At 44.2% G+C, this 72089-nt stretch overlaps 1 protein-coding gene across 23 annotated transcripts; it reads left to right on the top strand.

The window, feature by feature from the left end:
• The first annotated feature begins 15752 nt into the window (after positions 1-15752).
• Positions 15753-62591, top strand: FAM156A (family with sequence similarity 156 member A). 23 transcript variants are annotated; one of them, XR_008290111.1, is made up of 7 exons: positions 15753-16072; positions 24584-24737; positions 45947-49663; positions 56548-56753; positions 56963-57048; positions 57325-60407; positions 60920-62591. XR_008290111.1 is itself a non-coding variant. In XM_053202342.1 (5 exons), the coding sequence occupies exon 5, from the start codon at positions 55169-55171 to the stop codon at positions 55823-55825; it is 657 nt and encodes a 218-aa protein (XP_053058317.1). In that variant the 5' UTR covers positions 15846-16072; positions 24584-24737; positions 45947-46188; positions 49400-49663; positions 55065-55168; the 3' UTR covers positions 55826-56457. The 23 variants fall into 23 exon arrangements, 14 of the variants coding, with proteins under 14 accessions (XP_053058317.1, XP_014943073.3, XP_053058318.1 ...); XR_008290115.1 differs by having other exon boundaries at positions 15761-16072; positions 56963-57117; positions 57325-57445; positions 60247-62591; XR_008290116.1 differs by having other exon boundaries at positions 15762-16072; positions 57325-57445.
• The last annotated feature ends 9498 nt before the right edge of the window (positions 62592-72089 follow it).

Raw genomic sequence — 72089 nt, 5'->3', positions numbered from 1 at the left:
ATAATTATTCCGATGGCAGTTGCCAAATGGTGATTTTCTAATTCCATTATTCCTTCTACCTTTATTAATTCACATCCTACAATAAGGAAGACCTTCCCCTTCTCCTCCATTTATTTGTTTATTCATTTATTTAGTTTTGTCATATGGATTTGTGGATTCTAATTTTATTGAATAGGTTATACATTGCAGCATTAATTATTTATTTTGATGCTCAAATTAACCCAGAATTTGACAAGGATGGGGGAGTCTTTTCAAGCTTGCTTTTGTGTCCTTTTGATATGCCCAACATTCTTTGAACACTTCCTTATTTTATGGAACAGCAAGATGTTCCAGGTTCATCTTGTAGCTTTCCTGTCCCAACTCTGGAATCAGCCATTTCTCCAAGAATTCTGCCTTGGTTCCTTTTTGTAGAGATACCAAGATACGGGTACTAAGTGTACTCACTGCTTCTAGGCCATTTCAGGGCACAGAGCTAGTATAGAAATACACACACACACACACACACACACACACATATACATGTATATGTATGTGTGTATATATAGAAATATATACATATAAATATAGAAATATATAGATACACATTATCTATCTATGCAATCTCTGTTATCATCTTAAAAATAATGAGTTCGTCCTAGTACTCCAATTCCAATCTCAAACCACAAGGTTCATTCTAGCCTCCTCATTTTCTAACTCCTTTCTCTAACAGTGAGAAACCTGGTTCTCATTATCTACATTGTATTTGCTTACTTGTTCAATTCTAGGACACACATGCAGTAGTTTCAGAACTGCCAGCCCACACCACTGTGAAAACTAAAGCTACTAACTAAGGCTCAATATTTGTTTACACTTCTTTTCCGTTTTCCCCTTCAGTGTAGTTATGTTATTCATTTGAAATAGGCTCGTTTGTTTCTGTTTGTATTCCATTTTGTTTTCCCATCATTGTTGATTGACTGATTGTGTAAAACAATAAAATGATTTTAAAAATCAAAACTATACAAGAAAAATAGCCAAAGAAGTGGGTATAATTCCCATCCCTGTACCCTGTTCCCATCCTCCATCGTTTTCATCCCATTCCCACTCATCTCCTGTGGATAGTAAATCCCACTAGTTTCTGGTTTACCCTGATTGTGTTTCTTTTTGTACAAATAAACAACACTATATTTTTCATTCCTACTTCTTTTTTACGCAAAGTATAGCATACTATAGATACACTCTTGCACTTTGCTTTTCTTTGCACTATTTGCTTTACAATACATCCTGAAAATGTATATACTTATAAAAGTAAAATGTATATACTTATAAAAACCTTTTAGTGGTAAAATATAATACAGGAAATACATAAAACATACATTCATTTTTTAAGAATAATTATATAAGCACCACACAGCTTCAGAAATAGACATTGTCAGGGGCATCTGGGTGGCTCAGTCGGTTAAACATCCCACTCTTGATTTCGGCTCAGGTCATGATCTCACGGCCCGAGTTTGAGACTTGCATTGGGCTATGCGCTGACAGCTCAGAGCCTGGAGCCTGCTTTGAATTCTGTGTCTCCCTCTCTCTCTGCCTGTCCCCTGTTCTCTCTCTCTCTCTCTCTCAAGAAAAATAAATAAACATTAAAAAAAAAAAAGAAACAGGCATTGTCAGCATCCTAGAAGTCCCCTGGGTGACTTTTGCCAATCATGGCTCCTTCTCTCTCATCCTGAATGTTATGGTATTTACTTCCTTGCTTTTCTTTTTTCTTTCTTTATTTATTGACACATAATCGGCATACAATTTCTTTGCTTTTCTTTACAGTTAACCACCTTAGTTTCATTTTGCCTTTATTCGAAGATTACACACACACACACACACACACACACACACACACACAAAAGCGCACAAAAATTATGGACAACTTGATGAGTTTTCACGAAGTGAATATACCCAAGTCAAGAAACAGATCATGCCCCCAGAATCCCCAACTGTGTCTCCTCCCAGTCACTTTCTACCTCAAGGTGGGCAACTACTCTGACTTCTAAGAACATGGTTTACTTTTGCTCTTTACATAAGTGGAAAGCTAATAGACGGTAGCTTTTTTTACTTAATTATGTTTGTGAGATTTATCCAGTCCATTGTATGAAGATAGTTCATTCTTATTGCCGAATAGCATCTCATTGTATGAATACACCACAATTAAAAAAAATCTGTTTCACTGGCATTGTTGGAAACTTGAGTTGTGTATACATAGCTTGTAAAAGAAAGAAAAAACAAACTGAAGATCACGGCCCCATAGGTGAGACAGACAAATGAGGCAGAGTTCCAGAACAAGCTCTTTATGAGAACTATACATGTGGAGTTATGGATAGATGGACTTTGAGATGTTGGAGGTAAGTTTTGAAGGATGAGAAGATAGGATCTCTCTAAGAAGATATAGGGAGAGAGACAGAGACAGAAAGAGACAGGGAGCTTCGGGGCAGAGGGAGAGCATGGTGAGGATCTGGGAACCAGTAACATCTGGGAAAGGCTGAGTCAGAGGGGGCTGCATTTAGAGGTGGAAGGGAGAACCAAGGTAGCAGAGTAGATTGGTAAGGCAAAGGATATGTCACAAAAGTCCTAGGGTGCTAGGTTAAGAAGATGAGACTTTATCCCTTAGGGGATTGGAATGCTACTGAAAGATTGTTTTCTCTCCTCCTCATTCATTTTTTCTCTTTATTTTTATAGCAGGGGCATCATATGGCCTATTTTACAGTTTAGAAAGGTCTCTCTGGCCATGGCAGGAATGATGGATTGGAAGGGGAAGAGCAGGAGGCAACGAGACATATTGGTGGTTAAGAGTGAAAGTTCTGGAGTCAGGCTTCCAAATTTTGTCCAGCCCAGTTCTCTCTCCTGATCTCCAGACTCTCATGTCCAACTTACCACTCAACATGTCCACTTGAATGTCTGCTAGGTATTCTGAAACTCAACACAAGCAACAATGAACTCTTGACCTTACCCCTAAAACCAGCTCCTCTTGCAGTCTTGTTCTTATCACATTGGCAATTTCATCATTTTCGTTGCTCAGGCCACATTCTTAGAGTTATTCTTTACTCTTTTCTCTTCCACATCCCACATCCAATCCATCCTGAAGTCTACTAACCTATTCATTTGCATTTCCTAGATTTCATGTAAATGGAATCATACAATATGTTTGCTTCTTTTTTTTTGTCTGTCTTCTTTCACTCAGCATAATTAGTTTGAGATTCATCCTTGAGGTTGCGTGTGTCAATAGTTCATTCCTTTTAGTGCTGAGTAGTATTGCATTGTATTTACATACAACAATTTCTTTATCCGTTCACCCGTTGATAGGCATTTAGGTCATTTCCACTTTTTGTCTATTACAAATAAAGCTGCTATGAAGATTTGTGCACACGTCTTTGTATGGACATATGCTTTCATTTCTCCTGGGTAAATACATAGGAATGAGCGTATAGTAGATGTATGTTTAATTTTGTGAGAAACAGTTAAACTGTTTTCCAAAGGTTGTACCATTTCATTCCCATCAGCTGTGTATGGGACTTCCAGTTCCTTCATATCCTTGCCAAAACTTGCTATGGTCAGTCTTAAATTTTTAACCATTTCAATACGTGCATAGTAGCACGTTATCATGGTTTTGATTTGCATTTCCCTAATGACCAATGGTGTTTAGCATTTTTTCATGTGTGTATTTGTCATCTGTACATTTCTTTAATGAAGTGTCTATTCAGATCTTTTGCCCATTTAAAAAAATGTGCTGTTTGATTTCTTATTATTGAGTTTTTCAGAGTTTTTGTGTATACTCTGGGTACAAGTTCTTTATTACATATATATTTTGCAAAAATTTTTCTCCCAGTCTGTGGCTTGCTTTGAATTTCATAACAGTCTTTTTTTGAAGAAAAATTTCTAGTTTTGATGAAGTCCAACTTATCAATACTTATTTTATAACCATACATTTTGAGTCCTAGTTAGGAAATATTTACTAAACCAAAGGTGACTAAGATTTCCTTCTATGTTTTCTTTAATAAATTCTTAGTTTTTTGTTTTACATTTATATGATCCATCTTTGTATATGTTGTGAGGTAACTCTCAAAGTTCTTTTTTTTTTTTGCATATGGCTGTCCAATGGTTCCAGCACCATTTGTCGAAAATGTTATTCTTCCCCTCATTGAATTGCATTTATACTTTTGTGGAAAATTAATTAAACATATATATGGGCCTGTTTCTTGACTCTCTTTTTCACTGATCTTTACACCAATACCACATTGTCTTGATTACTGTAGTTTGAAATCAGGTAGTGTAAGTCCTCTAACTTTGTTCTTTAAAAACATTTTTTTGGCTATCCTAGATCCTTTGCATTTTCATATGAATTTTAGAATTGGTTTGTCAATTTATGTATCTTAGCAATATTGAGTCTTCCAGTCTGTGAACATAGGATATCTTTCCATTTATTTAGATCTTCTTTAATTACTCTTAGTAATGTTTTGTAATTTTTGGTGTATAAGCCTTGCACATTTTTGGTCAAATTTATCTCTAAGTACTGTATATATTGTAATGCTATTTTAAATGGTATTTTTATTTCAAATTCCAATTGTTAATTGCTAGTATATAGACATGTAGTTGATTTTCAATATTGAGGTTTTATCCTGCAAAGTTGCTAAATTCATTTGGAAGAGATTGTGTGTGTGTGTGTGTGTGTGTGTGTGTGTGTGTGTGTAGATTTCTCAGGATTTTCTATAGACAGAACTGTTATATGACAAAAGGACAGCTTTACTCTTTTCTTTACAATCTGGATGCATTTCTTTTTCTTCCCATACTTCAAGGGCTAGAGCCTCCAGTACAATGTTGAACAGAAGTGGAGTCAGACATTTTTGCCTTGTTGTTGATCTCAAAGAGAAGGCATTCAGGCTTTCCACCATAGAGTATGATATTAGCTGTAGATTTTTTGAAGATGCTCGCATCACTAATTATCAGGGAGATGCAAATCAACATCACAATATCATCCCACATCTGTTAGGATTTCTGTTATTAGAAAAGACAAAGGACAACACATGCTGGTGAGGATGGGGAGAAAAAGGAACCCTTGTGCACTGCTGGTGGGAATGTAAACTGGTGGAATGCAACCACTATGGAGGTGTCTCAAGAAATGAAAAATAGAAATACCATATGATTCAACAACCACACTTCTGGGTATATAGCCAAAGGAAATGAAACCACTATCTCAAAAAGATATCTGTCCTCCCATGTTCATTGCAGTATTATTCACAATAGCCAAAGCATGGAAACAACCTGTCTCCAGCAGATGAATGGGTAAAGAAAATGTGGTGTGTGTGTGTGTGTGTGTGTGTGTTATATGTATATATGTTATGCATAAACATATATACACATATACGTATGTATACAAGTATACACAAATGTTACATATTTACATATGTGTATATATATGCATATATCACATACATACACACACAAAGGAATATTATTCAGCCTTTAAAAAGAAGGAAATGTTGCCATTTGTAACAGCATGGGTGAACTTGAAGGGCATTATGCATGATATCACTTATATGTGGAATCTAAAAAAAAATTGACCTTACAGAAACAGTAGAATGGTGGTTTCCAGGGGCTAAGGAATGGGGAAAAAAGGAAGAGGCTGGTAAAAGGGTACAAACTTTCAGTTATAAGATGAATAAGGTCTGAGGATGTAATGTGTTACATGGTGACTACTATACTTGATAATACAGCATTATATAATTGAAATGTGCTAAGAGAGTGAAACTTAAATGTTCTCACCAAAAAACCCAAAAAAACAAAAACAAAAACACCAAACAGGTTAGTAAGTGAGGCAATGAAAATGGTGGTGGGAATACTTTCACAATGCAAACATATCAAATCATGATGTTGTACATTTTATTTTTTCCTGCTATTTTTATTTTTTAAATTATTACTTATTTTTAATTCAAGTATAATGAACATACAGTGTTATATTAGTTTCAAGTGTACAATGTAATGATTCAACAATTCTATACATTACTCAGTGCTCATCACAGTAAGTGCGCTCTTAATCCCTTTCGCCTATTTCACCCATCCCCCCCACCCATCTCCCCACAATTTCATTTGTCAATAATACCTCAATAAAGTGGAAGAATTTTTTCTGTTGCCCCTTTTTATTTCTTCCTCAACACAATATTGAGAAGTGTTATTTTGCTTCAAAATATTTGTGTATTTCCCAAATACCTTTTAAAAATTTATCTCCAATTTAATTCCATTGCATTGAGAGAGAATACTTTATATGATTTCAATATTTTAAGTTTACAGAGATTTGTTTTATGGTCCACCATATGGTTGTATTAGTTTCTTAAGGCTGCCATAACAAATTACCACAAACTTGATAGCTTTAAACAATAGAAATTTATTCTCTCACATTCTGGAGAGCAGAAGTCTGAAATCAAGATGTAGGCAGGGTTGGTTCCTTGTAGAGACTCTGAGGGATAATCTGTTCCATGCCTCTTTTCACCAGCTTCTGGTGGCTTCCAGCAATCCTTGACATTCCTTGGCTTATAGATGCATCACTCCAGTCTCTGCCTCTGTCTTCACATTGCCTTCCTCTCTGAGTCTCAAATCTCCCTTTGCCTTTCTTTTATAAGGACACCTGTCATTGGATTTAGGGCCCAACCTAACTGCCCTGGCTAGAGCCTCTAGTCAGTTTAGCTTGTTGCTCTCATGGAGCTACCAGCCTCCTCTTAATCGCTTACCAGCAGGATCTCCATAGTCTCAGAGTATACTTGAGTTTGAACTTCTCCAAATTCTGTTTCAAATAAAGTTACTTCCTTTGAGGATAACTTGGAGTTCTCCCATAGGAACTGCCTCTCTCCCTGGACAAAATCTCTGAGCCACTGCTCCAGGCACTGAGTAAGGGTTGTAACTTCTGCCTTTCCCAACTGAAACTTCTTCTCATGTGTGGGATGGGGCAAAGGCTATAAAGGCTTTAGTATTTGGGACCAACAGGTCCTGAGATAAGTTTTCCACTCTATGAGTGGGGGCTAGATGGAGGACGGGAACATCAGAACTTTCAGATGCTTTCACCAGGAATTTGGCCTCTGCAACTTGGAGAGGGAGTGGATGAGAAATCCTGGCATCCTGCCCCTCCCAGTGAGATCCTGTATCCCTTGATTGGGAGCTGAATGGAGAGGGATCTCCAATTTTTTTGGCCACATCCTCCCAAAGTGGACCCTCCCTATAGCTGAGTTGGGGTGGAGGATGGAGTGGGTCATGGCTCAAGTGCCACAGACTCTCACTGTGAGATTTAATAGATTTTCTTGAATAAACGTTTCCTTATTTGTTGTATTCTTTTAGGACAACTTCTGGAGACTTTAAATGTTTTGGTTGTAAAACAATAGTTTTTACTAGTTTCTTTGCTGGTGAACAGGTCCACAGAGTTCTTTGTGTTGCCATTCCGGAAGTGGAATCCCCTGAGTGGCCCACCCTTTTTCCTTTAACCTATTTGTATCATTACGTTCAAATTCAAATTGGGTTTCTTTCAGGCAGTATATAATTGGGTCTTGCGCTTTTATTTAACCCTACAATCACTGTCTTTTAATGGAGTCATTTAGACCCTTTATATTTAATATGATTATTGATATGTCTATGTTTACATATTCCATATTGTTATTTGTTTTCTATTTGGCCCATCTGTTCTCCATCCCCAGTATCTTCTTTTTATGCTTTGTTTTATATTAGTGTAGTAGGTTTTTTAAAATGTAAATGTTAATTGTTAACATACAGTATAATATTGGTTTCAGGATTAATTGGTTTCAGGAGTTAATTCAGTAATTCATCACTTATATACAACAGCCAGCACTCATCACAAGTGCCCTCCTTAATACCCATCACCCAACTAGCCCATATCCCACCAACCTCCCCCAATCAACCATCAGTTTGTTCTCTTCTTAAGGGTCTCTTGTGGTTTGTTTCCCTCTCTTTTTTTTCCTTCTCCCATATGTTCATCTGTTTGTTCCTAAAATTCCACGTGAGTGAAGTCATATTGTATTTGTCTTTCTTGACTTATTGCACTTATCAAAATACACTCTAGCTCCATTCATGTTATTGCAAATGGCAAGATTTCATTCTTTTTGGTGGCTGAGTAATATTCCATTGTCTATATATGCCATTTTTTCTTTATCCATTCATCAGTCGATGGTCATTTGGGCTCTCTCCATAGTTTGGCTATTGTTGATTCCACTTCATTTTTAACAAAGCTTTTTTCCCCCCTAATGTGTGCATTTTGAAAGTTTTTAAAAATTATTTTAAAATATTTATTTATTTTGAGAGAGAGAGAATGGGGGAGGGACAGAGGGAGGGGGAGAGACAGAATCCAAATCAGGCTTTACACTGTCAGCACAGAGCCTGATGGGGGGCTCTATCTCATGAACCATGAGGTCATGACCTGAGCCGAAGTCAAGAATCAGATACTTAACCGACTGAGCCAACCAGGTGCCCCTGAAGGTTAAAAAAAAATCTCATTATGTCTTCAAGTTTACTAATCTTTTCTTCTGAAATCTGCTTTTAATCTTATGAGATGTAATTTTCATCTCAGACCATGTACTTTTGATCTCTAGCAGTTCCATTTGAGTCTTTTAAAAATAACTCTATGTCTCCTATTAACATGCTCACTCTTTCTTCTATCTTCTTCAACCCATGGAATGCATTTATAATAGCTGTTTTAATGTCTACATCTGTTAACTTTATCACCTGTGTTATTTCTGGATCTCTTTCTATTGATTGATTTTTATCCTCATTATTGGTTGCATTTTCTACTTCTGTGCATGCCTAATAGTTTTTTAAAAAAAATTTAATGTTTATTTTTTGAGAGATTGAGAGAGAGAGACAGAGACAGAGACAGAGACAGAGTTTGAGCCGGGGACGGGCAGAGAGAGAGGGAGACACAGAATCTTAAGCAGGCTCCAGGCTCTGAGCTGTCAGGTCACAGAGCCCAACACGAGGCTCAAACTCACGGACAGTGATACCATGACCTGAGCTGAAGTAGAAGGCTTAACCGACTGAGCTGCCCAGGCGCCCCCCCCCCCAATAGTTTTTTATTGGATGCCAGACATTGTGAATTTTACCTGTGGGGTTCTGGTTTTTATAATAACAGTAATAATTCCTTTAAGTGATTTTGAGCTTTGTGCTGGGATGCAGATAAGTTACCTGGAAACCGTTTTATCCTTTTAAGGCTTGCTTTTAAGCATTATTATATGTGACCAGAACAGCCTTTAGTCCATGGTAAATTTTCCCAACTACTGAGGTAATAACTAGCTGTGAGATCTACCCAACCCCCTGCATATTTTGAGGTTTTCTTACCTCTGGCAGGTGAGAAGATGAACTATTTCCGTCCCTCTGTGAACTCTGGGGTTGCTCCACACATTCTTTTTTGGTGGTACTTTTCCCTTGCTTGGGCAATTTCCTCACACATATGCACTGATCAGAATTCAGCTGGAGACTCTAGGGGAGCCCTATGCAGATCTCCAGAGCGTTCTCTCTCTCTCTCTCTCTCTCTCTCTCTCTCTCTCTCTCTCTCTGCAGTTCTCTCACCCTCCATGCAGCTCTCTTTTCTCTGGTCCTCTAATCTCGGAATTTTCCTTGTCTTGGCCTCCCTGAATTCTCAACTGCTTCCTCAACTCTGGGGAGACCATGGGCCTCTGTTTTGGGTTTCCTCTCCCTGCACTGATGCCTGAAAACCCTCTCCAGGCAGTAAGATGGGGGAAATTATACTACTCACCTCATTTCCCCCCTTCTGTCAGGTATCAGTGACCTGAACTGCCTGTTGTACCAGATCCAAGAATTGTCTGTTCCAGTTTTTTTAGTTATTTTAAGTGGGAGGATAAATCCAGGCCTGTTTCTCCATCATGGCCAGATCCAAATCCTAAGTCAGTCTTTAAAAAAAAATTACTTATTTATTCTTGAGACAGAGATGGGGGGGGGGCAGAGAGAGAGGGAGACAGAGAATGCCAAGCAGGCTTTGTGCTATAAGCGCAGAGCCCAACGTGGGGCTCAAATGCACAAACGCTGAGATCATGACCTGAGCCAAAATTAAGAGTCAGGCGCCTAACTGACTAAGCCACCCAGGTGCCCCCAAATCCTAAGTCAGTCTTGAACTAATCCTTGAATGCTGTGTTAATAGGATCGGCTGTCTTTCTCATATGACATGTGTGTGTCCTGTGATGAAGAGATTCAAGGAAGCTCCCAGAGTTCTGTCAGTGTAAGGGTGTAACAGTTGTTGCTATCCTAACAATTACCACTATTTATGATAATGAGGATGTTACAGAATTGTGTGTAAAGCATGAGGCATGTGGGCACCATTAAAGAACATCTGCTACTAGACGCAGAAAGGAATACTGTTTTAGGTCAATACACCTAGAGTCACAAGGTGCAGGCTTTGCTGTGGACTAGCAAGGGGATCTAACCCGTTGGTACTTAACTGGTATCAACTGGTCTACTAACAGAATCGGGGTGAATGTGGGCTACTGCACCCACTCAAAGGGGAGAGTGCCAGGAAGGAGGCTGTGAATGTTCAGCTGGGTCCAGAGGCAGAGAGTCCATAGAACACGGGGCCTCAGCATGTCCCACTCAGCAGTGCAGGGAGAGGTGCATGTTGCTTGCATCATCCCTGGACATATCCTGCAAGTGGCTAAGAAGTCCCTGGAAAACAAGCCCACGGGACATGTATAGGGAGGAGTGACTCACTGAGATTGAGAGTACTCTGGATATCTAGTCTTTCCACTTCATGTTGTGGGGACCATATTTGTTTCAGGGTCTTTGCTCAGCTTTGGCTACTTTTATAATGCCAGCAGCTACTGCTGTCACTGACACTGCTGTGGAATAAGGCACAGCCAGGGGTTATGGGCAGGAGCTCTGGGGCCAGACATACCTGGGAGTGGGTGCTGGTATCTCCCCTCCTGGCTCTGGTGAGCTTCAGTAAGATAGTTAGCTGATACATAGTATAAGTTACTCATCTGTAAAACAGTGATTAATAATAATAACCACCTCCCAAAGATGTTATGGCTATTAACGGAGTTAACTGATGGTTAAAACAGGGCATCTGTGGAAACAATACTGACAAAAACAATAATGATCCTGGTTAATGTTTATCACAAATTTATTCTGCATCAGGCGCTATGAAAACTCCTGCTAGGGTCATCTCATTTGCTTTTCACTACAACCTATGAGGATTGACACTATTTCACGGTGGAGAAGACTGAGGCACAGAGACAGTAAGGGAAAATCCCCAGTCACACAGCTGATATGAAGAGAACAAGCTGAGATTGGCACTCAGGAAAACACCAGAACCCAAATTCCCGACCACTGCTGGGGATGGGGTATGGCATGGAGTGGTCCATTCCAGAGGGGCCTCGGCTGGGGCTGAAAACTCAGAGAAGGAATCAGAGAGGGCTGCTGTGGGCAGTGAATACTGGGAACACACACGAAGAGGGCAAAGGGGCCAGAAAGAAGGCAAGTGATGATGCCCTCCAGATGGTGGGAATCAAAAACTCCTAAGAAGTGCTCCAGTGGCTGTCCTTATGGGCTTTGGCCTCTGCTTGGGCTGTCCAGCAGCCTTGGGACACAGCTGGCCAGAGGCCAAATCCCATGAGGACAGCCACTGGAGCACTCCTGCGATCATGCTCCCCCAGTCCCCCCGAGGGTCCCTTCTCTGTGCTCACAGACCCAGACGTGCACAGTGTCATCCCACCTCCTGATGGGACACTCATCCCAGCTCCTCTTCTCAGAAAACCTTCCCTTTACCTCCAGCCCTGGGGGACTGCCCTGGATCCCCAGTCCAGGGCTGGAGTTTCACCTGAATCCTGGAGAATTTTCTGTTCCTCCCTAACAGGGACATTATTACAGACCCTTACATGGTGGCAGGAAGACCTCTGTCCTGCACAATGTTGTGCGTTTGCAGGGAGCAGGAAAGGCTCTGGGTGGGTCCTCTGAGGTAGAACTGGGGTGCTGGTTGACAGGACAAAAACAGCAGGGACAGGGTGTAACTGAGGCCCAAGACTAGGGCTGGAGGAGGGGGCTAAAGAGGCTCCTGGGGGAGAAGGGGACACCTGGTGGCTGGCAAAGGGAGCAGAGAGATTTCAGCAGAGGGAAGGGGTGAAGCAGCTGCCACCAGGAGAGGGGGTTTAGGGAAAGGACAGGGATGATCAGAGGGATTTAAGGGGGTTGCCAGAGGCAGTGATACAGTATCCCTCTCTCCGGGATACAGTATCCCACAGTGGGCGCGGAGAGATGGCAGAGATGACGGGATCCACGACCTCCATTTGTGGATCTGGGATTCACCTTAACACCCCGTGGGGCAGGATGCAGAAGTCGCTATGATCAGAGGTGACCAGGGTGGGTCAGACGATGGTCATTCCCAGGATCCAGACGTGAGATGTCTCTCAGAATCCTTCAGTCTAAGAGACCTCCGCATCCCTGGGGTGAACCTGCCTTCCTGATGACGTGGTGGTGACTGCAGACAGCGAGGGCTGCAAGAGCCCAGGCCTCTCCCCCATAGGGTGGACTGAACAGAGACTCACTGTCACGGCCCACACAGCAGCCCTGAGCTGAAGATTTGTGGCTCTGTGTCACAGGGTGCAGCCTGTAGTCTCTGTGAGTGGGTGTGTGAGGCCTCTGAGCTGAAAGGGAGCTATTACCTCAACTAGGAATCCTCTCAGCTGGCTGGAGTCTAGTTGTCACATGTGACATCTTTGAGCTGTTTGTGGTTGGGGTCTAGGATGAGAGGCCTCTGAATGATTTGTGAGCCTCTATCCCAGGGTATGAGGTCTCTGAACTATTTGGGGGAGTCTTTGTCCAGAGGGGTGGGTCTCTGAAATGTTCATGTATCTGCATCTGACAATGATTTTGAGAGGAAGGCAGGATGCACCTTACTCTCACAGGGCTTAGCACTAGGCCTGAGATTTCACATTTGCTGTGCTTTCCCCCATGCCTGCCCTGCTAGGGATGAGGGCTTAGGGCCCCCATCCTCAGGGAGGGCCTTTCCTCAGCCATACACAGCCCCTAGGAGCCCATGGTAACAATACAGATCAAAGGAATATCTGTTTAGCATTACTCCCATCCTTGCTAGGGGCCAACCACTGTGACAAACCTATGGACATGTACTAACTCAGCTGATCTGCCCAATCCTCAAGGAGAAGGTCGCTACTTGCAGGTGAGGAGCCTGAGGCCCAGCAAGGGAGGCCAATCTAAGCTCCTGAGGAGGGAGGAACTGGATGTAACTTAAGCTTTTTGAAGGAGGCAGGGAGACGTCAGCACAGCAAGGCCAGGTAGGAGGTGACCAGGAAGGGGGAAAGCTGAGGTTAGTGCATGGCCACAAGGACCCTGTAACTGACTCACTTTCAGGATGTCTGTCCCTCTCTGGCGCTCACTCACATGCCCCGTTCCCGGGCACAATACCTGATGCACAAACGTAGAGGTGGTGGTAGAAGGGTAGACAGGTGAGGGAAGCACCTCAAATGCACCAATTTTCACAAAGCCTCAAGCAAACCTAGAGATTCCTGCCTCCACTTCCCTCCTTGCAGCATTTTTGGGCACTGAGATCGGAAGGAGGGCAGTCAAGGTCATGAGGGGGTGTGGGCAACCCTGTGTACAGCATAAGCCTCCCCATACCTGAAATGTGTCCTTGTCCTTATAGGCAGAGGGTCCTGATGTATGTCAAAGCAGTGGGACTGAGACCAAGACCACAGGCTGCTGAGGTATTTCCTAGATACCCCTGGGGAGGGGCGTCTTTTCCTCTGGAGAGACAGGCACATCATCCAGTAGCAGAGCTGGGAGCCCACAGGTGGGTACTAATTCAGTGGGGACAGTGGTGCTGCCAGATGGTCTCTCTGTCTCAGTCTCTCTAATGCTATCTTCCTTTCTGTCTTCTCTGTGCCTGAAACTTTGTCTCTGTTGCCCACCCACGTGGGTGGGACCTCACTCACCCAAGAGGACCCTTGCTTGGCCTCTCCTGAGGCTATCATCCTTTGACATGGATACTCATGGGGAACTGTTAGGGGGTTGCTCACGAGTCTATGGAACTGTCCAAGAAGGCATGTTCAGCTGCAGATGGGTAGAAAAAAAGTTCTCCCTTAGGGCAAGCAAGGAGCTGATCCCCATGTATTGCGTGGCCTGGGCCTCTGGCCTCTGAAAGGGGGCTTCTGAAATAGGGGCTTCTCTGCTAAAAAACCAACCGACCGACCGACCGACCGACCAACCAACCAACCAACCAACAAAAAGCCTCCATGGCTCAAACACGATAGTCAAACTCCTCACCATGGCCCTGAAGGTGCTTCACTATCTGGCCCCCATTACCTCTCTCACCTTGTCTCCTACCTCTCTCCCTCAACCATACTTAGCCAGCGACAGTGGCCTCCTCACTGTACCTCATACACCCTGCACTGAGTTCCACTCCTGCGTTTTTCTACTGGCTCCTACCTCTGTCTGGGATTGTTTTCTAGCAGATATTCATCTCCAGGTGTCTGCTCAAGGATCACATTCTTTGAAAGACCTTCCTTGACCTGATTCTAAAAATTGTCCCCCTCTATTTCATTATTCCGATTTAATTTTAATCGCAATTGCCAAATTACTTACATTTTTGTGCTGTATGATCCCAATAGAATGTAAGCTCCATGAGAGCAAGGGGTTTTTTTGTTGTTGTTGTTTCCACGCGGTCGTATTCCTAACACCCATAATAGTGCCTGACACATAATTTGGAGGGAATTAATGAATGAATGAGAGAATGAATAAGTAAGTACAAGGCTGTGGTGAGACGCATAGCTACACAGGCCAAAGGATTCTCCTAGGGAACATGTTCACGGGTGACAGGATGCTGACAAAGTCCACAGTCTTTATATCACTTTCTCAGTGTCCTTGGGGCCCCTGGAAGATGGCCCTTTCCCTAACAGAAACAAATGACTTATTACTGACAGTCAATCACAAAGGCCTGACACACAGCAGACCTCTAACACCATCCCCGTGCTCTACCCCTCCTGCCCCTGTTCCCCCACTAGACCTAGTTTGCATTGCCCACGGAGGCATAAGCCAGCACAACGCCTACCACATTAAAAAAAAAAAAAATCACTTTTAACGCTCCCTATTACACTGGCGGCCACCGGAGAGAGGTAAATTTCAGCTCAGGAAGACTTTCTCCCGAGTCCACCACTGCAGCAAGCTGGGGTTTACACCCTGGCTTTGCCCTCCCTCCCTTTGGGACCAGCCTGGAATGGTCCGTGGGCATCTGCATCGACCAGCCATTCCAGGTACGCGCCACTAAGGGGCGCGCGAGCTGGAACGGTAAGCGTCACGGGACACACCTCTCAGGGCCACAGAGGCAGGACCGTCCACTCCGGGAGGTACCACTAGAGAGGGGACTCCGATTTTGGAATAATCCATTGTGTATGTGACAGTACTAAGGGTCTGCTTATACAGCGTGTGGCATCAGCCACAGGTCGCAGCGGAGGCGCTAATGGCGCCGCCAGGTCCTTCCCCACTCGCTCCACTCCATTCTTCCGGCCCATGTGAGCCTATGTGAACACCGGGTCTCAGGCCGCTTTATTCAGTTGCACTTCGCCGACTCCACCCCTCCGTTTCTACATGGTTACGTCCAGCTGGGCAGCAACGAGGTGAGAGATTGGCTCTCCGATATATAGGGGGCGAGGTCAGAGGCTTTCTGGGTGATGATTGGTCCGGGAGAGAGTGTGACAGAGTAAGCCCTTCCCGGGGCGCAAAATGGCTCCGGAAAAACTCCCTACTCCCCGCCCCTGTCTTCGTCTACCGCGTTCCCATTGGCTATCTAGCGGGGTCAGGCACAACGAGGGCAGGAGCTCTGGGCAAGGGGTGTGTGTGGGTGTGGGTGTGGGTGTGTTTGTTTGTGTGTGTGGCTTTTCAGAGGCCACAGTTTTTCTCCGAGTTGAACTACTCACCGACTGACTGCCCCGAGGGGCTGAAGATGCTGCCCCAGTCGGTGGCGAGGTTCGGCGCAACAGCTCGCTTGTAGCCAGAGTCTGGCACTGGACGCGCGCCGTGACTGTGCAACTGTCTTCACGTGAGCTCTTTCAGTCTTGTTCAGCCCTAACTCGGTCACAAGCCTAGTCGGGCGCATTTGGCACGGCGCCATCAATTAAGTCCAGGGCGAGGTCTGTGCGCTTGTTTGGCGTCCCTGCCTGGGAAGTAGAGTGTGTCAAGCAGTTTGGGGATGTGTGTGGCTAGAGAGGACATCACAGGCACAGTTTGAGTATATTTGATCTTTCTGAGCCTTTTAGGAGATTGTGAGTGAATGGGATATTTTATCTGAGTGGATTTTGTACGGCACGGGATAAGGACTTTAGGCCGTGCGTGTCTGTATATCTGGGGGTGCATTTTCTGAGCTTTTTGCGCATTTATGTCCGTGGGGTTGAGATCTGTGTGGGCGTCTGCACCCCAGGTGTGAGGTCTCTGAGCTGTTTGTGATTCTGTTTCAAGTTGTGATATCTCTGAGCTGCGTGGGGTGGGGGGTATTATCTTAAGGGGTAAAGGATCTGTGCTGTTTGGGAGTCCAAGGTGTGGGTTCTCTGAAATGTCTGGGGACTTTAAAGATAAAGGTTATGTGATGTTTCTGAGTTATTTGAGCTTCTGTCTTTCCCTTTTTATTTTGAGGTCTTTGTAATAGCTTGGGAGGTGTCTGCAGGGTTTGGGAGTCTTCTCTAGGATGTGAGGTCTCTGAGCAGATTTAATTTGTTTCCTGGAGTGAACACGTTGATCTGTTGCGGGGGGGGGGGGAGCAGGAGTTGTTTCAGTGTGTATGGTCTCTGTTGTTTTTTTTGTATTCTGTGACTCAAGTTGCAAGCTCTTTGTGCAGAGATTTTTGGAATCTTTTTTAGGGTGTGTTCAGGGATCTGTTTTTGGTGTCCCTGGGTATCTGAGCTGTTTGGGGTCTGTGTCTGAGAAGTAAAATCTTTTATCTTTGTGGTTGTGAGGTCTCTTTCCAGGAACTGAGGGGTTTGGAAGCTGGCAGATATGATTCCAAAGCCCGGACCCCCAAATCCTGGTTGTGTGTCATCGGGAAAGTCATTTGTTTCCTGAGGATTAAATATGTGTCAGCATCAATAAAATGGGGCCAGTGCGTGTCTTGGAGGGTACCTGTGCAACTTAGAAGTGTGTGTAAAGGTCCTGACTCCCAGCCATCCTTCCACAAGAATTTTCTGATCACCGGCTGTGTGCCTGAGTACTTTCCTTGGAAGTTGGAAGTACAACACAGGATAAAACTGACAAAGTGTCTTATTCCCTAGAGTTAGCCAGTAAATGTATTGACTGTCAGAGGATGTCAAGTGCTACATAGAAAGAGAAGGCGGGTTGGAGGAAGGAGTATGTGGGGATCATGTTGGTATTTATGCAGGGTGATGAGGGAATGACTCCCTCAGAAGGTAATGACTGAGCAGATTCCTGAGGAAGTGAAGGAGCAGGCCGTGGAACTACCTGCAATTGTTAGAACATTACAGGCAGAAGGTACAGCAGGTGCAACAGTACTGAGGGGAGATCCACTGAGTGTGTTCCTGGATATCAAGGAGTCCTGTAATGCTGGCAAAAGCCCTCAAAACTGGTTTGACACATAGAGCGCAGTGAAAGGTGTCTGGTGTTGCTGTCTCTATTTTTCCCACAACCTGTGAGGGAGGTGGTCTTCATCCCCATTTTATAGAGGACCCGAGGCTCCAAGAAGTGCCCAGAATCTTCTCTCCTGTTTACACCTGAAATTGCTAAGAGGAGTGAAACCTTGTGCTCCATCATGAAAGACTTGAGACATGAGAGGCTTGAGTGTCAGAGCTGCAGGGCCCACACCATCCAGTTTGGATGTCAGCCAGCCAGCAGATATAAGCGATAATATGGGAATCATGCCCCTCATTACATTTCTACACTTGATGGAGGTCCGGACTGAGAAAGAAATGGGGCAGAGAAGAGAGGCAGGAAGGGGAAGCTGGAGAGCAATGAGAAAAAAAAAAAAAAAAAAAAAAAACCAACACACTGGCTTCATGATGTTGCCTGGATTTGCCCCAATTCCCTTTAATTAATTGATTGTATTGAGATATATTCACCTCTCCCCCTCCCTTTTCTTTCCCTTCCCTTCCCTCCTGTTGTGCCTGAGCAGTTCAGCCCTAAAGCCATTAGGTGCTACAGAGCAAGGCAAGTGTGTGCATGTAGGGGCATCCCACACTTGGAGTCAGAGCCCAGGCACAGTGAGAAGGGCATCCATACATAGGGGCAGGCTGCATTGGGGACAGAGCCCAAGGTAGTAAGGAGGATGTCCCTGGGGGTTGGATGGGGAGAAGACTAACTGGCTCAAGGGTTCAAACTTCAGTGGAGTGTGGAGGTCAAGGTCAGGGATTGGTTCAGCAGAGCATGTGAGGGTGGGCCTCTGTGTGCAACTGGGATGCCTTATATACTTTAGGATTCGTCAACTCACTAAATGTGGAAGACCCGACTCTCACTTTTGGAAGAGGAAATTTCAAATACAGAAAGGAAGAAAACAAATTCTGAGGTGTTCTATTGGGATTGGAGGTCTCCATGTGAACTCATGCTTTATGATATGTATGTGTGCGTATGTGCATATGTTGATAGATACAGATGTACATATGTATGCGTGTGTGTTTGAATGTGTACATACATGTATTCCAAACTTTCTGGAAACAGCAACATCCCAATAGTAATAAGTACACCTAGCCCCGACGTCCTGGCTTCTAAATATTATTCTGCATTCAGTGATGGGTTCCCAGGCTGGGAGAGCGAAAGGACAAATGAGCCTGGCTCAACTTGTGGTACCAATCATAAGGGACAGTTCAAGGAAACTTGTGGTACCAACAATAAGGGACAGTTCAAAGACTGATTTGGTGATGTCAGAAGGACACAGAAAATAGCCTGAAGGGGCTCCCACTGGACATTCTGGGGATGATTTTATTTTTTCAGCTTTAATGAGATACTATTGATATATAACATAAGTAAGCTTAAGGTATACATGGTGATGATATAAATTGTGTGTGTGTGTGTGTGTGTGTGTGTGTGTGTGTGTGTGTGTGTGAGATCCCCATAACTTACTCTTCTTATGGCTGGAAATTTGTACCCAAGACCACCGTTTTCCCCAACCCCTGGCAAACACCATTCTAATCTCTATTTCTATGAGTTTGGCTTTTTAAATTTCCACATATGTGAGAACATACAGTATTTGTCTTTCTCTGTCTTCTTTCAGTGTAAAGCATTCAGGGTCCATCCATTTAGTTGCAAAAGTCAGGATTTTCTTTTTATGGCCAATTAATATTCCATTGTGTATTTATAGCACATTTTCTTGATCCATTCATCCCTCCATGGACACTTACATTGTTTCCATATCTTGGCTGTTGCTGCACAGTAAATCATAAAATCGGTGTTACTCCTCCAATTTTGTTTTTCATTTTCAAAATTATTTGACTATTCTAGTTCCTTTACCTTTCCACATAAACTTCATAATCAGTCTATATGTCCAAAAAGTCCTACTGGGATTTTTTATTGGAATTGTATTAAAATGTTGCATTCCTTTGAGGCCTATTGACGCCTACATTATTTTGATTTGATCAACCCAAGAACACAGTATGTGTCTCCATTCATTTAGGTCTTATATTTCTTTCCTCAGCTTTTTGTGGTTTTGAGCATATACATCCTGTGTATGTTTCGATAGACTGGAACGGGGGAAGCGATTGTAAATGGTACCTGCGGGTGGTTTCTGTATTTTGTCTTGTTATGTAATTGTTCATTGCTAGCATGCAGAAAGTTGCTTGATTTTTTTGTGTTCAGCTTCTATGCTGTGACAACATTGAATTCACGTATTGGTTCTAGGAGGTTTTTTTCTGTAATTTCATGGGATTTTCTACATACATAATCATGTCATTGTGAATTGGAAGTTTTATTTCCTCCTTCCTGACCTTTCTTTTTTCTTTCCTTACTGGAGTGACTAGGACTTCTAGCAAGATACTGACTAACAGAGGGGAGAGTGGATATCGTAGCCTCATTCCTGGTCTTAGGGAGAAAGCATGTAGTCTTTCCTCATTAAGCAGGATGGAGGGTGTAGGTATTTTTGTAAGATGCTCTGTATTGTGGAGTTGTTTCTAGAGAAAGTATTGTAAGTCCTGGAGGGTGAACAGAGCAATAGCTGAAACGTCAGCAATGTTCTGGTCTCAAGGCTGTCGAACGTGGTAGCATTATGAGCTACAGAGCCCCATGATCTCCCAGAGGACAGTTAAGATACAAAACCTGCTGTAATTCCCTGACACTCCTTAAAACTTCACGTACTCCTGCATGCCTTCACGTAGCCACCAAATGTATGTCTGGTTAATGTCTAAAGGTCCATTGTGCTCTCTATCCGTGCTTTGATATTCTTTGATCCTCTATCTAATGAAATATGAAATAAGGGCTATATGCAGTCTGCTGCTCTCTCACAGAGGCAGCCCTGCACACCCGCTCGGTCTGGTGTCTGAGAACTTCTTCAGTGCGTGGCCACACTATATCCAGGTTAGGAAAGTTCCCTTCTGGTTATAGTTTGCTGAATGTTTTTTTTATCATGAATGGCTGTTGAATTTGGTCAGATGCTTTCTCTGCATCAATTGATATGATCATGTGGGTCTTTTTTTTTTTTTTGATACACTAATATGATTTCTTAACTGATTTTTGAATTCTGCACCAGCTTTGTATTTCCAGGGTAAATCCAACTTGCTCATGTTGTATTATTCTTTTTATATATTATTGAATGATTTGCTAGTAGTGTCTTTGTCTGATTTTGATATCAGGGTAATGCCAGTCTGATGAAATGATTCAAGAAGTGGTCCCTCTCTTCTATTTCTTTGAAGAGGTTGTAGAATTGCTGTTATTTCTTATTATATTTCTACTACTTTTGTAGAATTTTTTAAAATTTAAATTCAAGTTAGTGTATAGTGTAGTAATGGTTTCAGGAGTAGAATTTAGTGATTCATCACTTACATATAACACCCAGTGCTCATCCCAGCAAGTGTCCTCCTTAATGCCCATGATGCATTTAAGCTCACTCCCCCCCCCACACACACACACAAAACACCTCTCCAGCAACCTTCTGTTTGTTCTCTGTATTTAAGAATCTCTTATGGTTTGCCTCCCTCTCTGTTTTTATCTTATTTTTGCTTCCCTTCCTCTGTGTTCATCTGTTATGTTTTTTAAATTTGACATAGGGGTGAAATCGTATGGTATTTGTCTTTCTCTGACTGACTTATTTTGCTTAGCATAATACGATCTACTTCCATCCACATTGTGGCAAATGGCAAGATTTCATTCTTTTTAATCCCCGAGTAGTATTCCATTGTATATATATGTACCACTTCTTCTTTATCCATTCATCAGTCAATGGACATATGGGCTTTTCCCATAATTTGGCTGTTGTTGATAGCACACTGTTACTTGTTCTTAAGTGTGTGGTACAGTTTTCCAGAGAAACCGTCTGGGCCTGGAGATTTCTTTCCTGAAAGTTTTTAACAATGATATTTTAGAAATATATGTATGTTTTTCAGATTACCTGGGTGGTGGTTTTTTGTTTTTTTGGTTTTGTTTGGTTTTGTTTTGTTTGGGTTGAGCTTTAATAGTTTGTGTCTTTCAAGCAATTGTTCTGTTCCATCTCAATTACCAAATGTAAGTGCATAGATTATCTGTTAGAATCCATTCAAATTCTCTGGATTCTGTAACCTATTTCATTCTGGATATTGGTAAGGTGTGTCTTTATTTTACTTATCTTTCTTTTTGTGTCAGTCTGGATAGAAATTTATGAATTTTATTGACCTTTTCGAAGAACCAGCTTTTGGTTTCATTGACTGTCTCTATTCTTTTCCTGATATTTGCTCTAAATCCTGTTTTTCTTATTTGCTTGCTTTATTTTTATGTCCTGTTTCTAGTTTCTTAAGGTGGAAGCTTTCATTATTAACGTGGGTCCTTTCTTCTTTCTAATACAAACATTTGATGCGGTACATTTAACACTAAGTACTGCTGTAGCTGCATCCTGCAAATTTGGATATGTTGTATTTTCATTTGCATTCAGTTCATCTGATAAAGGGTTAGTATCCAAAATATTTTCTAATTTCCCTTGAGCCTTGCCATTTGCACCATGGGATTATTTAGACATGTATCGTGTAATTTCCTTGTGTTTGGAGATTTTCCTCTTCACATTTTCTTACATATTGGGTTTTTTTTTTCTTTTGCTCAGGCAACATTCTCTGTATGATTTCAACTATTTTATAACTTCTAATATGTGTTTCGTGACCCAGGATGCAGTCCACCTTGGTGAAACTTCCATATGTGAAGGGTTCTATACTTGTCAGTTACATCCAGGTAGTTCACAGTGTTCAGTTCATCCGCATATTGCTAATTTTCCTTCTATTCCTTCTGCATATGACTGAGAGAGTGTTGACTTCTATAACTGTTACTTGTAGATTTGTTCATTTATCCTTCAGTTCTGTCTGACTCGGTTATATATTTCGAAGCTTTGTTATTGGGTGTTGTGCAGAGAAGAGTTAACATAGTAGGCCTGAAACTACTGTGCTTACAAACATCAGCATGTTGGCCCTTATCTTGCATCCGGGAACTTGAATTTCAGAAGGTTTCCCACCATTCCCTACCTGAGCAGGGTGCTTTATTCTTCCTAAACTGTCCAAACAATATGTTTCATGTTAAACATCTATGAAACATCTCAACACATAGACATCTATGAAAATACCTTTCCTTCTGGGAATCTGAAATCTTGGTCTGTGCTGGGCAGACAGTGCCTACGTGACCAGCCTCCATCCCAAACCTCTGACGCTGTGTTACTCACGAGGTACCCTTGGTAGACAGCATTTCACATGAGTTATCATGATTTGTTGCTGAAGGCACAAATTGTGTGACTCTCCTGGGAAAGGACTCTTGGAAGCTTGCACTGGTTTCCTCCAGATGTTACCCAGGGCACCATTTCCCCTGGGCAATTTTGCTTTCTATCCTTTTGCTGTAATAAATCTTAGCCCTGAGGATGACCTTCACGTCCTCCTGGGGATGCAGCAGAAGCAAGGGTGGCAGCCATGGGACTCACTAGCAGGAAAACCCTGACTCACTAAAATATGGTGGAAGACTTTGCGTAAAGAAAGGATGGCACGGTAGAGATGATAAGCTGCTTGTGCCTCAGTGACTATGGATGTGCCCACGATATGAAAGAGCAGCTGAGCTGTTCTGAAAGGTAAATGTTACACACGGAATGCAAAAATAAAAGGTCCAAGTCCAAGAGCGTTGGCTCACTGCATGCCGTGGCTGCTTTAGCCATGCTGGATGATATGAGGTGAACAAGTGTAGCCAACTTATGACTTGGGTCTTTATTCTCTGGAGGCCAGGGAAAAGGATCCAGACCTTCCCAAAGGTGAACAAAAATGTTGAAAGTTTAACTTGCTGTCTCCTGCACGTGGGAGAAGGCAAATTTAATTGGTTGCCTGGGCTAGAAAAAGCTTTACATAAACTAGAGGCAAAGACGGAGGGGAAGGCATTCCAGCCTTTTCTTCAGCTGGCTTACTGCTGCTGTGGCTGTGCCTCCCAGCATTCCAACCAGGATGTCCCCTGTATGGTCACCCGGTAAGTGTCCACTTACTGCTAGGAGTTTCAGTAAACTTGCAGTGAGAGCGAAAAGGGAGGATTTAAAAGTGGCTTTGTACGTTGTGGCTGTTGGTGCCTGGATGTCTGAGAAAGCTGATGTAAGATGTTAGGCAGGGCCACTGTTCAAAGCAGCTGCCCCCAGCAAGGGTATGACCTGTTCTAGCCTGGCTGCTGGATAAAGGAGAGAGACAAAAGGGACAGGAGGTGATGTAAACCCGTTTTGAAAATTTTGAAAATTCAGAATTTCATCCTGAACAATTCCTAATGATCATGAGTCTTTCTCATTATGTAATAGAGTTTTCTATGAAAATATTTTGGTCCCTTTTGCTAACAGGCCCTCCTTACAAAAGGTTTGGAGGAGAGCAGGGGATAAATAAAGACACGGAAAGGTTCAGTTTCAGAATTGTACACACTGATTTTGTAACAGTGGAGAAAACAAACCTGGCACCTGGGGAGAAGCAGAGGGAAGAGGCGAGGACATTAATGGCCTGTGTCTGTCCAGACTATTCTTGGAAATTTTCTATTTTTTGTTAAGGAAACACTCTCAGTGCAGCCTTTGCAAGCCTTTGTGAGCACTGCGAATGCAAATTGACTCCTGAGCCTCGAGCCATACCTGCCAGAGCTCTGACTGTGGGACAGCAGGGGTGGCCCCAGCTCCTGGGCGTTGCACGCATGGCACCTCCACGTGACCTCCACCCTCAGAGAGAGGATGAACTGGTGTCATGGATAGACACAACTTTGGGAAATAACTGCCTCCATGCATCCCTCTAAAACCAAGGGCTCAAATGAATATTCCAAGTGGACAGGGAGTCCTAGAGGGGAAGGCCTGTGGCGGGAGGCCACGTTGAGGCCCCGGTGAGCCGTGTTGCCGGATTCGGTGTATGTCCAGCTCTGGGCTCCCTAACGATTGTAAACTCTGTTTCAGGAGAATCACGTGTGCCCGCTAGGATTACCCTTCCTGTGTGTGTGCCCTGACCAGCCCGACACTGCCTCAGCCCGGAAGACTTTCAGGTCAGGCTCTGCTTCTCGACCGGTGTGTGCTGTGCCTGAATTTGTGCGTCAGGCCGGCTAAAAAGAAGGTTCGTACAAAAAACTAAGCAGTAAGTTACCTGTTTTTCTACATTAGACCTTTGTGGTTAGTGCAAATTGTTTTAACTGGTTAAATCTAGGACCCCTGAGGGATGTGATGGAGATCAGTCCTGCAGGCTGGTCTTACCCTACCGCGTTGGTCCTAAGACTGAGACCTGTGGCACGTCCCTCCTGCCCTCTGCAGACCGGCATCTGTGTGGTTCATCATCATGACACTAGGTCCATTCATTCCCATTTGACTTCAATTCCACAAGTGTGGACTGGCCTTCTGCCGAGTGTCGGGTCCTCTGGCCTGAAGACACCAAGAGGTGTGTTTCCAACCTTCCACGAGGCAGACACGAGGGAGACAGATATGGAAACAAAGTGGCAATGTTCAGTGACCGCTGGCAGATCACATTGTGAACATCTCCCACTTAATTCCTCTGGTCCTTTCACAGCATAACCTGGAGAAGACCCATCCGGTCAGTACACTTGGGTTCCCCTCATTCTATTTCCTGCACGCACAGCCACAGATATCAAGTGATACTGGCATGTTGTATGAGACGCAAAGCCATGAACAGAATTGCTTTCATTGATGTATTTTCCAAAACAGTCAAGGATTATTGGTACCTTCCCAGGTAAAACAACATGCAAGTATCCCTCAATTTACAGGGAAGTTAACGTTTATGGAAAATCCACCTTATGTAAGTCTCTGTCAGAAAGATTTGCCTCCCTGAAACTTTCCCTTTTTAAATACTGATACTTCCCTTTAATCATTTCAACAATCACAGTCTCCCTCTGAAATTTTCAAAATGTGCCATTGTGGTTATAACCCACATAATATGCTGGTCCTTGCCTGGATTTGGTGAGAGGAAATACCATGGCAGCATGGTACTCCCAGGAAGTACTCCCTGGGAAGGATTCCGGGCACCCTCATCCTCTGCCTGCTTTCTGTGATAAGAACGTGTTTCAGGGACAGCTGAGATGTGAGGTAAAGCTTCATTTCAGAGGTCACCACTGCCGTGGAATGTCCACGCCCGGATGGTTTTGTGCTCGTCTTGGCTCTTAGCTCCAGGGACTGGGGTTCTCCTCCTCATTGACAACAAGCCTTTCTAGGTATGGACACCAGAGTAAGGGGCTGGGCAAGGGCTTTAAGCTTCTGTCCTGTTCGGGACAGCAGATGATGTCACAGGACAGCTGAAAGGACAAGAGGGAGATGATCTCCTAAGATCAAAGGCAGGTTTTTGATAGGTGAAGGGAAGACATGCGCCCAAGTTCTGGTTGCGCCAGGCTGACGTGGAGTGGAGTGTGGGGTGTAAGAATGAACCAAAGGCTGCGAGGACATGGGGAGAATAGATTGCATAACCTCACATCATATGGTTTACGTGGTCCTCAAAAAAATCCCGTGCCATCATGAGAACTTAATGTCATCTTCTGTCACCAACCCTACCCACTGGCCACGAAGAGAATGGATTTGAGATAGACCGAAGCTTTCATGGAGAACGTCCAGTGGGGTCGTGATGTCCTCTCAGAAAATCTGCCCTGCCCTTGGTTTGAGTCTCAGGCTGTGCTCATTATGTTCTGCTTTCTGTGTGCTTTCAGATTGGTCTCTCATGTGTGTGTTTGTCTGGAAAGAGTCAGTACATTGAAGTCAGGCTTGCTACCACAGGGATTTAATAAAGTTCTTGAGAGTTTCCTAGGCAGAGTTAAAAATCACAGATTCTAGGGTGCGTGGGTGGCTCAGTTGGTTAAGTATCCAGACTCTTGATTTCGGCTCAGGACATGATCTCACAGTTCATGAGAATGAGCTCCGCATTGGGCTCCATGCTAACAGTGCAGAGCCTACTTGGGATTCTCTCTCTTCCTCTGTCTCTGCTGCTACCCGATTCACGTGCATGTTCACTCTCGCGCGCGCGCTCTCTCTCTCGATAAATAAACATTTTTTTAAAAATCACAGATTCTTAACATTGTGACCACGCTAAATGAGATTCACTGGGTATGGATCATAGCATGTGCATTTTTAAAAACTTCTTGGGTTCTGACTTAGGAGGACTCCTTGTCTGGGAACTACTGGAGCAGGGCAGTCAGTGGTCCCGTTTTTCTGCTGCCTGGCTTCTCTCTCCATTGTTGTGAGGGTGCAGAAGTGACAACAGTTTGGTGCCTTCTCTGATGCACATACCCAAGAACTTCAGCTAGGAGACTGATGTGCTGTCTGCTGTACTAACAAGGCTCGGAGAGTATTGTTTCCACAGAGTATCCTGAATCCAGTCCCTGTCAAGCTTCCATCTAAGTGATTGCTGTTGAAATCATATTTCTGTATACCATGCAGTTCCGTGCTATAAAATCAGTTTGTGTTATATGTTAGGTGTAACTCTAAATATTTTGCAGTGGCCCTTGGATCCTAATATTGACTGAACAAGTACACAGTACAGTGAATTTTCTGCAACGTGGGCCTGCACCACTTACGGCCCGATGCCACTGAGCAAGTTACTTAACATCTGTGTGCCTCGTTTCCATTAGCAACGTGGAAACACTAGTTAGTAGTAAGTGTAGCTACTTCTTGGGGGCAGTTTAGAGTACTGACTGTGTTAAGACAAAAAAAGTCATCAGGACAGTGCCCGGCATGTGGCAAATTGCCGATCGATTCTAGCCGTTGTTGTTACTGTTGTTGTTCCCACATTTCCGGGAAGCATGTTCTGGACAGATGGTGTCAAGACTACCTTTGACTCACTGGAAGGGCTTAGCACTATCACTTCGGCTCCTTGGGGACTCAGGAATTGAGTCTGTGGGGCACGGTGGAGGGCGTGTTTTTATTAGCATAACGAGTATTCAGCTCTCCTTATGGGCCATTGGGAAGCCTAAATGCAATGCTTGGTTCCATCATCGTGGGCTCCTATGGAAAACTTGAATGGAAACTTCTCTAGGAAATTAGAACGAATGACCTGTTTGCACATTTTGTACAGTGTTTGGAAAATGAAGTGGTCACTGGATGATGATAGAACACGAGTGTATAAATTTGCGTAAACATTTCAAAGAGTGAAATGTAAAGGCCAAGGACCTCATCATGTGGTGGCTTCTACAGCCATTAGTTGTATTGAACTCCTATTGGGAGTTCAGTCTGTTGGGAAGATGTGAGTCTGGTAAAGATACGAAGCTGTTAACAGTCTAGTTTTCATCAGTAACATTTGTTTTTCTTCCACTCATATTCATTATTCATTTAACAAAAGGCTGGTGTATTAGTATTTTCTGAACTGAGTCATGAGGAGGTGGTAAACAGTGTGTTTGGAGAGTCTTAGGAAAGGTGCAGTGAGGAGAGAATGGGAGTGGAGGATGAGGTGAAAGTGTGCAGGGGGCAGGCAGAGAGAAGGAGTAGCAAACAGGAGGGAAGGATAATGGATACAAGCAGAAGGAAAGAGACAGGAATACAAGCTCACACTTCAGGAGGCTTACTACAGGCCTGGATTTGTTTTTAGCTCTTTCCCTACAGCAATGATTTTAAAATTCATGGAGTATCCACTGCAGCACTGTGAGGTAAGTGTTTTTAAGGGTATCGTCCCTTGTTCCATCCAGGTGAGGAAACTGAGACCCGTAGAGGTTAAGGGGTGAAGTAACTTACCCAGAGCCACCTACTCAGCAAGGGCAAGGTCAGGGTTAAATCCAGGTCAGAGAAAAACATACGGAGACATGGGATTTGGCCATAAACTGCAGTGCACCTCAGTGTCCAGTGTCCTTTGGTTCAAAAGACAGGTGAACGTGTAAGACAGCTTATCCTGATTACACTGGATCAGTGCTTGGATAGAACATGATGTCTCAGGTGCACGAGAGACTGTGAGGTGACGAGTCAATACAGGCACATCACTAAGTCGGGATCTGGTTCATATCAAGGTCTGTACACGCGTTTGCTGCGGCAGATTTCAGCGTTGGTATCCTCATCATGATCATTATGGACAGTAGTTTATGGTATATATAATGTTTGGAAACAAAACAACAGATAAAATCCTATAGATTTTAAAGTCGTTTTTCTAAAGACTCGATCTCTTTGGTATCTTGACATTTCAAGATAATGAATTGCTTTGATATCCTTGCCAGCTGAAAACCCAATCAGTGCATTTAAAGTGGAGGAGAGCTATGTGGGACAGTAGAGCAGAGCAGTGAGGGAAGCAGAGAGGTTTGGATGGAAGGTTAGCTAAGTCTGCAAGGGCTATGAAAATGCCACAGACGATGCAGGCCAAAACCAAACCAAATCAGACAGCAACTCGCTTGTCCCTAAGAAGAGACAGTTGTGCTATTGAGATAAGTATCTCTATTAAAATTTCTTAGACTTTTGCTCTCTTTTGGCCCCCAGGGTGCAGTGTGTGGTTCTTACAAGGTAGCACTGCTTTGGTCACGCTGTGGGTGAGAGTGGCAGCCTCACCTGAAGCATTCTCCGTTTGTGGGGCACCTGGAGCACGTTACTTGAAGTCTGGAGGCCTACGGATTCATAAGAGAAAACAGAAAGCAAATGCATAGTACAATAGTTAGATCCAGCCACCTCCAGTAGAGCCCTACATAGCAAGTGAGATGCAGGCACAGGTGTTGTAGTCATTCGTTGGGAAGTAGCAGGGTTGGGTTGGGTGACTCAAAGAAGAAGCATGGAAGTGAGTACAAGGTGAGAAAACACATTAAGAGGGGACAAACAGCGAAAATCCCGTTTTCTGGCCTTGCTTTTCTGCTATGAAAATAGAGTGCTCTAGTATTGTGGGGAGAGGTTACCCTGGTCCGAGGTCCGGGAGGGAATCGCTGCACTTAGTGATGAGCGTTCTGATGACCCACCGTGAACAGTAACGAGGGGACACTGAGTGTGTGAAGGCACAAAGGTCTCAGCCTTTACCATAGACAGACTCATAAAGTTTCTTAGCCTTGCTGAGAGTAACGCTGCCTCACCTTACAGAAGCTCGAAGCCGCCATCTGGCAACACCACTGGTGCTCCTCCATCTCCTGATCCAGCTGGGGGGTGGCTGCCCAGGCACTGTTCCCTGAGCTGCATAAGTATGATGGTAACCGTGTGTGTGTGTGTGTGTGTGTGTGTGTGTGTGTGTGTGTGTGTGTGGCAAATATAGGGTGAGAGACTCTATTCATTTAACTATGATTCACTAAATAAGCTTCAGCTCTTACCTAGACACTGTAGACACTGTGTTGGGTGCCTGGGCGATACAGTAAACAAAGACACATCACTGCCTTCATGGAGTGAGTTTAAGCCAAATCATTCGAGAATAGTTAATCTAACAATCATATAAGTCAATGTAAAAATTACTACCGTGACTAGTGGTACCAAAGAGGTGTGTTTTATTGAGGTCTGATTGATAGGTAAAGCTATAGGTAAAGGTATTCACATGTACAACCCTTTCTTCTTGTTGGTGTGGTTGTTATTATATGATTATCATTAGCGGTAAGAACACTTTTAACATAAGATAATCTCTTAGCAATTTTAAGTATATAACACAGTATTGTTAGGTAAAGGCACTACGCTCTGTAGGTCTCCAGAACATACTTCTCTTTCATAGTTGTAACTTTGTACCTTTGACCATCACCTCACCATTTACCCCTCCCCTTATCCCTGGCAGCCATTGTTCTACCCTCAGCTTCTAGGAGTCTGACTATTTTAGATTGCACGTAGAAGGGAGATGGCCCAGTATTTGTCTTTCTGTGTCTGGTTTATTTTAGTAGCCATCAAGTCCTCCACGTCCAGATGACATGCTCTTATCTGTGTAAAACCCTGAAGATTCTGACAAAAAGAAATTGTTATACCTAAGGAACCAATTCAGTAACATTACTTTCATTTTTAAAAATAGCTTACTGGATATGAGATTCTTGGTTGTTGAGCATTTTTTAATTTTTTAATTACCCAGTTAGTTCCTTCTGGCCTCCATATTTTCTGCTGAGTAAACTGCTATTAATTGTATTTCCCTCATAAGTGACTGGTCATTTTCTCTTGTTGTTTTCACAATTTTCTCCTTGCCTTTGGCTTTCGGCATGTTTACTGTGATGTGTCTATGAATCTCTCATTTATCCTACTTGGAGTTCATTGAGTTGCTTTCAGGCACTGTTTCTTTGAATATTTTTTTCTGCTCCTTTCTGTCTCTGTTCTGGTACTCTCCTGCATCTGTGTTGGTGTTAAGAGTGTTCCATATGTTTGTGCAGCTCAGTTTATTGCCTTCATTTGTTTCCCTCACTTTCTTCAGACTGTATAATCGCTGTCCATCTGTCTTCAAGATTGCTAAATCTTTCTCTGGTAGTTCAACTAGTGTCGATCTCCTCGAGTGAATTTTTCACTTTAGTTACCGCACTTTTCAACTGCAGAACTTGTATTTGGTTCTTCTTTAAATAATTTTTCTCACTTTATTGTTATTCTGTCTTTGATGTGACATTTTCATCATACCTTCCTTTACTTTTTTGATTGTGGTTTTCTTTGTTCTTTGGACCTGATTATAACAGCTACTTTGAATTCTTTATCAAATCTGACATCTGGTTGCAAGCACCGGCAGTTTCTGTTGCTTATTCATGCTTTCCTGTTTTTTGAATTATCATAATTTTTTTCTTGTCTGACTATCTAAAATATTGGAGCAGTCCTGGGTACTGATCCATCCCACCCCTTCCTGGGTTTGTTACCTCTGTTTCCTTGTCTAGTTGTTTAGTGTCTAGCTGGTTTATTTTAGTGGAGTCTGTTTTCTCTCCTTACTCTCGCCCACCCCCACCCTTGTGTTAGGCTTCAGATTTTAGTCCTCAGGGAGAGACGACTTGGGGATGCCTACTGTCCCCTTGGGATGACTGGTTGCGGCAGGCTTCTCTCTGATTGTCTCTTTGCCTGACCACACCCAGCTGTTCCGGTTCACTGACTGTGGGCTACTTGTTCAACTGTTTTCAGCGATACCCTGGATATATTGCTTCATAATCTAAACCAGTGAAATCCATGCTCCTTTGAAGGGCTAGCTGCTGAAGTTACTGTTTCAGAGTTTTTCTGACCCTAGGCAGGCTCCTTGCAGCTGTCTCTTCTCCCTGATTGTCTCAGGTAATCCGGCCAGCCTACAGTTGGTCCTCTATGTCCAAGACTTCTACCAGTCTCCTACCGTTTGCCTTGTACCACAACCTCCACTGTTTTGCAAGTGCCCTTAGGCTTGCTTGACCTTCTCCTCAACACCCCTTTGCAAATGAACTTTGTTCCTCTGAGAGGAGCTATCTGCTTCAAAACCTCTGAGCCACAACTCTGTAGTTGGGGAGTGGGGACAATGGCAGCACATTCTTTCTCCTGTTTTTCAGCATTACACTATGTAGCGTTGCTTTTGAAAATTTCCATTTTTAATTGTTTATGGCTGGTATATGGAAGCAGAATTTACTTTTACATACTGACTATGTGTCTCTTCACGTTGCTAAACTCGCTTCTTAATTCAAGTAATGTTTTATGGGTTTTTCTTACAGATTCAGGTGTTGCCAGTGAATAATGACTGTTTTACTTCTTTATTTCTTTACTTCTTTATTTCTGCTTGACTTTTTTATTGGCTAGAACAGCCAGGAAAATATTGACTAGAAGTGGTGAAAGTATGCATACTTACCTTGTTCCCTGTCTCAGGAGGGAAACATTCAGACCTTCAGGATTAACGATTACAGTAGCTTTAGATATTTTTGTAGATGCCAGTTATCGGTTTAAGGATGTTGCCAATAAACTGAATGAATCTTGCCATCTCCCCAACATTCATGTTGAAACCTTTCTCCAGTATGATGGTGATTGGAGGTAGGGCCTTTGGGAGGTGATCAGGTCATTCAGGTGAAGCCCACATGAATGGCATTAGTGCCCTTATAAAAGAGACCCACCCCTGAGAGCTCCCTCGGCCCTCCTGCCATGTGAGGACAAGAAGTCAGCAGTCCGTGAAGCAGGAAGCAGGGCCTCACATCCCAAATCTGCTGGCACCTCGATCTTGGGCTTCCTGGCATCTGGAAATATGAGAAATAGATTTCTCTTGTTTTTAGAAGTCATCCAGTCTGTGGTAGTTTTGTTGCAGCAGCCCTAGGAGACTAAGCTAGAAATCCTTCTTTATTCCTAGTTTGCTAGGAGTTTTTATCAAGTAAATTTATCAAATAAATACTCTTTATGCATCTATTGAGATGCTTATATATTTTTAGTCTGTTATTATGGTCAGTTAGCGTGAGTGATTCTGAAACATTGAACCACTCTCAAAGCTGTGGAACCATTTCACTATGGTATTTTGTCTTTTTTCTATATTGCTGGTTTCAAACAGCCGATATTTTATTTTGGATTATTGCATCTGTGTTCATGAGTGCTATTGCTCTTGTTAGCCTCAAAAGTAGAACAGCCAGTTATTTTACCAGCAAAAATGAGTTTATTCAGGAATAGCAGAGAATTACAGTTTGGAACAAGCAACCTAAGGCAAAATCCTAGGCAAGTCCAATAAGCAAAGTAGAGGAACGTTATTTTATGGAGAAGAAGGAGGAAGTTGGAAGGGTTGTTTTGAATGAAAGTCCATCGAAGAAAAGCAAGAGTTCAGGGTAATGACAGTTTCTCATTGGCTGAGTTGGAGGCGTAGTCAGTATCTTACAGGACATGCAATGTACATCTTTTCCTGTTGGGGCCTACATGATTCTTTCATGTTGATTATTCTTCTGTTGGGTCTATAACTGACAGTTCTTCCTGTAATTGACGTTGAAGTGGTATGGTTCTCCCTTCTAGGCTCTGGACTCTAGTGAGGTTTCTCTTTTTTTTTTTTTTTTTTTTTTCCAGAGTCTGTTATTTATTTTCTTAATTTTTTGTCTTGCTTTCATATCAGGATATTGCTGGCTCTATAACATGTGTTAGGAAGTGTGACCTCATCTTCAGTTGCCTGGAAGACTTTGTTCAAACCTGCATTATTTCTTTCATATGTGTTTGATAGAATTTAAACAGTGAAACCATTCAAGCCTTGAGTTTTATGTGAGGGAAGGGTTTTTGTTTTCTGTTTGATTTAGTGAATTCAATCTCTGACAGATATAAGGCTAGTGGTGTTATTTTCTTGACTGGGGCCTGCGAGCCAGGGCCTTTCAAGGGGTTTTCCCATTTCATCTTTTTTTTGGATAATATTTTCAATAATATTTTCTCATCCACTTCATGTATGAAAGATCTGTATTGATGTCTCCTCTGGCAGTAGTGATATTAGTAATCCATGTCACTCTGCCCTCATTCCTTATTATCAGTCTGGCTAAACCTATTAGATTTACTGGTCCTGTCACAGAACCAGCTCTTAGTTTCACTGATTCCTTTGTATCAATTTTATGATTTCTAGTAGGTCAATTTCTGTTCAAACCTTCATTATACTTTTTCTGCTTCCCTTAGGTTTAAATTGATTTTGCTTTTCTAATTTCTTAAGGTGACAGTTTAGACAGTTGATTTCAGACAGTTCGTCTTTTCTAATGTAAATATTTAATGATAAAAATTCCCCTCAATGCATTGTTGTAGATTCACCTTACAGATTTTGATATACTGTGTTTTGGTTTTCTACTTCTTGCAGGTTCTTCTTTGATCCCTGCATTATTGAGAAATGCCATTTAATTTCAAAATATTCTGTGGTTTTCCAGACACCTTGCTGCAATTAATTTCTGTTTAATTCTTTGCGGTCAGAGAACCCAGTTTGTATGATTTCAGCCCTTTAGAAGTTGTTGAGATTTACTTTATGGCACAGAATATGGCCTGTCTTGTGAACCTTGTGTGTGCACTTCAGAAGATGGTGTCTTGTGCTGTCCTTCTGTAAGCATCCGTTAGGTCATGGCTGTTGATAGTGTTGCTCCACTGCTCCATATGGTTTCTGATTGTGTTGTCCACTTGTACTGTCAGTTGTGGATGGGGGAATGTTGAAGGCTTCAGCTAACTGATTTCTCTGTTTTTCCTTTTAGTTTTATCGGTTTTTAGCTCTTGTATCAGTTTTTTACTAATGCATGCACATTCATGATTTTTGGATCTTCTCGATGACTGGACCTCTTTTATTAAGTAACATCTGTCTTTTCCCCTTGTGATAATCCTCATTCTGAAGTACATTCTCTGTAATATTAATTTAGCCCTTCCAGCTTTTCCTGTGATTCACGTTTGCTGGGTGTATGTGTCTTAGTGTGTTCGGGGTGCAGGAACAAAATACCACAGACTGGGCGGCTTATAAACAAACTTGGTATCTCACAGTTTTGGAGGCTGGAAGTCCAAGATCAGGGTGCCGGCATAGTTGGGTTCTAGTGAGGACCCTCTTCAAAGTCACAGATTTGTGGTTGTGTCCTCACATAGTGGAAGGACAAAGGATCTCTGGAACCTCTTTCATAAGGGCCCTAATCCTATTCATGAGGGCTCTGCCCCAGGGCCTCATCACCTTCCAAAGGCCACACCTCCTAGGTTAGGAGGTATGGGGGTTAGGATTTAACAAAGGAATTTTGGAGGAGACATCTTCAAACCATAGCATTATCGATAAATTTTCCTTTCAGTTACTTTTAACTTAATTTATGTATTCATATTTAAAGTGAGATTCCTTTTGACAGTACATAGTTGGGTCTTTCTATTTTTATCTAAAGTGACAAATTAGGTCTTTTAATTGATGTGTAGGCAGTGTACAATTAGTGTGTTAACAGTTTACATTTAAGTCTACCATCTGGCTGTATATTTTATCCTATGGATATTTTATTCACATTTTCCTTTCCTATTCCCTCTATAATTTTGGATCAGTTGAACATTTGGTGTTATTCCATTTTATCTCCACAATTGGCTTACTAGTTATATATCTTTAAACATTTTTTCGAAACGGTTGCTCTAGGGTTCTAATATATATTGTTGCTTTTCACACTGTGCCTTCAAACGATATTATACCACTTCCTGTACACTGTCAGAATCGTAGGACTATGTACCTTCATGTCCTTTCTCCCAGCCTTAGTGCTATTGTTTTCTTGCATTTTATTTCTACCAAGGTCGTAAACCCCACAATACATTGTTACTATTATTTAGATGGTTTTCTTTTACTGAGATTAAATATAAGGAAAAAATTCATATACGCCCGCAACTTTACCACATCCAGCACTATTCAGTTCTTTGTATAGATCCAGATTTTCTTTGGATTTCATTTGCCTTCTTCCTGAGGAACTCCCTTTAACGTGTTGTGTAGGGCAGATCTTCTGGCAATGAATTTTCTCAGCTTTTTTATTTCTTTGAAAGTTTTTGTTTCACCTTCATTTTCAAGAAACATTTGCATTAATCAGAAAATTCTGGCTTGCATGGATTCTGATCAGTCGTCTGCCCATTCTGTCCTGTTTGTTCCCTTGTATGTAATGTGTCTCTTCTTTTCCTTTTCTGTCACAGGATGTCAGTGTTGGTGTTTGAATCAGTCTTTCCATTAGTTGATTGGGCTTGAGTCCTGTGTTGCTATAATCATTTTAAATATAAAATAGACTTGGGAACCTGGGTGGCTCAGTCAGTTGAGCGTCTGACTTCTGCTCAGGTCATGATCTCCTGGCTCGTGAGTTTGAGTCCTGCATTGGGCTCCCTGCTGTCAGCACAGAACCCACTGCAGATCCTTTGTACCCTTCTCTCTCTGCCACTCCCCTGCTTGTGCTCGCTCTTGCGTGCGCGTGCTCTCTCTCTCTCTCTCTTTCTCTCTCAAAAATTAAATAAACATTTAAAAATAAATAAAAATAAATATAAAATAGACTTCAGGTTCAGGGTGCAAGATAGATCAGTATACAAAAATCAATTGTATTTCTGTACATTAGCAGTGAATAATCCAAATAAGTAAGAAAACAACTTCAGTTACGATAGAGTAAGAAGAATATTTAGGAATTAATTTAACCAAGCAGGTGTGAGAGTTACACACTGAAAATTACAAAACACAGTTGAAAGAGATTAAAGCAAATTTTAAAAAATGGGAAGACTGTGTGTGTTCATCGATTGGGAGACTTGATATTGTTAAGATGGCAACATTCCCCAAATTGATCCAAGCATTCAGTGTAATTCCTATTGATATTCTAACTGCAGCTTTTTAGAAATTGAGAGACTGCTCCTGAAATTTATGTGGAAATTTCATGGACCCAGAATTAATTTAAACAATCTTGCAGGAGACAGCCAAAAGTGGAAGACTCGTGCATTCCCATTTCAAACATTATTTCAAAACTCCAGTAATGAATACAATGTAGTACTGATTTAAGGATACACTCAGAGATCAACAGAATGGAATTGAGAGTCTGGAAATAACCCGTCTATCTATGGTGAGTTAATTGTTGACAACAGTGCCAAGACAATTAAATGGGGAAGGAGCAGTCATTTTAGTAAATGGTACTGGGACAACTGGATAGTCAACATTTAAAAGAATCAATTTGAGTCCAAACCTCATACCACAGATAAAAATTAAGTCAAAATGGATCCAAGTCCATATGTAAGAACTAACACTATAAAACTTCTTCTGTAAGAGCGTGTAGGAGTAAATCTTTGTGACATTGGGTTAGGTGATGGATTCTTAGCTAGGACATCAAAAGCACAGATAATAAATGAAAAGTTAGGTAAAAATGGCTTCATCAAAATGAGAAAACGTTTTTGCTTTAAAGGACACCATAAGAAAGTGAAAAAACCAAAAGAATGGGAAGAAGTATTTGTATATCTGATAAGGGCCCAGTAGTCAGAATGTAAAAAGAACTCTTGCAAGATAAGAGTAAAAAGACCACCCAATTAATAATGGGATAAGGGAGGCACCTGGGGTCTCAGTCAGTGAAGTGACCGACTCTTGATTCTGGCTTAGGTCATGATCTCACGGTTCATGAGAGTAAGCCCCAAATCAGTCTCTGGGCCAACAGCATGGAGCCTGCTTGGGATTCTCTTTCTCGACCCCTCCCCCTGTTTGAGCGTGTGCACGCGCTCTCTCTCTCTCTCTCTCTCTCTCGCTCTCGCTCTCTCTGTCTCTCTCAATTAAAAAAATGGGCTAGGCATTTGAATAGACATTTCTATTAAAAAAGATCTGCAGATGCCAAATAAGCACATGAAAAGATGCCCAAAAATATTAGTCGTTAGGAAAACAAAAGTTGAAAGCACTATGAATTATAACTTTCCACCCTCTAATATGGATATAATTTAAAAAGCGAAAATAACAAGTGTTGGGGAAGGTGTGGAATAATTGAAATCCTCATACATTGCTGGTGAGAATTCAAAATGGCACAGCTGCTGAGGAAAACAGTTTGGCAGCTCCTCAAAAAGTTAAACAGAGCTGCTGTATGACACAGTTATGCCATCGTAGGTATATATATCCAAGACACATAAAGAATAAGCCCCCACAAAAACTTGTACACGAGTGTTCCTAGCAGCATTAATCACAACAAAGTGCCAACAACCCAGTGCCAACCAAATAATGAATATATCACCTGTGGTGATGTATCCGTATAGTAGAATATTATCCAGCCATAAAAAGAATGGAGTAGTGATACTTGCTGCAACATGGACGAAAACTGGACACATTATGCTAAGTGAAAGAAGCCAGACTCAAAGGCCACATAATGTAGGATCCTATTTAGTGGATATGTCCAGAATGGACAAATCTGTAGAGACATAAAGCTGCTAGTAAATGTCCAGGGCTCCTGGGAGGGGGGATTGGGCAGGGACTGCTAATGGTGTAGGGTTTCTTCTGGAATTAGATGTTGGTGATGGTTGGCACAACCGTATGTACATAGTAAAAGCCAACAAAAAAAAAGGGTGAATTTTATGGAATGTGACTTACAGCTTAACAAAATGAAAAAAATACTGTAAAGGAAAGCATTTGCTTTTGAATATGATTTTGGCCATTTTAGAAGTACAGTTGCCTACCCCAGAAGATGTAATACGCTGTCCAGGTCTTGCCTTCACCAGTTTGATCATCAGAGGTGACCACTGTAGTCTGATAGGTGTTTCCGTCTTGTCCCTGTTATCAGTATTTACAAATTGCACCTGCACATACATATACACTTACAGACACTGGTTGAGTTAGGATTACCACTGATCTGCTACTCCCCATTTGAAAAAAAATAATAATAATAAAATAAAAATCTCTGGTCAGTACAAATTTGCTCCTCTTATTCTGTTTCAAGGCCAGTGAGTGGGTGCTCCATTGTAGGATAGGAACACTTCATCTTTCATTTACCCTCCCAAAGGTCATTGACTACCAATGGCCATTTAGAGCCCACCCCCACTCCCTGAAATTTGCTATTCTCATTGTACACATACTTCTGTGGCTGTGTAAATATTTCTTTAAGACAAGTTCGTAGCAATGGAAATTGCTGGATCAAGGAAACCTTTTGCTAAGGAAACATCTCTGAAGTACCTTCTTGTGTGCCTGATACTACTGTAAGTGCTGGGGAGACATTAGAGAAGACCCACATATGTTCCTCTTTTCATGAAGCTGAAATTCTACTGAGGGTAGGGACACAGTAGAATCAAATTTTGATAGACGCCGTCAGAGAGCCCTGCAAAGTTCTTTTACCAAGTCACACTACCCTCGGTGTGACTGGAGTAACAAATGCCCCTTTGCTGGCACCCTAAGCACCCCATTCGTGACGTAGGAGATGTAGACAGGAGGCTGGACACTTTATCTCAGGCTCTCTCTACAAGATCTTGGCGTATGCAAGTGGAATGATCCCTGTGGGGAGTTTAAGAGTAGTGAGACTATGATGGAAGGATGCAGCGCCCATTAGTTTTATTCCTGGGGAGGAGTGGAGCTGGAGGTGATGTGACCCCATCTGGGCAAATTACCAGGGTGTGGGGTGGCAGGAAAGGGTGAAAGGTTGCTAGAGGAGCAGCAGGTTGTACTTTCCTGTAATAGGATGTACCACTGAAGTCCCAGATGAAGCAGTCTCCTCTGGGAGGTACAGCTGGAGTGAGGGAGTCTTGTGTTCCCAAAGAAACCATTGCGGGCAGGGTGCAGGGGAGCTCACCACCATGCAAGGACCTCCACCTCTCCGGAGGTCACCATCGTCCCACTTCTGGCCCCAGCCCGTCAGCTGTACAGATTCTAACCAAGTGGGGACCAGGGAACATGGAAGAGGAGCACATGAATGGTTTCCTCATGGGTGAGCAGAGCAGAGATTAAGGACCACACTAGACTGGTTAGTCTAGATGGGATTGCCTGCCAGGATCTTCCAAGGAAAAGAATCCCATTGGCTGGAGGTGGGGTGTCCTTCTCAGGGAGTTTATGGGTGCACAGGTGGGGCTTTGAAGAGTGGAGGTGGAAGTGGAGGGTTTGGAATCATGCCGTGGAACCTCAGGCTGCTCACCAGCAAAAGAGGCTGAAGATGCTACCCAGGTCAGTGGGATCACTGGCTTCTCTTAGTCTGTCCTTTAGTCAGTCTCCCTGCAACTTCTTTTTTTAACAGTGCTTCCAGGATCCCACTATAGTGAAATGAGCCCAATAACAAATCACTAAATCTTTCTCCAGTGTCCTGTTATGTGTCCACCAGACTATAAGTCTTGGATGGGCAGAGATATTTCAAAGAGGGGCTCATGACCTACTCCAAGCCAGTTTCTTGAGGGAAACAAGGTGCCCTACTCAACCCAGAGAAGTGAACACTTAGAGGATAGGATTTTAAGCATGAGACAGGAGAGATGTTTGAGTGAGGGCAGGCAAGTAAGAGATAGGTGGGTTCTCATGTCCGTGAACTTCTCCCCAGTCGTTCCTTAAGCCCTGACTGTATTCACACCTGTGCCTGAAAGGCTGCAGATGCAAGACTGTGTTCCTGGGGGAGGGAAATTCACAATGGCATGAGAGATGGGCCAGTGTGTGTGTCCCCTGAGGAGGACAAGGTGCATGCACCAGGCAGGCCCACGTCAGCCTCGCCGTGGATTCTGCCCGTGAGCAAATAGGCCTGCTCTGATGTTGGCTTCATGGTGGGAGATCGGGGGGGAAACGTATGCGCCTCACAGTTTGCACAAAGCCCCACGGGAACTGTGGACACCCTCATACCACCTTCCCCTTTAAAGCAGAATTAGGCATTGAGAGAAGGGGACAGGTTTCCTTTGGGTGGATGGGGAGATGATAAGGTAGAGAAGCGGGTGGAACAGGGGCACCCTCAGTGGTCAGGTAAGTGGTCTGTGGCAGGTCATCCTGGCACGGCAATGTGAACCCCTTCACCATCTCCTTCCCCCACTGGTGTTCACTGGCTTGCAACAGACCTGCTGACTGAAGGTGTCCTTGTGTTTGGGGCTCACATGGACACTGGGAAAATTGGGTGGCTGCAGTGCCTCCAAGGGTTAGGAGCTGAGAAGGCTGAAGCGAGCAGTGTGTTCAGGGTGAATGGGATGAGGGACAGGCCTTCCACAAGACTGAGAGGGCGTGGATCTACCCTGAGCAGCGTGGGACTGTCCTGTTCTGCCTTCCCCACAGGTTCCGATCCCCACAATGAGGCAACGGCTCCTCAGCAGGAGGGCTCTGGGGCCTTAAGGACAGTGGGAGTCTCCTGAAGATGGCATGAACCCTTCCAACCTAGAAGGTCTCCCCATTTTGATGGGTGGAGGGCTCTACTGTCTGTCAGACGTGTGAGCGGGGGCTTCCCTCCTAGTTGTGGCCTGGGACCAGTGCAGCTGAGTTCTTGTCCAGAAACAGCCAACGATGGCCAAACCTGGGGTCATTTATCCCTGGGAAAAGAGGTTCCTCACGTGCCTGGACGGGTGCACTGGGATGGGGGCTAATACTGTGGAGACAGCGGTTTCCCAGAAAGGCTGTCTGTAATTCTGTATTTCAGTCTCTCTGTGCTATTCACTCATGGGGCTGGGTGAGACCTCATTGTGTCTCTAATTGACATGTGTCCTGTATGGAGTGACTTTTTGTGTTCAAAAACAAGATGTCGTTTTACGAGCCATTTTGGGGTCCAGGATTTGAGATGTATGAGCTGTGAGAGGGTCTGTGTCCAGTATGGGAGATCACTGAGCTGTGGAGGGTTGTGTGTCCAAGTGAGAGTTGTCTGGGCTATTAGGGGTCTCTCCTGGTGAGTGAGGTATGTGATCTGTTTTAGGTGCAGCGTGCAGAATGTAAGTTGTCTGGGGCTGTTCCCATTATGTATTCCAGGAATTAGGGTTTGAGCTCTCCTGAGGGTCTCTGTTGAGGTTGGCATATTTGAGCTCCTGGGGGCCCATATTCTAGGTTGTGAGATTGCAAAGGTTATTTGTCATGGGACAGGAGGTATCTGAGCAAGCTTGTGTTCACGGTACAGGTGTTTTGTGCTGTTTGTGTGCCTGCATGCAAGGTTGTCAGCTCTGTGATTGTATGGCATCTGTGTGCAAGGTGTAAGGTCTATGAGCTATTAAGTTTCTATGTTGCAGGTTGCCAGGTTGCTAAAATGCATGTGGATCTGTATTATAGAATTTATCGCCTCTGAGCTGTTTTGTGTCTCTCCTCATATCTCGAGTTCCATAGGAGTTTGAATTCTGTGGGTGGTTTGATATTGTATGTCCAATGCATTGAGGTCTCCTAGCTGCCTTCTCTTGGGTCTGTATCTCATCCACTCCAGCTTCGAACAACCTGGCTTCCTAGTCTAGGCCATTGAGTCAATGTGGTTGGCTTCCCTCAGTGTGTCAATGGGATATTTTGGGTTTGGAGAGCCATAGTGGGAGGCCCATGAAGTATCTGGGAGTCTGTGTCTAGGGTATGATGCTTCAGAGATCTGGGTCCCAGGGTGAGGAAACTCGCCTCTGTCTTCAGTGCTTTCTTCCAGGGATTGACACTTCTGAGCCACATGAGTGTTTATACCCTGATTAGAGAGCCTTTGTCACATACTGAAGTTCATACTTGAGGTATTTGTGGCCTCTTCCTGATGTTTCAGTCTGACAACTGTCCAGAAAGACAGAGCTTGATCTGAGTTGACTGACTGAACTCACCTGTTCCAGCTCGTAACAACCTGTCTTCCTTGTCTAGACCATTGGCTCTGTGTGGTTAGCTTCCCTGAGACCCTTCCCTAGGGTTGGGTTCTCCCAATCTCGAGCTTTAGCTTACCTATTTCATACAATCTCAAGTACAGTTTTAAGTGTAGTCCATATTCAACTAAAAACAGTAGAACCAGTGCTTCCCTAAAAAAAACTATTCACAAAACATTTTGCTGAATCCCAGGAGGTTCCAGGTAAGACACTCCAGTAGGAACTTGTTCACAATCTGCTCCTTACAGTATGGAATTTTAAAAAATCTTTTCTCTCTGTTACTGGTACCTTGAGAGGCTCGGGCAAGACAGGCCATTCACTTTTCGGTTTTTGACAAAACACCCTAACACTCACACGCGTGTGCACATAGACACACACACACACACACACACACACACACACACGACCCACCCAATACACACATTAGTAGTCAATATAAGGAAATTGTATTGGAAATGTAAATGGAATTCTGTGATTAATTATAAAGCCAAGTTTCTCATCACACTTATATGTCTGCTGCCCAGGATTGGCTGTTTTTCAGCAAACTGGACAACCAAACATGCCTTCTTTTTGTAAATATTATATATTGGAGTTTGTAATCTGATTACAACAGTCTAAATAATTGTATACCAGTGTAGGAATGACAGAGCCTATTTTTTGTATGTCACCTCCTAGACAGAATTCCTCAGATGGTTTAATACAGGAGGTGATGCCAAGGAAACAGACTGTTTCTGAACCCGTGGAACACGGACTGGAGCCCAGTTATGGCCTGGGGGCCGGGGGGGGGGGGGGGGCGTGTCTAGCAATGCCCATGGGAAGTGTCAATCTCATCTCCACTAAATATGGCATCCCCAATTAGAGAAAGAGAAATATGCCACACACAGGTTGTCAAACCTCAGTTCTGACACTGCAGAGGCAGGCTTCTGAGAAAAACAGCTGTTCTTTCAGAGAGCACTGCTCTTGTGTGGCGCAGAAAGAACGGTGGTCCCGTGACACGAATGCACACCCGGCTTGTTCTAGGGAGATTCTCCCTCTTTTATTCTTAGGTTCCCGCTTTTGCTCTCATGCATGTTCTTTCCCAGGATCCTGTTCTTTCCATCCCTGCGCCAGCGCACCCCCTCCTATCCTCAGCCCCAGGTCTGAACCCCCACCTCCCCAGAAGAGAAGGGCTAAGACCACCGAGAGGGGAAGTCCTCCCGACTTCCTAGAGAGACCAGCCACAGGAGGCGGGGCTGCGGGACTGCGTGTGACATCACAGACATGGGACACTATGGAGAAACCGGGTGCTCTTTAACCTTCCTCCTGCTGCACGGGACAGGGAGGGACAACGGGGTGCCCCGGGGCGAAGTGGCTTCCTCTCCGTGGGCCGTGGCGTGGGTACTTGGGATCCGGGACTTGTAACCACGCAGGGAGTAGAGAAGGTTGAACCCACCCCAGAGTGACTGTGGCGCACCTGAGTGACTGCACAGGATACATATTTCCCGAGGTGGCAGGGAGAGTTTCCAGGCGCTGCGAGTGACGAGTGACGTTGGGTTACTTCCTTTGTAGGGCGCACGCGTGGCAGGAAGTACCACTTTCAGATCTTTGTGTTCTTACCGGTCGTTTTTGCATGCGTGCATACTAGGAAAGACAAAAACCAAACTAGTACAGCACCTCACTATTCAGGTTGTTGCAATGCTGAGAGCAGCCCAGATCTGAACATCACACGGTCTCCGCAGGGTGGTTTTGCCTTTTTTCCCCTAAGGATTGAGTAGACCCATTATAGTGGGGGAGACTTAAGGTAGGACGTTTCTGCATTCAGGATTAGTCTCCACGAACAAGAAATGTTTCTCTCTGTGTCTAGCTAGTTTCAGGAGGGCTGGCTTCTGATCTCAGTTACATCAGGGAGCTGGAGGGACTGTGTGTCTGGCCCAATCAGCAAAAGGAGAAAGGTCTGTGTTTGGCCTTGTTGCATGTAAACCCAGGAGCCACCCGACAGACATATGGTAGGGCGTGACAAAGCGTGAGAAGCAGCCTTCTACCCAGCTGCTTTGGCCAGCGACTCTTAGAGCCGTCCTTCCTTGCTGCCTCTCTCTCACCACCCCCTCAAACACCAAGTCGGTCCAGTCCAACCTCCTGCGTCCTTCAAAATAAGATCTTGACACTTACTTCCATCACTACAGTTAGTTCCCTAGGCCACATGACCCTCCTGTCTGCTTGATAACTACCACCAATATTAACCCTTGGCCACAAATTTCTTCATCCCGCTACCTGAGGGACCATTCTTAAATCCTAATCTGGTCTTGTGTACCCTGCTCAAAACTCTGCAGGGTCTTTCTTCCTGCTGTTCTTGGGATAACGTCCAGCCTCCTGGACCAGGCACAGCAGGCCTTGCCTACCCTCAAATGCCTCATCTTCAGCAGATGGCCTCCTCCACCCCCACTTCATATTCCAGCCAACTTAAACCTCTTTCTGTTCAGTAGATGGCCACTGGGCTTGGGCACTCTCTCTCCTCCCTGCGTCTCCTGTCCCCAGCCTTCATTTGCCTGATTCCTACTGATGTTCAAGCTATCAGGTTAAGTAGAGAGCGATTTCCATTTAACCCTAGGAATCCCTGGATGAAACGGCACTGTTAATAAAACTTTTTACTTAAAAGTGATGGAGATTTCATTATAAATTCTCCCAAATAGATGTTTTACCCTGGTTCACAGTGAGTTAATTGGAGATGCAATCTGACAGCACAGTTGTTCTGGAAAAGGCTTCCTTGCTAGGAATAGGATGACACACAGCAAAGATCTCATCTCCTTTCATATGGATCCTTTGATGCACTTGGACACGGAGTTTGGAATGTGTCACAAACTTTCCCAATGTGAAGGGGCCCTGCCTTCCAGTGAGGAGGGATAAGCAGAAACGTGGAAAGAATATGTCACTTTATGGCACCTTTGACCCAAGAAATTAAATGCCTTCCACTACCTCCCTTGGACTTTGTTTTGATAATGTTTCACTCGGAGTTGCAGTCTGAGTTTCTGTTGGGACAAGAGAAAGTGTACTAACTAATCTTCCCTTTACAAGGGGTTTGGTCTGTTAGTCCCTGTGGCCATCAAGGAGGCAAAGATCAGCTGCTGCTCACTATTGGAGCCCTCTAAGGGATCCTGACAGTGCCTTCATAGAACTCCTTAGGGGTCCCTACCAGGTGCCAGAAACCCCTGGAGGAAAGTTTGTCAGTTCCTGTGGGGTCCAGTGGGCAGCAGCACCCCCTGCTGGTTCTGTCTTGTCATAGACTCAACTGTGAGCATTAACCTCATTCACTATAACTCCTCTGCCTAGGCATGAAATGAAGTGTGTCCCTTGGACAAGAGAAAAGATGGAACCACCAGTCCAGCCACCACCACAACCCCCAAACCCGAACCTCAGCCAGAGGCATGGACTAGAGTCCCAGGGTCCTGGCATACTTGCTCCATGCTGACATGTCCCTAACACAGGGCACGGTGTGACTGTCTCTTCTGCAGCCTGGCTGTTGAGGAGCTCAGCTGTGCTGGTATATACAGTTTTATTACCCAAACACTCAGGTAAGTGTCAAAGCCCACTGTCTGTAGACAAGGAAACAAACGGAAAGGTTTAGGTCGCTGGTGCAGGAAAGGGTGGATCTGGGCATCACACCTCCGTTTCGCCTGACTCCAAAGCCCGACTTTGCACTCACAGTGATATTCCTGGATTGTGTTTCAGCTGCTGAAATGCATATATTGTTCCAGTATTGTATAGTCATCATGGTCCCAACACCTGTCCACCTTGAAATGGAGGTACTCAGCAACCTTGAAAGGTTCTAAGATTTTGTGTCTGTCCTCTGATGAGCTGCCCTGAAGCCAACAGACCTGGAGTCCCTTGGCATGGAAGGCTTGCCTCAGAACCAACAGCCAAGCAGGACTTCAATGTCCAGGGCTCCCCCCGTGGAGTGGTACTTTGTCATGTTAGAGAGCCTTTGCAAGCAACCCCACCACCCAAATTAGGTCTCTACCTGTCTCACTGGTGACCAGGTATTACGAATTGAGAGGCAAGCAGAGGAAGTGCTTTTAGTAGCTGCATCACAGCCGTAGCACTGACCAGACCCCACTGGTGATTTGAAGCCCAGTAGCCCAAGGACTGCAGTCCGACTCTAACTAGGTGTCTCTCTGTTCTTCGGCGTGCACGTCTGTACACTGTGGGTGAGCAAAGTGCCTGTGTCATCAGCCTCCCCAGCCTTGAGAGGTGTGTCCTGACCAAACACACGCACATACACTTAAGTAGGGGTAAGAGGCCCTGCTCTGTGTCCCTAAGGTGCTGTGATTTCAATTCTGCCACCGCTCTTCTCACACAATGTGCAGTGGTCATCTGCTTGCAGACTACACCCTGTGTGATCCCTGTGTCCCCACTGAGTCCAGTGAACTGACACATGAATTCGGGTGGTGCTTAGAACATGTTTCTTCAGCGAAGGAGGGACCTTCACCCAAGGTCCTTCATCCCAAAGGGCAGCTCGTGTACCGGTTATGACACAGGAGGATGGAGTAAACAGGACATCTCTGTACTCAGATTCTCTGTGAGGAGGAGGAAGATTGGATTTTTTGTACCCTCTCTAATTCCAGAAACTTAAAGAGGCTATAAAGGGATTTTCAATGTGTGGGTCACTGTTGCCCCGTCGGCCACAGTTCTGGTCTCACAGTGGAACTTGGGTCAAGATCCTTGGAGCTCCAGGCAACTCAGAGAATGTTTTCCAAGTCCCGAGCGACTGGTGCACAGAGTAGGTGCCCACAGTGATCTGTCCAGTAGGTGGATTGTTGAGTGAATTAAGGCTGCTAGTTAAATATGGGATGCTCTGGCAAGAGCACAAATCCCCTTGGGGGACGGGACATGAGCACACGGGTGAAGGCTGTGTCAATCCAGGTGACTGCTGTCAGCCTCACAAGAAGGCACTCCTCCTCACTGTCCTTCCAGCTCTTTGTCCAAACCTGCCTCTTCTCTAAGTGGTCCTCTCCATGTCCCTTCTCTGCCTAACTTACAGCCCGATACAGGCTGTCATTCGGCATCTGTGATCCTTGGGTGTCCTTTGCAGTCCAGCTAACTGAACAGAAGCTGACTCAGCACAGCAGGATCTAGTGCCTGTCACCCGTTGTTCTCCCCTGCTTTCTGTTAGGCTCTCACTCCCTTCCCCTACCCCCCAGCTGCTCCAGCCTTCTGGCAGTATCTGCACTGTTTCTGGAAGCCTCTGCCTCAGACACTTCTTCCCAACTGTTCCCTCTTGACAGGAAAGTCCTGACCCCAGAAATGTGCTTGTCAGATTCCTCTCCCTGTTCACAATGTTTGTTGAAAGGTCACCTCTTCGTGAACCCTGAATTCACACCCTTGGGGATACTTTCTAGGTTCTGCTTTTGGGGCTGACAGATCATCTGGAGAGGCATTGCCAGCAAACGTGCGGGCGCCTGGGTCTAAGAGCCAAAGAGTTTGTCTAGAACCAAAGAGAAGAGCCTGGAGAATGTCCTAATATTCTGACTAAAAGGCAGAGGGGCACCCAAGAAAACGGGAGGTCAAATTATCACCGAAGGCAGGCCAGCCCCTGAGCAGCTCCTCAAATGAGTGGAATTGTGTTCATGCATCACTTGTAGCCTGAACCATGGGCCCTGAATGCTGAGGGAAGATCCCTGTTCTCCAGTAGCCATAGTCTGACCAGAAACTCAGAGAATAAGGCCCTGCCTGCAATAGCTGAGTGCCTGTTGTCTTTGGGGCCACTATGTCCAGACCTGGCCATGCAGCTTCTGTTGTTCTAAGATGGGGATGGCAGTACCTGCCTTCCTTGCTTCCAGGGCTCTTCTGACAAACACAGGACGGAAAGCGCGCAAGCGCGCGCACACACACACACACACACACACACACACACACACACACACAAAGATCAGAGAACTGGAAAGAGCCTAGGTCCTTGATGGCGTCATCAGACCCCAGAATATGCCCCGCCTGCACCCACCCTTACTTCTGATTTCATTGTGTGATTGTGAATTGCCTTTGTGATTAGACCTGTTTGAGGAGGGGTTTCCTCTTTACTCACAGCACAAAGCAGACTTCTGGATATGGGGAGCATCGTGGGGTTTGGTTTTCTTTTCTGTGGGAGCCATGTCGTGTCGTGGGTAAGGGCACAAGCTCTGTTCCTAAACAACCTTCCTTCCAACTCAGTTCTGCCACTTGCAGTCCTGTCATTTTGAGAAATGTACCTGGCCCTGTGCCTTACTATCCTCACCTGTGAAATGGGCTTATTATTCTTAATAGTGACAATACCAAGCAGAGAGGGTTGCATTTGTGAATACATAATGAGGTAATGCAAGTATGGTTCACAGAATTGCATCTGCCACATTCCCTATCTTTACACCTACTGATGCTGCCATGGGAGAGGTGGCAGGTCAGGCTTGACACCACGTGAGCTAGAGCAAAGAACATAAAGATCACGTTACACGTCTGTGTTCAGCCCTAGAAACTCTCCTCCTCTGCCATACATTCTCATCCTTTGCGTCATGCACGGACGATCCGTCACCAGAGGGCTGACTCTCCCACCTGGGGACCACAAATACACACCGTCTTACACTGTGTGCATCAATTCAGTACACTCCAGTTATGTCCTCAGATAGCCTGCCCTGGTCCTGGTGCCGGGGTGGGGGTGGGGGGTACCCCAGGGCAGGTAACGGAGCACATGATGTTCCCTTACACCCACACGGCATCAGAAGCTGTCTGCATCCTAGTGCCTGCCTTTCTTTCCAGACTCGCCTCCCTCCGCCCTAAAATTCGGATTACACTCACACTGGATTCCAGGGCAGACCCTGCCACTTCAGTCTCTCTCCTTCAGCCTCAAATTCCTCCTGGTTAAAGGCAATAATCCTGCCTACTCAAGGTTTGTTGGGAGACCTCCAGGAGACAACAAATGTAAAACACCTAGCTGACACTAGCTGGCACGTGGAAGGTGCTGGATAAGAAACAGCATTATCTGTTTCGCTTCTTTAATCCACAGCACCTGGAATGCAAAGGGTAAGATTTCCTCCTTTTATACGGCTGAATAATATCCCATTGTATAGATGTGTCACACTTCCTTTATCCATTCCACTGTCGATTGACAGGATTGTTGTTTCCATTATCCTGGCTACTGCGATTAATGCTGCAGTAAATATGGGAATGCAGACATCTCTGTGAGAGGCTGGCTTGAGTTCTTTTGGATATATGCCCAGGAGTGGGATGCTGGATCAGATGATGGGTTTTTTGGGGGTTGGTTTGTGGTTTGTTTGTTTGTTTGTTTTTAGTTGTTTTGGAGGGGACATCTGGATACGAACAAGATCATATGATAGTTTTAATTTTTTGAGGAACCTCCATACTGTTTTCCATTGTGGCTGCACCAGTTGCGTTCCCACCGACAGCATACGACGGTTCCAGTTTTCTGCATACTCTCCAACACTTGTGATCTGCTCTTTGTTAGTTTGTTTGACAATAACCATCCTCACGTGTCACATGTGTGACATGACATCTCATTGTGGTTTTGATTTGCCTTTCCCTAATGCTTAGTGAAGGGGAGCATCATTTCATATACCTTTTGGCCATTTGTATGTCTTCTTTGGAGAAATGTCTATTCAGATCCTTTGCATATTTTTAAATTGGTTTGTTTGTTTTAACTATTGAGTTAGAAAAGTTTGTTATAAATATTGAAAATTAACCCTTATCAGATGCATGGTTTGCACATCTCTGCCCATTTTGTAGATTGCCTTTTCGGTTTGTTGATGCTTTTCCTTTGCTGTGCAGAAGCTTTTAAGTTTGATGTAGTCCCACTTGGCCGTTTTTGCTTTTTCATGACTGCTTTTGGTGTCGCTTCCATGAAATCACTTGCCAAGACCCGTGTCACACAGATGTTCCTTTATGTTTTCTTCCAGGAGTTTTACAGTGTCACGTCTTATACTTAATCTTCAATCCCTTTGGGGTTGATTTTTGTGTGTGGTGTAACGTAGGGTCCAATATCGTCCTTTTTGTACGTGGGTGTCCAGGTTTCCCAGCACCATTTGTCCAAGAGACTGTCCTTTCCCCATTGCGTATTATTGGCACCCTTGTCAAGATCAGCTGACTGTACATGCGTGGGTCTATTTCTGGGTTCTCTTCTGTCCCATTGGCCAGTGTCTGTCTTTCTGTCACTACCATACTGATTTACTTACTGTAGCCTTGAAATATGTTTTGAAATGAGGAGGGTGGGTACCTCCAACTTTGTTCTTCCTCCAGGTTGCCTTGGCTATTCTGGGTCTTCTGTTGTTTCATATGCCTTGTAGGATTGTTTTTCTAAAATTGTTTTTCTAAAATTGTTTACTGAAAAAATGCCATTTGGTTTTGAGAGGAATAGCATTGAGGCTATCATTTTTCTTTTTAATCTTTCATCTTCAACTATAGATTACATTGATTGATTAATCAATTATATTCTAAATCTGAGGATTGCATTAGTTGGTTTTCAATTATTGAACCACCTTTGCTTTCCTGAGCTAACCCACTTGATCGTGCTGTTTTTCCTTTGAATATATTGCTGGATTCCATCTGCTAGTATTTTGTTGAGGAATTTTGTGCTTATGCTAAGGAAGAATATTGGTCAGTACTTTTCTTGGTATCAGTGAAATGCTAGCCTCATAAAATCGCTTGCAAGCATTTCCCCCACTTCTGTTTCCTGGAGGACATTGTGTAGAATTTGTGTGTGGGTGTTTTTATTCCTGTCGATATTTGGTAGAATTCACTGGTGATACCATGTGGGATTTTCATCATAGGCTTTTATTTTTTTTTATTATTTTTTTTTTATAAATTTTTTTTTCAACGTTTATTTATTTTTGGGACAGAGGGAGACAGAGCATGAACGGGGGAGGGGCAGAGAGAGAGGGAGACACAGAATCAGAAACAGGCTCCAGGCTCTGAGCCATCAGCCCAGAGCCTGACGCGGGGCTCGAACTCACGGATCGCGAGATCGTGACCTGGCTGAAGTCGGACGCTTAACCGACTGCGCCACCCAGGCGCCCCCATCATAGGCTTTTAACAACTGATTCAATTTCTGTAAATGGTTCTGAAATATGCATGTTCTTTCACCTTGGGTAAGTTTTGGTGGTTTATGGTTTTTGAGTAATCAATCCATTTGCACATTGTTGCATTTATGTATGGAGATTTTCATGTAATATTAATAATATCGTTTCTCTCATATTTCCTGGGTCTCTAGTGAAGTCTCCTCTTTCATTCCTGTTGTTAGTAACTAATTTCTTCTCTCTCTCTCTCTCTCTCTCTCTCTCTCTCTCTCTGTCTCTCTCTCTTTCCAGTTTTATTGAGATATAATTGACAGCACTGGATAAGGTATAAAGGATAATAATCAGACTCACATATATCATGAAATGGTTACCATAGTAAGTTTAGTTGACATCCACCATCTCAGAGACACAAAAAGAAGAAAAAGAAACCAATGTTTTCCTTGTGAAGGGAACTCTTAGGATTTACTCTCTTAACAGCTTTCATTTATATCACATAGCAGTGTTAACTATAGTCATCATGTTGTACATTATATTTCGTTATTTATCTTATTTTTCTTATACCTGGAAGTTTGTTTCTTTTGGCCATCATCCTCCAATTTTCTTCTCCCTCCCCAAATCACCACCTCTGACAACCACAAATCTGATAGCTTTTTCTGTATATTTGGAAGTTTCCTTTTCAATTCCATACATAAGTGAGATAATGCCCTCAAGGTCCAACTATGTTGTCACAAATAGCAGGATTTCCTCCTTTTCATGGCCAGATAATTGTGTGTGTGTGTGTGGGTGTGGGTGTGTGTGGGTGTGTATGTGTCTGCGTGTCTGTGTATTTACTTGATCCATTTATCCATCAAAGACGCTTAGGCTGTGTCGATATCTTGGCTATTGTAAATAATACTGCTGTGGACATGGGGGTAAAGATATATCTTTGACATTGTGGTTTCATTTCCTTCAGATATACTATCAGAAGTGGAATGTCTGCATCATATGGTAGTTCTATTTTTAATTTTTTGAGAAACCTCCATACTGTTTTCCATAGTGGCTGTACCAATTTACATTCCCACCAACAGTACACAAGTATTCTTTATTCTGCACATGGAAGCTGGCATTTTTATCTCTTGTATTTTTGATGCTAGCCATTCTAACAGGTGTGAGGTGATAGCCCATTGTGCTTTTTATTTGCATTTCCCTGATGATTGGTGGTTTGCAGCAGCTTTTCCTGTACCCATTGGCCATTTGTACGTCATCTTTAGAAAAATGTCTGTTCATAGCCTTTACCCATTTTTATTTTATTTTATTTTATTTTTTTAATGTTTATTTATTTTTGACACACAGAGAGAGGCAGAGCACGAGCAGGGCCAAGGACAGAGAGGGAGAGGGAGACACAGAATCAGAAGCAGGCCCCAGGCTCTGCGCTGTCAGCACAGAGCCCGACGCGGGGCTCGAACTCACAGACCGCGAGATCATGACCTGAGCTGAAGTTGGATGCTCAACCGACTGAGCCACCCAGGCACCCCACCTTTACCCATTTTTAAATTCGATGATTAGTTGTTGTTTTTTTCAGTTTATTTTGTTTTGTTTTTGCTGTGGAGATGTATGAGGTCTTTATATTTTGGATATTAAATCCTTGTCAGATATATGGTTTGCAAATATTTTCTCCCATTCCATATGTTGTCTTTTCACCTTGGTGGTTTCCTTAGTGTGTAGCTTTTTAGTTAGATGTAGCCCCACTTGTTTTTGATTTTGTTGTTTGTGCCTTGGGTGGTATATCCAAAAATCCATTGCCAAGACCCGTGTCAGGGAGCTTTGTCGTTATGTATTCTTCTAGCAGTTTTAGTTTCCATCTTACATTTAAGCCTTTAATCCATTTCAAGTTAACTTTTGTGAGTGTAAGATAGGAATCCAGCTTTATTCTTTTACATGTGAATAGTCCATTCTCCCAGCAGCATTTATTGAAGAGACTGTCTTTTATCCATTGAGTATTCTTGACTCTGTTGTCAAATATTAGTTGGCCATACATGCATGGGGTTACTTCTAGGCTCTCGATTCTGTTCCGTTAGCCCACGTGTCAGTTCTTATGCCAGTAACACACTGTTCTTATTACTCTAGCTGTGTAGTATGGCTAGAAGTCAGAAGTGTGATGTGTCTTCTTTGCTCTTCTCCTTTTTTTTCTTCTTCAGTCCTGTAGAGGTTTATCAATTTTATTGATTATTTCAAAGAAGCAACTCTTTAAAAAAACGTTTACTTATTTATTTTGGGAGATAAAGAGCGTGTGAATGGGGAAGGGGCAGAGAGAGAGGGAGAGAGAGAATCCCAAGCAGGCTCTACAATGTCAGCGCAGAGCCTGACATGTGGCTCAATCCCACGAACCTCGAGATCATGACCTGAGCTGAAATCAAGTGTCAGACGCCTGACTGAGCCCGCCAGGCACCCCATCAAAGAAGCAACTTTTTTTTTTTAACGTTTATTTATTTCTGAGACAGAGAGAGACAGAGCATGAACAGGAGAGGGTCAGAGAGAGAGGGAGACACAGAATCTGAAACAGGCCCCAGGCTCCGAGCTGTCAGCACAGAGCCCGACGGGGGGCTTGAACTCACGGACCGCGAGATCATGACCTGAGCCGAAGTCGGACGCCTAACCGACTGAACCACCCAGGCGCCCCAAAGAAGCAACTTTTAATTTGAGTTTCTCTAATCTGTCTTGTTAGAAATTTCATTGATCTCTGTTCTTGTATTTTAGTAAAATTCTTATTGCTGCTTACTGAGGATTATGAAATGACTTCCATAGGTTTGAACATCCTTTTTACCTAGATGAAAGCCAGTGAATATTCAAAAGAATGTGTCACCATGGTGGAAATTTTAGCCATTGTCTCCTTTTGGAAAGTACATGGACACTTATGAGTATAGCAGATGCTGGTCACACATGGAGTGTTCTTAAAATTATGCTTGAATGGTTATAAAAAGTCGGCAGGGTCGACTGAGCCTGCGCCATGCTTCAGGCTCCCTATTCATTCATTCTCTCTCTGTCTCTGTCTCTCTCTCTCTCTCCCTCTCCCCCTCCCCCCCCCCCTTTGCTCACTCGCGCCCTCTGTCTCTCTCTTTCAACAACAACAACAACAAAAAAAGTGGGCAGGGGATTCACATGGTTGACTGCAGGGCACCATTTTTCATTACCTATGATGTGGTTTTGATGATTAATCTCACGCCTGAGATCCTGATTATATGCCATCCGAATTCTGAGCTTGGAAATGTATACTCTTATTTAAAGCCCAGAACCATCATAGGGAGTAGGGCTCATTATTATCCCCATTTAACAGATAGGAAGCTGAGGCTCAGAAACGTTAAGTCAGGTGAATAATAACGGAGTTTTCTTTCTTCTTTTATCACCATTTGATGTAGTCTGGGTCCTTCTGGCCACACACCTCCCTTGCTAGCTTCCAGCTCTTTGACAACCTTTGTCTTCAGCTTGCTGTCTAGACCAAGGGCCAGGTGGAGCTGTGAGCATGGACCACACCTCCATGGATCCGCTCCGGAAATGCAGCTCAACACTGATTTCTGAGTCTTCCCCGATGATCTCTGAAGAGACCTCCCGGGAAGTCACGGCAGCCTCCTCTCCTTCCTTCTCGGAACTGCTTATGATGGGCCTGGGTGACCTCAAAACCAGTCCTGGCACCAAATACCCTGCCCCTCTTCCAGAGGGGCTGCTCCAGCAGCACTACAGAGATGAGAAAACCCTACAAGAGAGGCGGTGGGAAAGGTCAGCGTCCCCTCAGAGGAGGAAAACCCTTCTGGGGCACATGAGACGGCGGCACCTCGATCAGGTGGCACCTTATCGGGTGGAGAGGAAAGCCAGGATCTCCTCCTCAGGTGATAGAGATCAGAACAGATTCAGATGCGAATGTCGATACTGCCAGAGCCATAGGCCAAATGTCTCTGGGATGTCTGCAGAGAGGAAAGGGGCCCCCCATGCTTCCTCCTGGGAGACACTGGTACAGGGCCTCAGCGGCTTGACCCTCAGCCTGAGCACCAGCCGACCTGGCCTGCTGCCCGAAGGGGTGCTCCAACAGCAGGAAAGAGACGAGAAGCTCCAACTGGAGATGCAGCAGGAAAGCAAAAGGATGTTTCAGAGGCTCCTAAAGCAGTGGTTGAAAGAAAACTGAGGCTCTCATCCTCACGTGACACAGGTCTGAATGGCTCCAGACATGATCCTGAGCGTGGATTTCTTTTGGGGACCAACCAGTAAGCAGTCGTCAGAGAAGTGACAAGAGCAGCGTTGATGACTGAAAATTCGATCGGCGTGAGCCCTCATCCAATCCCAGGAAGGTTCTGTCTTTCCTACCTTGAATTTGTGGATCCCTGTGGGGCTTTCTATGGGACACCGCATACCCCAGGGGTCCGTAACTTCCTTATTATGGCTCCTGTGATGCATGTTGTCACTTTCCCACCCCGAACTCTGCCTCTCCTCCCTGCCTTGTTGTCAGTATGGTAGAGAGCTTCTCTGTAGCATGAATGCCCCGTTGATGATGGCCATGTGCTTTTGTGCCATTTCACGGACTGCCTCCCAGCAGCAGCACTGGTCTGCTGGAATGGACGTGTGCTGAACGGAGATCCACTTTCAAGAGACTGACGCTAAAGGAGGTGCAGAAAGGGACATGGAACTGGAACTTGGTGGTTCACTATTGTGTTGTCTGTGTAAGCCGTTATGAGTATGCTGAGCTAAATGTAGAACATTGTTTCTCCCTGCTTTATAACACGGATGGTATTCCCCTCGAAGGAATTTCTGACCCGTTACCTCATCATCCTTGCCAAATAAATATACATATAAAAAAAACCTAAATTTTGCATTCAGGTTCTTTATCCATATTGGGTTGTTCTTTATCAGGTGTGAGGTCACCGCATTTAAATTCTAGAGCAGCAGATCACAGTTTATCAGGAGGTTTGGAGCCAGGCCCGGAGGGCACCAGGGAACACCATCGAGTCACCGTTTGCAGCCCCGCAGCACGAGCAGCCTTCGGATCATCCGGGCAGAGCAAGTGGAAGAGAGTCTTCCTGCCCACAGAGAGCTGGAAGCACAGCCCACCGCCCACGGTATGAGGTCCTGGGGGATGGTGCCGGCCCCCCTGGCGTAGCATCTCCAGGGGCTGTACCTTGTTGCCCGGTGTCCCTGGGGTGGGGAATGCGAACAGCAGTTTTATACCTGCATCACGGAGTCATTTCAGAGTTGTTTTGGGATTTACATGTGTGCCTTTTCATTTCAGGAGGCATTAATGAGGCATCATCCTTCTTCCTCCCCACAGATCCAGTGCTGTGTAACCCAGGAAGTGCCCGTGCAGTCCCTCTGAACTACAGAGAGAGTCTGCTTGCGCTCAGTCTCCGTAATTAGGTAATGTCCAGAGCTGTGTTGCTGCAAACATCTGTGAGTCTTCTGCAGACAGAAGTGGCTTCAGAGCAGGTGTGTTTATTATGTTCTGAACGTGTGATCTCTCCAGAGAGCTTGGTGCTCAGGTGACCCTGCCAGGCTCGTGTCCCACTTGACAGGAGAAAGTAAACAAAGCAGGGATTTTGTTCCTTGAAACTCTGAGGCCTAAATTTACACTGGTCATTTGGGGTGTGGTTAGCAGGATAACATGCGCATTTCACTTTATTGATCTTGTCCTAGGTATCAGACAGTATTCTACATATCTCCATATATCAGCTTATGGAATCCACTCCCAGAACCCATCATTGAGCAAGACTTCGATCTCACTTTGTGTGTGAAAAGCAGAGTACAGAGAGGTCAGGTGAGTTGCTCAGTGTCGCAGAGGCACTGAAGGAGAGGGTGACAGGCAAACCTCGGCGGACTGAATTCAGAACATGACTCCTAACCAGCTCACCAACGTTAACCTCTATAGAGGCCAGGGGTGAAGTGCAGAGAACCAATGACTTTGCTGGACGTTTCCCAGCTGGAAGCCTCAGGTCTGATAAGATACCTCCTTGAATCCTCCCCATAATGCACTAGGGCAGGGGCACTCCTACCCACCTGGCAGAGTTCAAGGAAGTCATAAAGAGATGTCTTTACCGCAGCAGCCACACCAACCACAGACAGATGTTTAGCCACTCGTTAAGGTTTCATCGTCTCACCCTTGCCTCCCCCACTCCACGCAAGGCTGGCTGCTGGGGTGGGGAAGTTTGGAGTAATCACAAGACAATCCTGGCCCTCGGGATTGAGCCTTTAATCAGGGAGACCTGTAACGCCCATACATGTGGCAAAGAGCCGTCATGGAGCCCCTCTGTGGCTCTGTGGCCAGGAGACGAGAGGGGTGAGAAGGAACGGGGTGGGGCAGTGTGGATGTGGGGCTTGCTGAAGGTGCTCCTGACCACACTTACTCATGGCCTGCACTGGGGCACATGCGGAATGGGTGGGCAGGTGTGACTGACAGACCCAGTGGTACCATCCCACCCCTGCCTCAAAGTCATTGTCCCCTTGCCCACATATCAAGTGTATGTGGGTATCTGGGGGTCCCATCTGAGTCAGCACACGGTCCCAAGTTATAGACTAGGAGATAGAATCCACTAATGTCCAGATATGTTCAGCATGTCAAATTATGCATTTTTTTAAATGTTTATTTTTGAGAGAGAGAGAGAGAGAGAGAGAGAGAGAATACAAAGTGGGGGGGGGGAGGGGCAGAGAGAGAGGGAGACACAGAATCTGAAGCATCAGCATGTCAAATTCTAGGCAAGAGGCAGAGGGAGAACCACCAGGAGGCAAGAAATACAGGGAGAGCATGGGGGTAGAGTGGAATGCTCAAATCAGAAATCTCAATGTACCTATCACAAGTAAAGAAATTGAATTTGTTATTTAACAACCTTCCCACTGGGGCACCTGGGTGGCTCAGTCAGTTGAGTGTCTGACTCATGGGATCGAGCCCTACTGTCAGTGCAGAGCCTGCTTGGGATTCTCTCTTTCCCTCTCTCTGACCCTGCTCCACATTCTCTCTCTGTCTCTGTCTCTGTCTCTGTCTCTCTCTCTCTCTCAAAATGAATAAATTTTAAAAATTGATTTAAAAACCTTCCCACAGAGAAAAGCCCTGGGCCTGCTGGCCTCATTGCTAAGTTCTGTTAAACTATAGGAAGAGATAATATCCATCCCTCATAGGCTGTTCCAGATAGAGAGGAGGAAGGAACATTTCCTAACTCATCCATTAGGACAATATTACCCTGCACCAAAGCCACACATGACAACACAAGAAACTATACACCAATATCTATCATTAACATCCATACATAAATCCTCAACAGAATAGCATATCAAATCCAACAACATTTGCAAGGGGAAAACCAACTAACCAAGTGAGATTTATCCCAGGGTTGCAGTATCGCTTTAACATTCAAAATACAATTCGGGTCAACCAGCATAGTAATATATTGAGGACAGAAACCATGTGATCATCTTGATAGACAAAGACATTTGACAAAATTCGAGGCCCATTCGTGATAAAAATGCTCGTCCAACTAGGGACAGAAGGGGACGTCCTCATTCTGATAGGGCTATCTACAAGAAAAATATGTCTCCTGTCACATATTTATTAGTGAATGAATGCTTTCCCGCTGAGATCCAGACCAAGGCAAGGATGGCGGTTCCCACCATTTCTGCCCGACATGGACTGAAAGTTTCAGCCAGCGCAATCATGCAAGGCAAAGAAACGGAAACATGGAGAAACTGGACACGAAAACTATGTCCAAGCAAAGACTTGTACTCAGATGTTCACAGCAGCATTATTCATAATCGCCAGAGAGCAAAACAGTGTAAAAAAGTCTGTCAGCTGGTCAATAGATAATTGAAATGTGGCAACCCATGCAGTAAGATGCCACTGATCTATGAAAAGGGATGAACTTCTGATTTCTGCTACAACATGGATGAGCCCCCAGAGTGTTCAGCTACATGAAAGACACAGACACAAGAGTCCACTTAAAGCAGGAGTCAGTTTCTAGGAAATGCCCAGAAAGTGCAAACCTACAGAGATAGAAATTACATTAGACTCTGCCTCAGCCTGGAGGTGGGAAGTGAGCGCTGATGGGTACACAGGGTCTTTCTGGAGAGAAGGAAATGTTCTAAAACTGAACTGTGGCAATGGCTGCACGACTCTGTACATTTACTACAAGTCACTGCATTGGACTGTCTAACTGGGTGACACTGGTGTGTAATTAGAGCCCAATAAAGCCCTTTGGAAAATGTAATGCAAATGTCTAAGTAAGTCATGGTGGAAAAAGTATGCCATTGATTTTATAACACTAAGGAACTGTCCCGTCTCCCTTTCCATGTTCTGGGTCCTGCCTGCACGACCCATCATCACCTGCCTCCTCCCTGTGGGTGAGGTGCTCCCACCAGAATGAGTCACTGTGCACATCACAAAGGAATGCTGCTGAGTGCACACGTCTGTGCGTGTGTGTGTGTGTGTCTGTGTCTGTGTGTGTGTGTGCGCTCATGCGCAGGCACCCGCTGGGTGAACTTAATGGTTGGCTCCGAAATCCGTGGCTGGGGTCAGGCTCCTAGCGTCCATCTTGCATCTGAAAACCCACTTAGGAGTTTTCCTTTCTTCAGGAATCCCATGGACCTGGCTGCAGTTTCCCTGGTAACCAGCCTCATCCTTAGCTTTAACTTCTGGCCACAGGAAGATGTGTAGAGTGGGGAGGGGTGTTGTCCGCCCCCCCACTGGGCCCCCTGCCGCACTCAGCAGCCCAGTGTGGAGACACAGCAGAGAGGTAACCAAGACAATGGAAATCCCACTGCCTCGAGGCCCTTCCCTCTCCCCTCTGCCTGCCTGAGTGTCATGTAAAGAAGGGGACGCAGATGCATAAACACACTCCTCTGTCCTGTAATTGTTCTAAGTGTGGCTGTAAAATAAATATGTCACAAACAGCTCCTGACTAATAAATACAGAAAGCAAACTGATGGCTGCTGCAGGGAAGGGGGTGGGTGGATGAGACAAATGGGTGAAGGGGAGTGGGAGATACAGGCCTTCAGAGAAGGAGGAATGAATAAGTCATTGCATCAGAGGCATAACACAGGGAATGTCGTCAGTTGCTGTCATAGCATTGTATGGTGACAGATAGTGGCTACACTTGTGGTGAGCAGAGCATAACACTAGACATGTTAAGTCCCTGTGATATACACCTGTGACTAATGTAACATTGTGTGTCAACTTTACTCATGTTAAAAAAAAAATAGCTCTTGAAAGAAGACACATAAGGAATTTTTTTTTTTTTAATTTCAGTGGTAACACACATGGCTCTAAAGTTCAAGATTCTATTTAAACCAGGACAGGTGAAGCTCAGAGATGCTTCTCAACATCATCTGTGCATCAGATCTTTCCTGGAGCAGTTTAGAATGACTCAACACCTAAAAAACAGACAATCCAGTTAAATATGGGCAGAAGTCATGAACACACATTTCTGCAAAGAAGACATACTGACGGTTAATGGACATATGAATAGATAATAGATACCGATCATCATAGGGAAATGCAAATCAAAACCACAATGAGCTATCACCTCACACCTGTCAGAATGGCTAAATTCAAACACACAAGAGACAACAGGTGTCAGCGAGTGTCTGGAGAAAGGACCCCTCCTGCACTGTTGCTGGGAATGCAAACTGGTGCGTCTACTGTGGAAAAGTATGGAGGTTCCTGAAAAAGTTAAAAATAGAACTACCCTAAGATCCAGCTATCGCCTACTGGGCATTTATCCCCCGAAATACAAAAGCATTGAGGCGCCTGGGTGGCTCAGTCGGTTAGGTGTCCAACTTCGGTTCAGGTCATGATCTCGCAGTTTGTGAGTTCGAGCCCAGTGTGGGGCTCTGTGCTGACAGCTCAGAACCTGGAGCCTGCTTCGGATTCTGTCTCCCTCTCTGCCCCTCCCCTGTTCGTGCTCTCTCTCTTTCCCTCCCACTTCCCTCCCTCTCTCTCAAAAATAAACATTTAAAAAATTGTTAGCAGCACCTGGGTGGCTCAGTCGGTTAACTGTCCAACTCTTGGTTTGGGCTCAGGTCATGAACTTGCAGTTTGTTAGTTCAAGCCCCACATCAGGCTTTGTGCTGACAGTGTGGAGCCTGCTTGGGATTCTCTCTCTGCCCCTAAACCGCTTGCTGTCTCTCAAAATAAATAAATACGCTTAAAATAAAAAAAAAATTTTAATGCAAAACACTACTTCAAATGGGATGCATTAACTCCTATGTTTTAGCAGCATCATTTGTTATAACCAAATTACAGAGGCAACCCAAATGTCCATCGAAGGATGAATGGATAAACAAGATGTATATATATACAATGGAATATTATTCAGCTATAAAGAGAATGAACTCTTTCCATTTGCAACGACATGCAAGGAGCTGGAGAGTATTAGAAATAAGTCAGTCAGAAAAAGACAAATAGCATATGATTTCACTCATAAGCAGAATTTAACAAACAACCACAAAGAATGAGCAAAGGAAAAAAGAGACAAACCAGGAAACATACTCTTAACTATAGAAAACAAAGGGATGAAGGGGATCCTGAGTGGCTCAGTCGGTTAAGCATCGGACTTCGTCTCAGGTCATGATCTCAAGGTTCAGGAGTTCAAGCCCCACGTGGTGCTGTGTGCTGACAGCATGGAGCCTGCTTCAAGATCCTCTCTCCCTCTCTGTCTCTCAAAAATAAAAATTAAAAAAAAAATTTAAACAAGAAAACAAAGGGATGGTTACCAGAGGGGGCATGAAGTGGTGGGGGGGTGGGGTGCGGGATGGGTATAATAGGGAATGGGGATTAAGGAGTGCACTTGTCCTGATGAGCACTGGGTGTTGTATGGAAGTGTTGAATCACTGTATTGTACACCTGAAATTAATATTGTATGTTAACTATACTGGATTTAAAATAAACTTTGTAATAAAAGAAAAAAAAAAAAAAAAGAAACCAGGGACAGATGCTAGTGCTCCATCCCTGGAGAGCCTGATTTAGCGAGTCTGGAATGTGGCCCCCACATAAGCAGTATTTGGAAATGTCTCCTATGAAAACTTAGATTGCAGCTGTGCAAATAGAACCATCCTTAAGGAGAAAACCTAAAATCAGAAATGTGAGACTCCTTTGCAAGGAAAACAGGTTTCCATCATTACCTGCTGTGGTTGGCAGATCTCACAGGCTTGAGGAGAGGAAAAACATGCCATGTAAATGCGGGTTTTAAAACTGACATCGTATCTGCTGTTCTCGATGTTGGCAAAAATCAAAGTTTGAAGTTAAAACCCTGGATTTGCTGTTGAAGCGTGTGACTTGTTATTGCTCGTCAAGATCCCTTGTGCTTACTTACTTTAAACTTTGCATTGCATAGATAACTTCTCCAGACAGATCACTATCATTCTTTGAAGATGGATTGGCTGAGATTTGTATCAGTTGATGTAGATGGATCAGCGGTCAGGCTTATCTGCCAAGTTATGGAGTTTCCTTTTTTAACTTTTTATTATAATTTAATAATTTTTATACAATAATTTTATTATATAATTTTTATATAATAATTTTATTATAATTTAATAATTTTATTATAATTTAATAACTTTTTATTATAATTTAAATGTTTAAATGAATTCACATGCTCAGATAAGAGACCAACTAGGTCCAGGTATTTACGATGAAAAATAAAATTGAGCAGTCCCTTGTTTCATGTTCATGCATGGACACGTGCCTCCCCAAACTTTCTCTTTTAGCGATTCCTTCTGGATATTCAAGTCCATATTCCAAATCATGGGCTCACTGCTATGCCTAATCCATTGAGGTTAGACATTGTGAGTTCTTACAGAAGATGAGGAGTGCAGTCTCCCAGATATATTACAGGGCCCAGGTCTTCTGCTCGGAATTCCTGTGTGGAACCACCCAAACCAGGGGAAATCTCTGCTCAGGATGCGATCAGAGTGCATCTGCCGAGGAGGATCCCTCCTGGGGGACTTTACACACATCTGTGGCAAGGTGAGGATCATGGCTTAGCCTTTTCCAGAGCAGGTCCCAGAGAGTCATTGGACAATGGAGAACACACCTAGCAGTATCTCTAGGATTTTGCCTTCGGGAATTGGGTGGATGGCAGTGTCCAGCCATGAGACAGGGAATAGAGGTCTGGGGTCCTGTGCAGATTTGTAGGGCTTGTGGGATTTGCACCTGAGTAGAGGTGTCCTATAGGTTCAGCCCATGGGGTCCTGGGGCCCAGCAGACATTTCTTAGGTAGACTTGTTGATGGGAAAAGCCATCAGCATACAAGGGGAAATAGGTGAAATCAAGTTAGATGCGTGGAGCTCTGCGTGGCCATGTGGTCACCCACGAATCATGTATTAGGGTGAGGAGAGCACAGGGAAGAAGTTGGAACCCTGGGAGAAAAAAAAAGATTTAGGAGGGTATCAAATGAAATGGGCCAACAAGGAGACTTACAATTAACGACTGAGAAGTAGTAGGAAGAAAGCTTGGGTGGGCTGCTGTCACAGATGCTGAGGAAAGACAGCATTTTGAAAAAAGAATGTTCAGGCTGCCAAGACAGCATCGGGTACTTTGGTTTTGCAACATGGAGCTCTTTGGAGAATTTAGCAAAGGAATGTTCCACGGGTGGGGGACACGGTAGAGGGAAATCCAGAGGTAAAAAGTACTCTCCTCAGTCTACACTTTGAAGAAGCCTGGCTTGAAGAGAATCAAGGCCAGGGTGGTAGAGACAATTGGCTGTGTGCTTTCAGGGGATGTTCTTTTCTGTCCCCAAAAGCAAGACAGAAAACAAGATGCAGGTTCTGGAACCTCCTCTGGATGGTGAGCACTGTTGAACAGATGGCCGAGTTGAGAGTTGGATGAGTCTCACAGGTGTTTCTTTCAGGGCAGAGCAGTGGGATTGGGCAGCAGTGGGGTTACAGGAAGTCTTCCATCATCTCCCATGCCATCCTTACCCCCGTGACCCATGCAGATGTGGCTACAGAGACTCAACATCTTCCAGGTAAAAGCCTCAGTGGATGGTGTCCGGGGAGAGTCCAACATTGAGTTGTCAGACTAGAGAGGAACGGAGGGGGAGAGATTGGGAAGTTCTGGCAGAGGTGACATCAGAGGACAGGAGTCCTGTTGGGGGTGCTCAGAGCAGTGATGCCATTGAGAGCAGTGGATGTAAGGGGCTTGGGTTTGGGGTGATGGCAGGGCTGGGGATGTGGGCATTAGGCCACCACATTCAGACCCAGTATCTGCGAAAAAGATGTTTCTTGGTTTGGTGCAACCTTGTCTGTGGCCTGTGCCTGGATAGACTTGAGTCTTCTGTAAAACTAAGGCCTCTTCAAGAGATTGGCCTCAACATGTCCTATCTGGTGGTGAGGGTGCTTTGGGGGTCCTTCCGATGAGGAACAGAGAGGCTGGGCCGTAGAGCAGCAGAACAGAACTCCCATGTGATTCCTGCCACCACAAAGTGTATCCTCGGATCCCCATGAAGGGGGTGCAGGGTGCAGGTTGCAGTGGGTGTTTGGAAGTACAGCGAGTGGCCCAGCTCTAAGATCACACACCAGGGCCACCTGGCAAGCCACCATGAAATAACTCAGGCGAATGCTCTCAGGCGAAGGACCAAGGTCCAATCCCAAAGCAAATTCTGCCATTGCTACATGGCCACAGCCCAGGCACTGTCAGAGCTCAAGGTCTTTGGGATGGAAACCCCATCTTTCCAAAGCTCCTTCTCACTGCTTGATGGGGGAGGGAGGGACAGGCCATTATCTGAGAGGAGCCCCGATGAGGAATGGAGGCCAGGTGGACCATGGCTGGAAGAAGAGACCAAGGCCTTGCTCCAGGTCTTTCCATCCCCAGAGTGACACAAGGGGGTGTAGGCTTCTTCAGGACTAGTCCCTGGCTTCCATTTGAGAGGCTCTAGGGCCTCAGGGCACCACTGTCCCATGAAGATGAAGGGTGGGAGAAAGCATGACTTTTTGAATTCCAAGAACCAAGTGGGACAATGGATATATCAATGTGTTCCAAGTCCTACAGCCTCCTGTAAAGAAAGCCTGTTGAATGGAGTACTGTTCCTGCTGCATAACTGTGTTATTGTTACCTAATGGGCTCTCCTTCATGGAAAGCACACTCAGGGGGCCAATGACAGCAACTGTAGACGTGAGACATGTCCTTTAGGGGAAGTTTGATTGCTGGTCTCTCAGAACAAAAGCCAGTGTCCTACCTGAGGCCATGTCAGGTATAGTGGACATGGGGAGGATCTACCTTGGAGATTAGATATGCTGAGGACCCAACAGAGGGGGAAAAGAACTTGGGAGATATTGCCAGGTCTGACAGCAACCACTGGGATTGTCACCCCTGCCTCTCAACTCTCAGGAGGAAACTCACATGATTTACTGTCCAAGGACACAAGAAAGGAAAACCTCTACCTCTTCTAATAAAAACTGGTGGCCTTGTACACGGTCCTCCAGGCTTTCTCCTCTGGTTCTGGGAACATTTATGAAACCCAACAACACAACACAGGCACTGAAGTGAGTGTCTGTGTAGCAAAGGAGAAATTGCCCGTGGAGGGCAAGGAGGCCATCAGGAGGCCCTGCTCACCTCGGTGACAGCCCTTGTCACTGAGTCCACTCTGTGTGTCTGGGGGGGCGGGGGGGGGGCTCCCTTCCTTCATCTGTTCTGGGGGTCTGTTTGTGGATGTTTGAAGCTTCCTGAGTTAAAGGACAGGACAAGACAAGGACCGCTGATCTCTCACATGGACGGCTTGGCCAGTGGGCAGAGGAAGAGCAGGTGGGGATGGTGAGCTGAGATCACAGAGCCACTCATGCTCCTCAGACCCCATGGGCACGTTGGCTTATTTAGTCCCTGACTGATCTGATCTACACCATGAGAGCTGACCCTCTGGACTATGGAATGCAAGGGGAGGGGGGAGGAAGAGCCATTAATTTACATCCACTATGATAGCTACGTGTGGTCAGATGTAATCAGTGAATTGTCCAAATATACAAATGCTCAGTCTCTTTAAGTGAAAGTGTTCTCACATTTCCACCCCCTGCATCCTCCTCCCAAGATGAGGAGGGGGTATGTGTGGCTACAAATCTGTGTGATGATGTGAGTAGCGGGTCTATGACACACTTATGTGGCTCACAGTGCCCTCGTGGTCTCTGAGGGAAGGACAACACTTGTCTCCCAGGTCCAGCTGGTGATGCCGTGCATGGGGCTGGTGTAACTTGCACTTTTGTCCCTCTCTTCTTGGTCGGGTCCTGGTAGTCCCTGACTGACTCAGATTTACCTCACTTTGCTGGCATCTGCCAGTGCCTCTGAATCTGGGTTGCATCCTCCACCCCACCCCTGGGCAAGAGCGTCCAGTCCACAGGCTCAGCTGCAGAGGCATCTAAGTCTCCAGCCAGGTTAAAGCCTCCTTCATGAACCTCTGGCTAGGAGCTCAGCCACATTCTACATCCCCCAGGGTGGAGTACAGCTTCCCTCACCCACCCACCCCACCCCACCCCCAGGTCACACCTACACCACAGCAAGAACTAATTTCAGCTCCAGAAAGCTACATATCCACACTCCAGCTGCCCTTCTACCCAAAGAGAGAGGACGGCCATTGGGCAGAGGGTACCTGTGCATCCCAAGTGTGAATGAGGTGAAACCCTCCTTTCCTTGGTGCTCCTCCTCGCTTCTTGACACCCATCCCTTGTCTGAGCTGTGTTGCCTCTGCCACCACTTGCTCTGTGGGCCTTGCTGCCCTGGACTGAAACGGACACTCTTTCTTTGGCTCTTCTTTCTTATTGACCCAACCTCCCATGCTATATCCAGGTGAAAAGGAGCATAATGAGAAATTGGCACATTGTCAAAAACAATGGAAATTGTGGTGACCTATCCCTCCCACTCAAAAAATATGTATAAAGAAAGAGATGGAGAAATGAATGGGCAGAATGCCAAAGGCTCCTCCGAGGTGGCCTACGATGTGCTTAGGGTGTGAGTGGGGTCAGGCAACATGGATATTAATGGTGGCCTTGACAAGAATACTTGCAGTGGAGTGACAGGGACAGAATCTCTGTTGAAGGGGGTCGAGGAGCTAATGGTCTCAGGAGAAGTTGAAGCAGTTTTGCTTTGAAAGGCACAGATGATGTGCCAGTAGCTGCAAGATGACATGTGGGAAGAAGATGGGTCCCCCCCCCCCTTGGGTGTGGAATGCTCCAATGTAGAGAGAGCAGGTGATGGTTCAGGATAGAGGAGAGACAATTGCAGGAGCAGAGTCTCTGAGAAGGTGGGAGGCCTGGGATCCCGAGCAGCACTGAGGGGCTGGTATGCAGAGGGGCAGCAGAGAATGCCAGGACAGAATCAGGTAGGTTGGGTTTGGGAAGCTCTGAGAAGCCCCACCTGATTGCTACTGTCTTCTCCGTGAATTATTAGGGAGGTGCACTGGAATGGAAGAGGATTGCAAGTGAGTGATGTAGTTAGTAGTGTGGGCAGGATGAGTGGGAGTGAGAAGCCATTCTCTCCTGACCATGGGATTAAGATGAAAGAATTCAGTAGGATTTTAAATTTTGTCATGAATGCTCTGGTGCTCAGATACAAGCAGGGAGTGTTGGTATTGGGCGTGAACCAGTGAACCACGAGGTGGCCCAGGGGTCCATGGACTGGAAGCCCCCAAGAGGCTGAATACTGTGGATGTAGAGTCATTAGAGGGAGGGAGCTGGAGAAGGAGGGCATCCTGTTGGGGGTGAGGAGAAAGGGGAATGCTTGGCAGCGACAGCAAGGAGGGGAGCGGGGTTCCTGATGCCCACACCCCAAGGCAGGTCCCCGGGCAGCGGGATGTTCGTGTTGGGGAGAAGAACAACCCTGAGGGTGGAGAGGACCGGGGGTGGCCAGGTGCTCTACTCGAATCCTGAGGAGGCCAGGAGGTAGTAGAGGAAGGAGGGACGTTCAGCAATCATGCCTGAGTCAGGCCCCATCATGTGCTGACAGTGCGAGCCTGCTTTGGGATTATCGCATCTCCTTCTTTCTCTGCTTCCCCCCGCAGCGCCTGTGCCCTCTCTCACTGTGTGTCTCCCTAATGAAATTAAACTTTAAAAACTAAATAAAAGTAATTTCAAATTAACCAAAATGCGGTTCATTCTAAGTTCTCCCCTTGTTGTCTGATTTTTTTTTTGTAAAAATAAAAATATTAATTGGGGGGGGGGGGGGGGGGGGGGTGGGGGGGGGGGGGGGTAATAAAAATCTAAATTCCACTCCTTTTGATATCAGAGCCCTTCATCTATAGGGAATACCCACATCATGTCTCCTTATAGTTTTTTTGAAAATATTTTTTGAATACTGTCTCCAACTGACTAGTCCACGTTTATTTCTCCTCAACTATTCCTTATAATGGCATGATTTTAGGCCTTGTACCATCTTGGCTGCCACCTTCTAATTTGAACTTCACTAATTATCTTAAGTTTTTAATCCTGGTAAAAATTCCTGTAAATATTCAATGTACTTTGGTTATTATATACTTGTATTTCTGGAGAATTTAATAAATTTTAACAAAGCATATTAAGATTAATGGTGTGTTCAGATTTGTCCTTGTGACTGAGAAACTCTGATTGGGGCAAAGTTTGAACACTTGAATAAATGTGATAAATTAAAGAGCTGTGCCTATTATTATAACTAAGTGGTATATAATTTTTCAAATCCCCTATTTTCTAATTAGGGCAAATTGAAGAGGCATTTTTACAATCAATGGCTACTAGGCCACCTTTATTGGTGAATTCACTGAGATGAATTTACATAGATGAATGCCTACAACAAGACACAATGGAATTAATTATTAATTAGTATTAAACCAATTTATTAGGCAGAGTAATGGCCTCCCAAAGATGTCCACATCCTAATCTTTGAACCTGTGACTGTATTACCTTACATGGCAAAAAGGATTTATGCAGATGTGACATAAAGATCTTGAGATGGAAATTATCATTGGATTAACCATAAGGGACTGATTCATCCACTATTTGTTGTTATAATTAAAAGATAGAGACAGAGAGTCATATCTAGATTGATGTCAATGAGAACAGGTTTTGACAGGCATATTTCTGATTGAAAAATGGAAGAATAGGCCATGAACCATGGAATGCCAGATAGCTATCTAGAAGCTGAAAAAGCTACAAAATGGATTCTTTCCTAGAGCTTCCAGAAAGAATGCAGCCTTGCCCACACCTGATTTAGCCCATTATAACATGTTGGATTTCTGACCTCCAGAAAATTTAAGATATCAAATTTCTGTTTAGTTTCAGCCATTAAATTTGTGCAATTTGTTACAGAATCTAATAAACCAATGTTCAAATTTAAATAGTCACCAGTTAGAGATTGAAAATAGAGATTAAAAATTAGGTTAAAATATTGTCATATTGAAGAAGTAGATATGTCCCTATATGAAATAAGAACAGTTGAGCATTTTCCAATGATTGATCATTTGTCAATTGTCTGTATAAACGTGATCAGAGCCCTGAACTTTCTAATCTGGCGTCATAGGAATTGTGCCTGCATACCTGCTTATTTTATTGAGAGAACACATCACTGCAAGTGATTATGTATTGATGTGTCAATATAACTTAAGTCTCCATAGAACACTTTTCTGACTATGTCATATAGAGAGATTAGTGGACACAGCTTGACAGAAGGAGCCCAGCAGAGACCTATTTTAATGTCTAATCTCCCAAAATTTTCTTCCTCAAAGAGATTTTTAAGCAATTTCCTTTGCATTTATTTATCTTTAAGATCTTTGTGAATAGCAAACAAATTGGGTCCACATCTCATATTAAGGAGAATAACAAGCGATATAATACTCCCTATTCTCCAAGCTTCATGAAGATGGCAAACAATAGAATACATAATTTTAATATGAGTTTGTTAAGCATCAATGAATGGCATAAAAACTAAGCTTATAAGAATAATATTAAGTGACAAGCCCTGGAAGTCTTAAAGAAATGTAGCAGAGTGTAGGATTAGAAAGTTGCTAGTTTCACTTAGTATTTTGAGATTGCTCTGTAAGTTTCACTATAAATAAGGACATCTATTCTAAGGGGGGGGTATGTCCTTCATGGTAATTAACTTTATCTGAAAGAATTTTTAATTTCATCTGTTTAAACTTATTTCACACATTAAAACTGAGTTTCATACAGCACCTCATGACATCACTGGAGAACAAATGTGATTTTACATAATTGCCTATATCAAAACTAATCCCTTTTTCATAATTCAGATGCAGTCTCCAAAAATTTTTTTTATCTACAGAGGTATAAATGTTTTTGGGGGTAGGATGGGATTACGTAGGATAAGGAATTATCTATTTATCTAATTTTTTCATTTGCTATACTTGAACTCACTAGGTAATTACCAGCCTCTTTTCTTTCTTCTTTATTATTTTTATTATTTTTTAAATAATGAAATTTATTGTTCAATTCGTGTTGCAATAAACACCCAGTGCCATCCCAACAGGTCCCTCTTCATACCCATCACCCACCACCTCTCTCTCCACCCCCCATCAACCCTCAGTTTGTTCTCAGTTTTAAGAGTCTCTTATGTTTTGGCTCCCTCCCTCTCTAACCTCTTTTTTCCCCTCCCCCATGGTCTTCTGTTAAGTTTCTCAGGATCCACATAAGAGTGAAAACATATGGTATCTGTCCTTCTCTGTTGACTTATTTCACTTAGCATAACACTCTCCAGTTCCATCCACGTTGCTACAAAAGGCCATATTTCATTCTTTCTGATTGCCACGTACTACTATTCCATTGTGTATATAAAGCACAAATTCTGTAATCATTCATCAGTTTGATGACAATTAGGCTCTTCCAAATTGGCTTATTGGTGAGGTGCTGCTATACACATGGGTGTAACAAGTGCCCTTAGAGCATCTGCACTCCTGTATCCTGGGTAAATCCTAGCAGTGCTATTGACCAGCCATCTTTTTTCAAATGTTGGTAATGTAGCCTGGCTTTTACTCTACATCTTGGACTTACTCCTGACACATCTTAAAGGTAAGAACGTAACACTAATGGTTTTTACTAGGAAAATGTTATGCTGTGTTTGAAAATTGACTCAAATACTTTATCTATATTTTTATTTGATTCTATGTTCCATTTAAAGAAACTTGGCATTTTAAATAGAACATTGATAATCTGTTTAACAATGTGTAAGAGGAGAGAGAACAGAGAGAGAGAGAGAGTTTATTTTATTTTTGCCAAAAATCCCAGATCACACAGAAAACCAATAGAACTCATGGCAAGCCATACAGCCATGGCATGTCATCCGGGATTAGTAAGAACATGAAATGGGCTTTGATTCAATTTAATCTGATATAGGCTGAACTACTAGCTCCCCAAAGATATCCCAGGTCCTACAAACTCCAGGACCTTGATAATATTGACTTTATATGGCAAAAGGACTTTGCTGGTATGATTAAATTAATGATTTCGAG

Source organism: Acinonyx jubatus, chromosome X (assembly GCF_027475565.1).
Source record: "Acinonyx jubatus isolate Ajub_Pintada_27869175 chromosome X, VMU_Ajub_asm_v1.0, whole genome shotgun sequence".
NCBI lineage: Eukaryota > Metazoa > Chordata > Mammalia > Carnivora > Felidae > Acinonyx > Acinonyx jubatus.
This window is presented reverse-complemented; position numbering and strand designations above follow the sequence as displayed.

Excerpts from the sequence above, each read along its gene's own strand:
- FAM156A (XM_015087595.3), top strand. The coding sequence starts at position 55,169 with ATGGACCACACCTCCATGGATCCGCTCCGGAAATGCAGCTCAACACTG.